The following is a 72,089-nucleotide window of genomic DNA, read 5'->3' on the forward strand; positions in this document are numbered from 1 at the left end:
AATGGAAATCAAAAGAAAGCTGGAGTAGCAATTCTCATATCAGATAAAGTGACTTTAAAATAAAGAATGTTACAAAAGACAAGAAAGGATGCTACATAATGATCAAGGGATCAATCCAAGAAGAAGACATAACAATTATAAATATATATGCACCCAACATAGGAGCACCTCAATACATAAGGCAAATGCTAACAGCTATAAAAGAAGAAATTGACAGTAATACAATAATAGTGGGGGACTTTAGCCCTCACTTACACCAATGGGCATATCATCCAGACATAAAATTAATAAGGAAACACAAACTTTAAATGACACAACAGACCAGATAGACTTGATATTTATGGGACATTCTATCCGAAAACAGCAGATTACACTTTCTTCTCAAGTGCACACGGAACATTGTCCAGGATAACTCACATCTTGGGTCACAAATCAAGCCTCGGTAAATTTAAGAAACTGAAATTGTATCAAGCGTCTTTTCTGACCACAATGCTATGAGATTAGAAACAAATTACAGGGGAAAAAAAGTAAAAACACAAACACATGCAGGCTAAACAATAAGCTACTAAATATCCAAGAGATCACTGAATAAATCAAAGAGGAAATAAATACCTAGAGACAAATGACAATGAAAACACGACAATCCAAAACCTATGGGATGCAGCAAAAGCAGTTCTAAGAGGAAAGTTTATAGCAATACAATCCTACCTCAAGAAACAAACACCTCAAATAAACAATCTAACCTTACACCTAAAGGAACTAGAGAAAGAGGAACAAACAAAACCCAAAGTTAGTCGAAGGAAAGAAATCATAAAGATCAGAGCAGAAATAAATGAAATAAAAACAAAACAATAGAAAAGATCAATAAAACTAAAAGCTGGTTCTTTGAGAAGATAAAATTGATAAGCTTTTAGCCAGACTTATTAAGAAAAAGAGGGAGAGGAGTCAAATCAACAAAATTAGAAATGAATAAGAGGAAGTTACAATGGACACCACAGAAATACAAAGCATCATAAGAGACTACTACAAGCAACTCTATGCCAATAAAATGGACAACCTGGAAGAAATGGAGAAATACTTAGAAAGGTATAACCTTCCAAGACCAGGAAGAAATAGAAAATATGAACAGACCAATCACAAGTAATGAAATTGAAACTGTGATTAAAAATCTTCCAACAAACAGAAGTCCAGGGCCAGATGGCTTCATAGATGAATTCTGTAACACATTTAGAGAAGAGCTAACACCCATCCTTCTCAAACTCTTCCAAAAAATTGCAGAGGAAGGAACACTCCCAAATTCATTCTACAAGTCTATCATCACCCTGATACCAAAACCAGACAAAGATACTACAAAAAAAGAAAATTACAGACCAATATCACTGACGAATATAGATGCAAAAATCCTCAACAAAATACAAGCAAACAGAATTCAACACATTAAAAGGATCATACACCATGATCAAGTGGGATTTATCCCAGGGATGCAAGTATTCTTCAATATATACAAATCAATCAATGTGATACACCACATTAACAAATTGAAGAATAAAAACCATATGATCATCTCAGTAGATGCAGAAAAAGCTTTTCACAAAATTCAACACACATTTATGATAAAAACTCTCCAGAGGGACTTCACTGGTGGTACAGTGGTTAAGAATCTGCCTGCCAATGAAGGGGACATGGGCCCGAGCCCCAGTCCAGGAAGATTCCACATGCCATGGAGCAACTAAGCCCATGCGCCACAACTACTGAGCCTGCGCTCTACGGCCCACAAGCCACAACTACTGAGCCTGAGTGCCACAACTACTGAAGCCTATGTGCTTAGAGCCCGTGCTCTGCAACAAGAGGAGCCACTGCAATGAGAAGCTCATGCACCACAGCGAAGAGTAGCCCCAGCTTGCCACAGCTAGAGAAAGCCTACACTCAGCAATGGAGACCCAATGCAGCCATAAATAAATAAATAAGCAAATTATTTATTTATTTATTAAAAAAAGACTCTCCAGAAATTGGGCATGGAGGGAACCCACCTGAACATAATAAAGGCCATATATGACAAATCCACAGCAAACATCATTCTCTATGGTAAAAAACTGAAAGCATTTCCTCTAAGATCAGCAACAAGACAAGGATGTCCACTCTCACCACTGTTATTCAGCATAGTTTTGGAAGTCCTAGCCATAGCAATCAGAAAAGGAAATGAAATAAAAGGAATCCAAATCAGAAAAGAAGAAGTAAAACTGTCACTGTCTGCAGAGGACATGATACTATACACAGAGAATCCTAAAGGTGCCACCAGAAAACTACTACAGGTAATCAATGAATTTGGTAAAGCTGCAGGATACAAAATTAATGCACAGAAATCTCCTGCATTCCTCTACACTAACAATGAAAGATCAGAAATAGAAATTAAACAATCCCATTCACCACTGCAAGAAAAAGAATAAAATGCTTAGGAATAAACCTACCTAAGGAGGTAAAAGACCTACTCAGAAAACTATAAGACACTGATGAAAGAAATCAGAGATGATACAAACAGATGGAGAGATAGACCATGTTCTTGGATTGGAAGAATCAATATTGTGAAAATGACTATACTATCCAAAGCAATCTACAGATTCAATGCAATCCCTATCAAATTACCAAGGTATTTTTCACAGAACTGCAACAAAAAAATCTTAAAATTTGTATGGCAACATAAAAGACCCCAAATAGCCAAAGCAATCTTGAGGAAAAAAATCCAAGCTGGACGAATCAGGCTCCCCAACTTCAGACTATACTACAAAGCTACAATAATCAAGACAGTATGGTACTGGCACAAAAATAGAAATACAGATCAATAGAACAGGATAGAAAGCCCAGAGATAAACCCACGTACCTATGGTCAATTAATCTATGACAAACGAGGCAATGATATACAATGGAGAAAAGACAGTCTCTTCAATAAGTGGAGCTGGGAAAACTGGACAGCTACGTGTAAAAGAATGAAATTAGAACACTTCCTATACCATACACACAAAGAAAACCTCAAAATGGATTAAAGACCTAAATGTAAGACTGGAACTATAAAACTCTTAGAGGAAAACATAGGAAGAACACTCTTTGATATAAATCACAGCAAGATCTTTTTTGACCCACCTCCTATAATGGAAATAAAAATAAACGGGACCTAATGAAACTTAAAAGCTTTTGCACAGCAAAGGAAACTATAAACAAGATGAAAAGACAACCCTAGAAAGGGAGAAAATATTTGCAAATGAATCAACGGATAAAGGATTAACCTCCAAAATATATAAACAGCTCATGCAGCTCAGTATCAAAAAAACAACCCAGTCAAAAAATGGGCAGAAGACCTAAATAGACATTTCTCCAAAGAAGACATACAGATGGCCAACAAACACATGAACAAATGCTCAACATCACCAATTATTAGAGAAGAGCAAATCAAAACTACAATGAGGTATCACCTCACACCTGTTAGAATGGGCATCATCAGAAAATCTACAAACAATAAATGCTGGAGAGGATGTGGAGAAAAGGCAACCCTCTTGCATTGTTGGTGGGAATGTAAATTGATACAGCCACTATGGAGAACATTGTGGAGGTTCCTTAAAAAACTAAAAATAGAATTACTGTATGACCCAGCAGTTGCACAACTGGGGATATACCCAGAGAAAACCATAATTCAAAAACACACATGCACCCCAATATTTATTGCAGCACTATTACGATAGCCAGGACATGGAAACAACCAAGATGTCCATCAACAGAGGAATGGATAAAGAAGATGTGGTACATATATACAGTGGAATATTACTCAGCCATACAAAGGAATGAAATTGGGTCATTTGTAGAGATGTGGATGGAACTGGAGACTATCATACAGAGTGAAGTAAGTCAGAAAGAAAAAACCAAATATTGTATATTAACACATATATGTGGAATCTAGAAAAATGGTACAGATGAACCGGTTTGCAAGGCAAAAATAGAGACACAGATGTATAGAACAAATGTATGGACACTGGGCTTCCCTGGTGGCATGGTGGTTGAGAGTCCGCCTGCCGATGCAGGGGACACGGGTTCGTGCCCCAGTCCAGGAAGATCCCACATGCCGCGGAGTGGCTGGGCCCGTGAGCCATGGCCGCTGAGCCTGCGCGTCCAGAGCCTGTGCTCCGCAGCGGGAGAGGCCACAACAGTGAGAGGCCTGCGTACCACAAAAAAAAAAAAAAAAAAATGTATGGACACCAAGGGGGAAGGGTGGGGGGGAGATGAACTGGGAGACTGGGATTCACATATATACATTAATATGTATAAAATAGGTAACTCATAAGAGCCTGCTCTATAGGAAAATAAATAAAATTCAAAATTTCAAAAAAAACCCAAAACCTGTATAGCACAGGGAACTCCACTTCGCTGTACAGTAGAAACTAACACAACATTGTAAAACAACTATAGTCTAATAAAAAATAAACTTATGCTATATATACAGAATAGAATACTATTCAGCCATTAAAATGTATGAAATTCTGCCATTTGCAGCAGCATGAATGGACCTAGGGAATATTATGCTTAGTGAAATAAGTCAGAGAGTGAAAGACAAATACTATATGATATCACTTATATGTGGAATCTAAAAAAAAAAAAGAGAAACTAATGTATATGTAAAAACAGAGACTGACACACAGATAAAGAAAAAAAAAAAAAAACTAGAGGATACCAAAGGTGAGAGGAAAGAGGGAGGGGAAAATTAGGAGTATGGGATTAAGAGATACAAACTAATATGCATAAAATAGATAAGCAATAAGGATATATTGTATACACAGGGGATTATAGCCATTATCTTGTAATAAACTTTAATGGAGTATAATCTGTAAAAATACTGAAGCACTATGCTGTACACCTGAAACGAGTATGATACTGTGAATGAATTATACAAATAAATAAATAAGAAGGCATAATAAATAAAACAATAAATGAATCATATTACATGGATCAATTTAATGAAAAACAAACTATTACTAATCATTATGAAATAGATAATTTGAATAGCTCTATATAACTATTAAGGAAATTGAATTCATAATTTAAAATCTCCCCAAAATACAATCTCTAGGCTCAAATAATTTTGGTAGAGAATTCTACCGAACTTTTTTTCACCTTTCTTTTTACCTTTCCACAGGATCAGTTGAACTGCCAAACATTTAAATAACCAACTCCAATTCTAAACAGTCTCTTCGAGAAGCACAAGATCACTTATGGAGCCAGTATGAACTTTATACCAAACGCCAGTATTCTTTCTATGAAGCCAGTATTGACTTGACACCAAAACCAGACAGTCCAAAAAAGAAAACTACCAACAAATATTTCTCATGAATATAGCTGCAAACTCCTTAGCAAAATACTAATAGAATTTAGCAGCATATAAAGAATTACTATTAACCATGCCAAGTAGGGTTCATTCAATACATGCAAGCCTGGTTCAATATTTGAAAATCAATGTAATCTGCCATATTAACAGACTAGAAAATTACTTGATCATATCAATTGATGTAGAAAATGTATTTGACAAAATTCATAACCCATTCATGATTTTAAAAAAAACTTTCGGAAACTAGGAATGATTGGGTAGCTTCTTCAACTTGATAAAGAGTATCTACAACAAATCTACGGTTATCATCATATGTAATGGTGAATGACTGAATGCTTTACCCATAAGACTGAGAACAAGGCAAGGACGTTCACTCTCACCACTGCTATTCAACATAACTCTGTAAGTTCTATGCAGTGAAATAAGGCACAATAGGGATTTAAACATTTACAGCTCAGAAAGGAGTGCCTAAAACTGTCCCTTTTTGCAGATGATGTGATGGTTTATGTAGAAAATCCCACAGAATCTACTACAGATGAACTTCTAGAAATAAGTGATTTTAGCAATGTCATAAGATACAAGATCAACTTGCAAAATCAGTTGTATTTCTATTACTAGCAATGAACATGTGGAAACAAAAATACAATACTATGGGCCTCCCTGGTGGCGCAGTGGTTGAGAGTCCGCCTGCCGATGCAGGGGATACGGGTTCGTGCCCTGGTCCGGGAGGATCCCATATGCCGCGGAGCGGCTGGGCCCGTGAGCCACGGCCGCTGAGCCTGCGCGTCCGGAGCCTGTGCTCCGCAGCAGGAGAGGCCACAGCAGTGAGAGGCCCGCGTACCGCAAAAAAAAAAAAAAAAAAAAATACAATACTATTTACAACTGTGTCAAGAATTAAATACTTAGGGGCAAATCAAACAAAACAAGTACAGGACTTATAAGCAGATAAGTACAAAACACTGATAAGAAATTTAAGATCTAAATAAATAGGTATTCCTTGTTAAGAGATTGGATATTCAACATAGTCAAATGTCAGTTCTCCCCTAACTGATATACAGGTTTAATGCAATTCCTGTCAAAATCTCAGCAAGGTTTTTCATACAATATTCTAAAATTTATGTGGAGAGACAAACTGCAGTAGTTAATACAATTCTGAAAAAGAAGAATAAAGTGGTAAGACTCCCTCTACCCAGTTTTAAAGCTAATTACATAGCTATAGTACTCTACTGTACGATATTGGCAGGGGTTGGGTATAAAGTCAATGGAACAGAACAGAGGATAAAGAAATAGCCCTACACAAGTATGGAAAATGGATTTTTGACAAAGATGTAACTCAGTACAATGGAAGATGGATAGTCTTTTCAACAAATGGTGCTGGAGCAATTGAATATCCATAGGCAAAATAATCTACCTAAAAATTACACCATATACAAAATTTAGCTTACAATAGATAATAAATTGTAAATTGTAAAAGTATAAAACTTTTAGAAGATAAAACAAAATATTTCTGACCTAATTACTGGTGGTGACACATTACACATGACACCAAAAGCATGATCATAAAAGAAAAAAGGGATAAATTAGACTTTATCAAAATATAAAACTTTTGCTCTGCTAAAACCTTGTTAAGCAGATGAAAAGACAGGCTACAGACTGGAAGAAAGTATCTGCATAACCAACCAGAAATCCAACAAATCCCAATAATCTAACAGAGAACTCATAAATAGAATATATAAGGCACCCAAAACTCCGCAGTTAAAAACAACAACAACATTATATTTAGAAAATGGGCAAAAGGCATGAAGAGATTTTTCACCAAAGAGAATTTATGGATGGCAAATGAGTACATGAAATGATATTCGGTCTCAGCAGCCATTAGCTAAAAGCAAAATTAAAACCACAATGAGAAACCACCACAAGCCTATTAGAAAATCTAAAATTGAAAATAGCAACAATACTATAAATTCTGGCAAGGATGTTGAGAAACGGATCTCTTACATATTCCTGGTGGGAATGTAATATGGTATAGCCACTCCGGAAAAATAGTTTGGCAATTCTTTAAAAAATAAATGGTGGGGGTGGGTAGTAAATTAGGAGTTTGGGATTAACAAATACACACTATATGAAATAGATAAACAAGGACCTACTGTATAGCATAGGGAACTATATTCAGTATCTTGTATTAACCCATAGTGGAGAGGAATCTGAAAGAAAATATATAGGTACACACACAAACTGAATCACTTTGGTGTACACCTGAAACACAACGCTGTAAATCAACTATACTTCATTTTAAAATAAATAAATAAATAAATAAATAAATAATATATATATATATAATATATATATAAACTTTTATATATATATATATATATATATATATATAAACTTACCATATAACTCAGCAGTTGTACTCCTGGACATTTATCCGAGAGAAATGAAAGAATTTGCCCACATAGCATTGTGTGCCTGATTGTTCATAGCAGCTTTATCTGTAGTAGCCTAAAATGGAACAACAAAAATGGTTCTCCATACCATGTAATACTACTTAGCATTAGAAAGGAATAAACTATTGATACTTGTAACAATTTAGATAGATCTCAAGAACATTATGTTTAGTTCTGGAAGCCAATCTCAAAGGGTCATGTACTACACAATTCCATTTATATAACATCCTTGAAATGATGAAATTATAGAGATGTGAAACAGATTAATGGTTTCCAGGGATTAGGGATGGTGGGGTGGGGTGCAGGTGTGATTTATAAAGGGGTAGAGAAGCATCTTTGTGGGGGTGGAATAGTTCTGTACGTTGATTGCAGTGGTGATTACATGAATCTATGCACATGATAAAATGACATAACTATATAAACACACTGTACCAATGTCTAATTCTGGGCTTTGATATTGTACTCTAATTATGTAAGATGTAACCATTGGTAAAAACTGCGTGAAGTATAATCAGAACTATCTTTGCACTATCTTTGCAACTCCCCGTGTATCTATAATTATTTCAAAGTTTAAAAGTTAAAAAAAAAAACTTTCAATAAATGGGCTGAAAAGCAGAATGCACACAGCTGAATTGTGAACTAGGAAGCCAGGGATTAAATTGCTATACAGCCCAGAAGAAACCAAATGTAACAAAGAGATACAATGTATGGAACAAAACGACATAAAAGATAGAAACTGATTTTCCTCCAGCCATTTAATATAAGTCCCAGAAAACAATAGAGCTAATTGAGGAGAGATAGCAGTAATCAATGAAAATTACCTCAAAATAAAGAAGGATGTAAGTTCTTAATTTGAGATAGGCCTACCAAGTTAATAAAATTCTATTTAATAATTATTCTGACATATTTTTCATTTTAACATCTATGAAACTGAAATGCATCTTTACATCAGAGACATGTCATAGTTTAATTCAATGTTTTCTTTCCTTTTCAATGATACATAAAACAACTGTGGTCCTAAACGTGACATCTTTGAAAAAATTAAGTAAAAAATAAGTACCGGGCTTCCCTGGTGGTGCAGTGGTTGAGAGTCCACCTGCCTATGCAGGGGACACAGGTTCGTGCCCCGGTCCGGGAAGATCCCACATGCCGCGGAGCGGCTGGGCCCGTGAGCCATGGCCGCTGAGCCTGCGCGTCCGGAGCCTGTGCTCTGCAACGGGAAAGGCCACAACAGTGAGAGGCCCGTGCACCGCAAAAAAAAAAAAAAAAAAAAAAAAGTACCTACAACTAGGCACATTTTAGCAAAATTTCCAAAGAGAAATAAAAAGATAAAATACTGAAAGAAAGATTTTTAAAGTTTACTTTCATAGGAATAAGAAATCAGTTTGGGACAGAAACCTGTTTGCAGCTGAACTTGGTCCTCTCCCTCTCAGACTGCAGTCAAGGTGTCAGCTGGGGCAGCAGTCATCTCAAGGCTCAAATTGGGAAGGATCTGCTTCAAAACTCACTCATATAGTTGTTGATAGAATTCGGAGTGTGAGCCTTGGTTCCTCACTGGCTGTTGGCCAGAGATCATCCTTAGATCACAGCATGGAAACTTGCTTCATCAGAGAAAGCAAGAAAAACCAGAGTGTTGTGAGCAAGACAGAGTTACAGACTTTTATAACCTAATCTCAACAGTGAGATCCCATCACTTTTGCCGTATTTTATTCATTAGAAGCAAGTCACTAAATCTAACCCACACTAAAGCAAAGGAGATTACAGAAGGATGTGAATACCAGGAAGCAGGGATCACTGGGAGCCATTTTAGAAGCATCCTGTCTATCATGTCTTATTACTTGCTACTCCATCTCCTATCCCCACCTAGACAATTTTTTCATTTCTGAGCCAGAGAATACTGTTACAGGTTAATCCAGAGTCACACATATATCACCTGAAATCAGTACATGCTCTTCAGATACAAAATGGACCCTACTATAGGTTTTCACCTCTCAGGAATTCCCAGCATGGATCTGTAAGCAGGCTCTAATCATTTCCTTGCCCACCCCTAGAGGCCTCACAAAGCCTGGGATTTCACCACATTCTTTTTTTGTTTTGTTTTGTTTTAGAGAGTTCAGCTTTTTATTGAACATGTAACAAAAGAGGTTTAGTCAAAGAGATCAAAGCCCATGTCAACATCAGACTCCTCAAATTCTTCTTTGCTTCCACTTTCTTCTCTTCAGCTGGGGCAGAAGTGGTGGAAGGGGAGGACCTCCTGCTGGTGCAGGATCAGCTGCTGGGGCAGGTCCCTGAGCCCTTATATTACAGATGAGGCTCCCAATGCCAGAGCCTTTGCAAACAAGCCTGGCCAGAAAGGTTCAACATTTACACTGGCTGCTATAATTAGGGCATTGATCTTGTCCTCCATGACCGTAACCTCATCGTTGTGCAGGATGAAGGCCCAGTAGATGCAGGTGAGCTCTGAGATGGAGGCCATGGTGTGGGCGAACGCTAAGTGGGGAATGCTGGGCACAGTGCTAGCCTCAGGATGAAGTGAGGGCCTAAGCCTAAAGCGGCTTGCAGCTTCCTCAGAAGGACTAAGCACCTTAGCAGCAGCTGAGGCCAATCAACACTAAATCCTATTTTATCTATAGACATGGGTCTATGGAAAAGTTCAGAACTTTCCCATGTGCAAATGAAATCATCCTTTATCATCAAATTGCAGAACTGACAAGAGATGGTCAAGTATCTCTCTGAAGGGACTTTGTTTTTGCTTCACCTCTGGTCTAGACAGAAGACTGAGTACCTAGGAGATGCCGATTTCTCCAGTACACATTTGAACAGTGGTTTGAGAAGACTGGGGCACAGAGGAGGGACCTGGAGTGCATTCCTCCAAAAATAGGAGGAACTGGGGAAGTTTCAGAATAAAAAATTAAAGTCTTCACATAACCTAAAAAATGACAGAATTTAACACTGAAAACCAACTTACATGACCCATGGGTTTAGAATTGCAAGAATTAGACAGTCTTCCTTGGAATTCATCTACTCAAGAATCCTAGAATCCAGGGAAGTCTTATCTGGGAGGAGGAAAAAAATGAGGCAATGAGACAAGATTTGCCATGGAGTTCACAAAATGTCAAGTTTTTTCTCCTCCATTTTTTTCTTCCAAACAACCCTCCCCCCATGTATACATTGGGAAGATAAGGTGGAGTCTAGGGACCTCTGCTTTCTGCAAACCCCAGGGAACCCTGATATAAACAGATGGACTCCTAGCAGATGTTCTCCTGCATTAAAACAGAAGTGTGGGCACTTTAACAGGATTTCCACCAGTACTGAATTCTGGGATGCTGAGCTACACTTGTGACTAGACTGTTCAAACTTGCTCTTCCAGGCCAGAGGAGGGGCCATATCATCCATATAGAACCTCCTTTAAGGTTTCTGGAACCTGGTTGATCTTCCACATCTGAAGTGAGAAAACTGCACAGACCATGGGCATGCATTCTTCTAAGCCTACATTACAACTCTCAGATTCTCATGGCTCATCACTCTCATTTAGTATCCAGACTGGGAAGGATGAAATCATGCCCACTGTATCCAGCCAAAAAATGAATAAATTTTTGTCTTTTTTTCTCTTTTAGTCCTAATCATCAGACCCTGCTATGAGATTAAGAACCATCAATTAGCAGGCTTTGTTGAAGGGCCAGGTGTCCATGAGCCACACACATTAATCTACACTAGGGAGACATCAAGAGTCTATTATTAAATGGTCCCATCCTTCTTCCCCTGGATTATTTAAATTGAAGTATAATACACATAAAGTATGTAAAAGACACTGATCTTAAGTATACAACTTGATTATTTTATGTGTACAGGAGGGTGACTACCACCCAGATTGAGATACAGAGTTTTTCTAACATACAAGTTTCAGTCATGCCCCTTCCCGGTCTATACCCCCTGGGTGACCAATATTCTTACTTCTATCATAATTGGTTAGTTTTACTTACTTTTGAACTTCACATAAATGAAATCATACAGTACATACTCTTTTGTGACTGACTTCCTTCACTCAGCATAATACCTTTAAGACTCATCTATGTAAATGTACCAGTACTTTCTTTTCTCATATTGTTATGTAGTACAATTTTCTTATGCATCCTGCTAGAGCATTTTGGTTGGTAACATTTTTCGGTTAAAATAAACAAAGCTTCTATTAACATCCTTACCCATATAATTTTGTGAATAAATGTAATCATTTCTCTTGAATATATACTTAGAAGTGGCATTGGGACTTCCCTGGTGGCGCAGTGGTTAAGAATTCGCCTGCCAATGCAGGGGACACGGGTTCGATCCCTGGTCTGGGAAGATCCCACATGCTGCGGAGCAACTAAGCCCATGCGCCACAACCACTGAGCCTGTGTGCCACAGCTACTGAAGCCCGCGTGCCTAGAGCCTATGCTCTGCAACAAGAGAAGTCACCACAATGAGGAGCCCACGCACCACAACGAAGAATAGCCCCCGCTCGCCACTAGAGAAAGCCAGCGCACAGCAATGAAGACCCAATGCAGCCAAAAATAAATAAATAAATAAATAATATAAAAAAAGAAGTGGCATTGAGGGTCATAGGATAGTATATCTTTCTCTTGATTTCGTAGAAAAGTTAAAGATACTCTTATAAGAGCTAGTGTATTTATGCTGAATGACTTTTCTTTACCCCTTCGTGTTCCAAATACATATCTGAACAAATCTATGTTTTCTAAGTATAACTGTGTTGGATTACTGGGTAGAAAAGTATGGCTAGAAGTTCCTGAGTAATGAATGTATTAAGTCTCATTGCTGTTTTTCTTCATATCTTCCTGACCTTCTAGCCATAATGTTCTTCAAAAGCTGTTGAAACATCTTATACTAATAATCTCCTTTGCATCTAACATCAGTGTAATAAAAAATGTAAAAGATATAAGATCAGTGTAATAAAAAATGTACCTTGCTGCATGAATCCATTCATTTCCAGAGATTCCATGAATTCAAACTAATTTTCAGCTTGCTAGAATGTCTTCCATCGATATCTTCAGAGGTATATCATCTTAATTTAGTCTGGAGGCCTTTATCACTCCCTACCTTAGATTTATTCCTGTAAGGATTACATTTTTCTTGCTCAATTATAAAGATCTGAAGGATAGCAACTACACTTTTAATGCTAATCTTCAAACACTAGCCTAGGGCCTGCCATATTGTTAGCAATTACTAAATACCTGATAGTCATTCAGAAATATAACTTCTAGGAAACTGTCATTGGGAAAGAGTTATAAAATGCACAGTGATACATGCACAAGGATGTATATCAAAGAATGATGTACAATAAGCACAAGTTAGAAATGTAAATACCTAATAAAAGATTAAATAAATTATTATCACCAATAGGGTGATATATCATGCCATCAATAGTGATGGCATATTCCACAGATCTGTTAGTTCATCATATTCCTGATGAAGTACTGAGATGGAAGGCATTAGAAAATGCATGACATTGAGAGGTGATAGGCAATCACAATTTTTTTTAATGGGCTTTGTCAAACTTCTCAGATGTGAATCTCAGCTATCACAATAACGAACCACGTGCTCTTGGACAATTTAGTTTTGGGGGCCAATTTCATCACCTTACTTTAAAATAGAGGTAATAATTTAGGGCTAAGTAAAATACAATGAACAGGCTTTAAACACACATTTGAAGACGCAGAGGGAGAAAAGGGGCAGAAGAATATCTGACAAAATGTGACCTGAAAACTGTCCCAAACTGAATCCATCGGGCCACAGTTCAAAGAAGCTGTCAAAAGGCCAAGAAGAATAAATACAAAGAAAACTCTGTTGAAAAACCAAAGAAAAAGGAAATTATAAAAAGTAGTGAATGGGGCGGGGTTCAAGCCCTGATCCGGGAAGATCCCACATGCCGTGAAGCAACTAAGCCCCTGTGCCACAACTACTGAGCCTGTACTTTAGAGCCCGTGAGCCACAACTACTGAAGCCCGCGAGCCTAGAGCCCGTGCTCTGCAACAAGAGAAGCCACCACAATGAGAAGCCCGCGCACCGGAACTACAGAAAGCCCGTGCGCAGCAACGAAGACCCAACGCAGCCAAAAATAAAATAAGTTATAAAAACAAAAGTAGGAAGGAATCACTAAGCCGCTGCCATGGACTCAGCAGCCTCCCCCTCGAGCCCCCTCGCTTCCCGATGCTCGGTCCTCCGTACCCGCTTTCTCCAGTCGCGGCCTTCCGCAGGCCGTTTCCACCGAGGAAAAGGAATTGTATCGTATGTCTGCTATCCAGAACCTCCACTCTTTCGACCCCTTTGCTGATGCAAGTAAGGGAGATGATCTGCTTCCTGCCGGCACTGAGGATTATATTGATAAAAGAATTCAACGGAGAAACGGCAGGAAGACCCTTACTACAGTCCAAGGGATCGCTGATTACGATAAAAAGAAACTAGTGAAGGCATTTGAGAAGAAATTTGCCTGAAATGGTACTGTAATTGAGCATCCAGAATATAGAGAAGTAATTCAGCTACAGGGTGAACAGCACAAGAACATATGCCAGTTCCTCGTAGAGACTGAACTGGCTAAGGACGACCAGTTCATGGGTTTTAAGTGCGTTTGGCTCACTGAAGCTTAAGTGAGGATTTCCTTGCAATGTGTAGAATTTCCTTTCTGGCCCTTGTCACAAGTTTAAAAACCTCACAGCTTGTATAATGTAACCATCTGGGGTCTACTTTTAACTTGGACTATTATAACTCCTTCATGCAATAAACTGAAAAGAGCCCCCCCCCCAAAAAAAAAGTAGTGAGAAGTAACAGTAAGACTGAGAACTGACTTCTCCAAAACAACAAAACTAAAGCCATAACAATTAAGTAATCTGGGACTTCCCTGGCAGTCCAGTGGTTAAGACTGCGTTTCCACTGCAGGGGGCACAGGTTCGATCCCTGGTAGGGGAAATAAGATTCCACATGCCACGGGGTGTGGACCAAAAACAAAAACAAAAAAAACATTAAGTGATGTCTTCAATATGCTGATATAAATGTCAAACCAGAATTCTATACTACATAAAAACAGCCTTCAAAGAAGTGGACTGGGCACCTTATTCTTGAAATAGGTTTGCCTTATCTCACTTATAATTCCACAAAACTTAATGTATTGTTCATCATATTATCCCACTCAACACTGATTTTGACGATGGAACTTACTGTACAGCAAAAGAAGTGAATCAATGAGCTAAAATCCATGGATTCACTAGGTTTAAGTATACATCTCCTGAATTAACTGATATTATACAATGGTGGAAAGAACTACTAAAGAGTCAATTATGTTGTCAGCTAAGAGGAATACCATGTGACGTTGGGGCACTATCCTGTAAAATGTATTTACTTGAACCAGAGATCAGTACATGGTACTATTTCTCCAATAAACTTTTATACATGGATAGGTTCAGGTAGCAAGGGTAGAAGGAACTCAGACTAGATATTCTGTGGCTCACCACAAATTTTGGTTCCCATCAATATTGGGTTATGCTAATTTAGAGATCTTAATGGTATTTAGATAAAATTGAAATTTTCACTTTCCATTCCTAGCCAAAAAGAATCACAATATACAAGATAAAGATGTTTTGTACTTTTTGATATAAGCAGATGCTACTATTCGTGGAAGATGTGCCAGATAGCTAAAACTGTCACCATCCTGTGCCAGCAGTAATGAGGCAGCTCCATGACACAGTCTATGGAAATCTGCTAAGGCTGTGAGTTTTGAGCAGAATCCTGACTGCCAATCTGTCCCAGGAATAACCTGCCTATGTCTTCCTCCCAGCTGGTGGACAACTTCAAATGCTGTGTGTACATGGAGCCTGTCTACTACCCTGACCTTGCAGTAACTAGGAACTTGATTTAAGTGTGAAATAGAGACTCATAAAATAAAACCCCAAATATCCAGGATACAATAATTACACACACACACACACACACACACACACACACGCATATCAAGAACTAGGGAAAATCTCACAGTGGATGACAAAACATAATCAACAGATATCAACAGGAAGTTAACACAGATACTGGAATTATCTGACATGGATTTTAAACTATGAAAACTCATCCAAGATGAATAGTCTGATAACTATTAATTAAATCCATGATTTACCATTTTCAGAAGAAGAAATCTCCAGGCCTGTATTAGGGTTCTTCAGAGAAACAGTACCAATATGATATCAAAGGAGATTTGTTTTAAGGAATTGGCTTATATGATTATGGTGGCTGAGAAATCCCATGATCTGCCATCTGCAAAATGGAGACCCAGAAAATCCAGTGGTGTAATTCAGTCAACAGTCCAAAGGCCTGAGAATGAGAGGAGCCAATGATGTAAATAAATCCCAGTCTGAGGGCAAAAGACGAGGTAAGATGTCTCAGCTCAGAAAACAGGGGAGGGGAGAATTCTTCTTTCCTCTGCATTTTTGTTCTATTCAGGCCCTCAACGGATTGAATAATGCCCACCCATATAGAAGAGGGCAAACTCACTTTACCAAACTCACTGATTCAGATGCTGATCTCATTCGGAAACATCCTCACAGACACACCTAGAAATAATGTTTAGCTAGGTATCTGGGCATCCTCTGATCCAGCCAAGCTGACACATAAATTTAACTATTACAAATGCACACTGTCAAATTGGCACTCATACTGCTCTCCTTAAACCATACTTAATCTCCAAATAAAAACAATAACAAGGTCATAATTTCACCTAACATGATACAGCTATTCTGGGTACAACAGAAGACTCAGTAAATTTTTCCCAGAAGAGGATGCAAAGTCCTTGGGTGATCTTTACACTTCTAGGTACCCTGTAATTTAAATATGATGATGTAAAATTAACAATATTAAATACTATGATATAAAGTCAATACTTGAATACTACGATGTAAAGTTACAAGGTACGGGATCAAGAAAGAAAAGAATATAAGCATAAACACACAGGTTCATAGCAAAACAAGGAGGAATACTCATGACAATTACAGTCCTCATTTCTGTAACTAGTCACATGATCATGCTTCTTTACCTGGTGGAGTGACACAAATTTTCATTCCTGAAGGGTCTGGATCATTGGTAGTCCTGCCTGGATTGGGTTGTTGTTTTCCACTGACCTTAGTCACAGGGCCATGGTGATAAGAGATGCCCTAAGTGATCTCTTGTATTCCAGATGTATTCTTCCTTACCTCCATCGTGGGACAGTAGTCCAATTTCCCCTCAGTAGTCAGGATCGATCATCCTAGCCAACACTGTAACTCTCCTTTGCCTGTTGATTCAGAGGTATGAGACCAAGGTGGCCAGGTGGCAGTCTGAACTTCCAGTTCACTGGAATCATTATTGTGCCACCTGGTGGAAGCAGTCTTCCTTCTGGAACTAAAACCTCTAGCCCAGAAGGGCATAAAGTCATGGGAATGGGAAGCAAAAATTTTGATAGTGGGTCACTAGGGGTAATAGTTTTACCACTCCCATTTCCACCTGTAAAGGAAAACCTACAGTTCTTCCCTGTGTTTCTTCCTTGTGCATCTTCTTTACTATTCACACACTTCACTCTGACACTTCACTTCTGACACTTCTGGTCACCAAATGTCGGGGGTGGGGCTGCGGTGCATGGCTGGGGGCAGGGTTCAGCTGGTGTCCTACAATTTAGTGTCAGACACACAGGTTAAGGGCTCAGTCCCACAAGGCTGCTCACCACTTCAGATGTCAATTGCAAGTAGTAGATCCCCATGTTACAACTTCTGTCTGATTTGGCTACAAATTCAAGGTTCCCACGACCCCCTCCTCAGCTTCAAGTAATTTGCTAGAGCAGCTCATGGAACTCAAGAAAATACTTACACTTACCGTTTACTGAAGGATGTGATAAAAGGATACAGATGAACGGCCAGATGAAGAGAAACACAGGGTAAGGTATGGGAGGTCCCAAGCACAGGAGCTTCTGTCCTTGTGGAATTTGGGTGTCACCCTCCCAGTGTGGATGTGGTCACCAACCTGGAAGTTCTTTGAACACTGTATTTTGGGGATTTTTATGGAGGTTTCATCATGGAGGCATGATGGATCATTAACCCCATTTCCAGCTCTTCTCCCTTCTCAAGAGAAAGGTGAGCAGGGTTGAAACTTCCAACGTTCTAGTCATGCCTTAGTCTTTCTGGAGACCAGCCCTCATCCAAGAACCATCAAGGAGCCCACCCAGAGTTGCCTCATTAGAACAGAAGATACTCCTGTCACCTAGGAAATTACAAGGGTTTCAACAGCCCTTTGTCAGGAGCCAGGGTCAAAGACCAAATATTAGAGTAAGAGATGCTCCTAGTGTTCTTATCACGTAGGAAATTACCAGAGTTTTAGGAGCTCTGGGCCAGGAACTAGACAAAGACCAACATATATACAGTTGACCCTTGAATGGGTTTGAACTGTGAGGGTCCACTTATACATGGATTTTTTTCAATAAATGCCACAGTACTACACAATCCAAGGTTGGTTGAATCCACGGATGCAGAAACACAAATACAGAGGGCCGACTATAAAGCAGTATGCAGATTTCTGATGGCACGGGGTATCGGCACCCCTAAACCCTGGGTTGTTCAAAGGTCAACTGAATTTTATTATCTCACACTATTCCTCGACTCCTGTATCCATGAATCCTGGCTACTAGAGAAACTACCACATATTGGATTCTGATTCAGAGCATATACAGCCTTCTGGAGAACCCAGACTCAGCCTGCAAGGTACTGCCACCAGCTGGATCTATAACTGAGTCTTCAAAAGGCCATGCCACCATTCTATCAAGCCAGCTGCTTCAGGATGGTGGAGAACATGGTAAGACCAGTGAATTGCATGAGCATGTACCCATTGCTGCAGTTGTTTTACTGTGAAAGGAGTTCCTTGATCAGAGACGATGCTGTGTGGAATACCATGACAGTGGATAAGGCATTGTATGTATATAAGTCCATGGATGGCAGTTTTGGCAGAAGCACTGCATGCAGGGATGGCAAATCTGTATCCAGAGTAAGTCTCTATTCTAGTAAGGACAAAGTGCTGCCCCTTCCACAATGTAAGTGATACAATGTACTCAAGCTGCCACCAGGTAGCTGGTTGAACACCGCTCAGGGAATGCTGCTATATTAGGGATCCAGTCCTTGTCTCTGCTGGCAGAATGAGCACCCAGCAGTGGCCACAGTCAGGTGGGCCCTGGTGGGTGGAAGTCCATGTTTCTGAGCCCATGCATAATGTCCATCCCTGCTACCACTATGTTCCTAAGCCCACTGGATGATAATGGGGGTAGCTGGGAAAAGAAACTGTTATCCACAGAACAGGCCATCCTATCCACTTGATTATTGAAGTCCTCTGCTGAGGTCACCCTTTAGTGGGTATTTATACAGGACACAAATATCTTCAAATGTTTTGCCCAGAGAGGCCTATCCACACATCTCTTTCCCAGATTTCACTGTCACCAAATTTCCAATCATGTTCCTTCCACCATCATTCCACATCCTTAGTATCCATTCCCATACTTGTTCCCTAGATTTGCCTGTAAAAATTAGAAAACTCAAGTAATTCTTTCGGAGTGTAGCACACCTCCTCCTGGGTCACACTTTGTACTTCACCTTTAGGAGTCTGTTGGGATTTGAGTCTAGTGATAGGCCCAGAAACAAAGATGGGGTGATGGGGATGGTTTCTGAGGATAATCAGCATCATCTTGCATGGCCACTGCCTCAGGGGAGGTCATGGTTTCTTCAGGCAATGCGGGGTTAATCCCTTCAAATGGAAGTGGAAATGCCATTGCCACTGTGGGTGGGGATGCCACTTCCATTAGTAAAGCAGACTCTATACTCAGGAGCTCAATGTCCCCAGCTTCATCCCACATGTCTCCCAACCAACTTATAGGATGCTATTCTTTCCCAATCTATTCCCTCACTTTAACACTATTTATTCAGCTAAGAATTTTCCAAATCTTTACACTCTGCTTCAAAAACTCCATCTTTAAGTCATTTCTCTCTTCTTGCACTTCATTATAATCAGCTAGGAGGAGCAAAGCCACACATTAAATTTCACTGCTCAGAAGATCTACTTTCCACAAAATACTAGAACACAAACACAATTTAGCCATGTTCTTTGCCACTATAAAAAGAATGACCTTTCCTCCAGTTTCCAATAATAAGTTCCTCATTTGCATCTAAGACTGCAGCAGAATGGTCTTTACTGTCCATATTTCTACCAACATTTTGTTCAAGATTATTATTTCCTAAGACTGAGGTTTTCTCTTCAGCTCTCCTCTTTTCTGAGATTTCACCAGAATCACCCTTAACATCCGTTATTTTTTGCGTGCACGTCAGAACTCTTTTCAGCCTTTATCCACTCACTATTCAGTTCCAAAGCCACTTCCATGTCTTTTACATTAGTACCCACTTCTAGTACAAATTTGTCTTATTCAGCTTGGGCTGCTATAACATGGTACCACAGACTGGGTAGCTTGTAAACAAATTTATTTCTCACAGGTTTGGAGGCTGGAAGTCTGATATTAGGGTGCTAGCACAGTTAGTTTTGGTGAGAAACATGTTCCAGATTGAAAACTGTCATCTTGTTGTATCCTCCTCACATGGCAGGAGAGGGTGAGAGAACTCTCTGGGGTCACTTTTATAAGGGTACTAATCTCATTCAGAAGGGCTCCACCCTCATGACCTAATTATCCCTTGAGAGGCCCCACCTCGTAATACCATCACGTTGGGGGTTAGGATGTCATCACATTTTAAGGAGACACATTCGGTCCATTGCAAGGCCCAAATGGTTTCACGGAATATTCTACCATTCAAAGAATAATTAACACCAATTCTACACTACCTCTTCCAGAAATTAAAAGGAGGCAACATTTCCAAACTCACGTTATGAGGACACCATCAACCTGATACCAAATGAGACAAAAATAGAACAAAACTATAGACAAGTATCCTTCATGAATACAGACGCAAAAATCCTCAACAAAACATTAGTAAATCATAGCAATCACAGCAAGTACAGCAATATATATATATATATATTTAAAGTATACACTACAGACAAATGGAGTTTACTCCAGTGATATAAGGCTTAATGTTTGAAAATCCATGAAGGTAATCCATCATATTAACAGAGTAAAAAAAATCATTCTATTCATTATATCAATTGGTGCATATTTCAAGTAGAATTTCAAGGAAATAGAGGGTTCATGACAGTGTTTACAGGTAGCAAAGGGTTCTCAAAGTTATAATGGGTTTGAGAGGGGAGGAAAACTCAAATATGTGGTGCTGTCCTGAAAATGTCACCCCAGGGTAAAGATAAAGCCAACTTTCATCCTTTCTGTGAAACACCGTGGCTTCTAAGAATTTCAAAGTTGTTTTTCCACAGTAGCCTCACAGGGAACCCAATACAGAGAAGAGCCTGTTGATCTTTTGTCTAATTGAATGAACCCTAATAAAAATCATAGAAAACACAGTCTTAAAGAGAATTGTACTACTTGAAGCACTGTAAGTGTCAACTTAGTGGGAAACAGTATAAAGTAAAAAAGGGCCTTTGGATGCCGAAACATCTACAGGCTAAAAACAGTCTGAGAAAACTACTCAGCTGTAAACACAGGCAACGTTTTATGAAGAGAAGAAAAAAAATTCAGCACGACTCAGGGTAGAACCAAAGAGACCTCAGTGTGTAAACATGCTGCTACTTGGGAGCAGAGACATACTTAAGTTGGGTTCTGTATTATGCAGTAATGCAATCCACTGAATATCACAGCTTCCCAACAACAGCAGAGAAATGCTGTGAGAAACTGACCTGTTAGATATTTTTTTAGAACTAAGTACTCAAAACCTCGTGTTTTTTACACTTAACACCATCTTAATTTGTACTAACCACAATTCAGGCTCTCAATAGTTCAATTTTAAGTGTGCAACATGTTGCTAGCAGCTACCTTATCACATAATACAGTTCTATTCCATTAATTTCCACAATTAGTTGTAATTGCTCTTTTTACTCACTCTTGAAATATACGAAGTACTATGGGGCAGGCACTACAACAGATGTAGCATTAGGTGAACTAGTTAAAATCTGGATCCTCAATCTTAATTTCCCAAATACATTATAGCACATTTAATAACCCTGTGTGTAAAACTTTAGCAACATCCGTAAGTTCTGATATGTAGCCATTTACAAACATCATTCACTTTAAGTGGGTTATAATTTCACACAGATATTTTATCTTTAAAAAAAATTACGGAAAATTTAAAATACATGAAAATAGAGAAAAGAGCAAAAACAAAATAAGCAAAAACCACACACCTGACTCATCTTACCATGATTTTGACAAACAAGTTATCCATCTTCACTTTTCTTTTGCATGAGTATTTGAAAGGTAATTCTAGACATATCATTTTATGTGTATAAACTTGCTAGTTTATCTCTAAGACACTTTTACATAAACACAATGCTATTTGCACATCTAACAAGAACATAATTCTTAATATTATCTAATACTGTCAATAGTCCCATTTCCCCAACTGTCATAAAAATGTCTTTTTTACACTTGTTCCACTTGTGATCTAAATGAGAACCACTCATTCACTGCATTTGATTGATACATCTCTTAAGACTCTTAATATCTAAGAGTTCTACCTCCCTTTTTTCAATCCATTTTATTGGTTGAGAAGCTGTCATTACTCTTGTAGAATTACCCACATTTTAGATTTGTCTGCTTCTTGTTGTATCATGTAATTTGTTCTTGTTTCCTGAATTTTCTCTAAACTGGGAGTTAGATCTTGATGCTTTAATTAGATTCAGGTTCAATATTTTTTGTCAATGGTATGTCTTATTGTATCATATCAGGAGGCACAAAATGTTTTGTCCTATTTTTGATGAGATTAAAATTGATCAGTGGGTTCAGATGTTGTCAACCTGATCTATTCACTATGAAGTTGACATCAACCATTCACCTAATGGTCTTAACACCTCTACTGAGAATTGTGCCTAGATCCATTATTTCATTATGTCCTGTAAAAATCTCTAATAAAGAACTTTACCTCATCAACTTCTAGTTGCCTTGAAATATAGTTTATACAGGAAATGCAGGCTAAATCACATTTCTTTCCTTTTATTTATCAATTTCCAGAATGAGGTGGTGCCCTGGCAACTTCCATAGGTATACTGTACAGATGAAAGAATAGAGGTGATAACAGGTAAGATCAAAAGCTTTTCTACATTCACTCCTTTAAGAGAGTTTCTTTCTAGAAAGAACTTCCTAAAGTTTAACATGGTTTGAATGGTGATGAAATATTCCTATATATTCATTAAATTAACCTATTCTTTTAAAACCTCTTATTTTAATTTTGAGCACGAAGCAAAGGGATTCCTACATTCAAACATTTTTCCTCCAGAATTTATTTTCTACTGCTCCTTAACACAAAATTTACAATGGATGGCTTTCTAATAATTATTTAGTGACCTTATGAACTCGCTGATGGTAAGTAAGATGTGAATGTTGTCTAAATGCCTTCTTACATTCCTTACATTTGTATGGTTTCTCACCAGAATGAATTCTCTGATGTTGAATAAGTGATGAATGGAGTCTAAAGGCCTTTCCACATTCCTTACAGTCATAGGGTTTCTCACCAGTATGAATACTCTGATGTTGAGTAAGTTGGGAGAGCAGTCTAAAAGTCTTCTCACATTCCTTACACTTATAAGGTTTCTCACCAAAATGAATACTCTGATGTTGAGTAAGTTGTGAGAACAGTCTGAAGGCCTTCCCACATTCCTTACAATCATACGGTTTCTCTCCAATATGAATACCCTGGTGTGAAATAAGTTCTGAGTAACGACGAAAGAACTTCTGACATTCCTTACATTCATAAGGTTTCTCACCAGTATGAATTCTCTGATGGAGAGTTAGATGATAGGCACGACTAAAGGTCTTCCCACATTCCTTACAATCGTAGGGTTTCTCGCCAGTATGAATTCTCTGATGGAGAGTAAGCTGTTGCCGCACTCTAAAGGCCTTCCCACACTCCTTACAGTCATAGGGTTTCTCACCAGTATGAAGTTTGTGATGTACTCTAAGGCCTGTACTACACAGAAAAGCCTGCCCACATTCCCTACATTCATAGCATTTCTCAGCAATATTAAGTCTTTGATGTCGAGTAAGGTGTGCATATTGTCTAAAGGTCTTCCCACATTCCTTACATTCATAGGGTTTCTCACCAGTATGAATCCTTTGATGGAGATTAAGTTGTCCTCGCACTCTAAAGGCCTTCCCACATTCCTTACAGTCATAGGGCTTCTCACCAACATGAATTCTCTGATGTACACGAAGATCTGCACCACACGTAAAGATTTTTCCACATCTTTTACATTCAAGGAGTTTGTCAGAAGCATGAATTCTCTGATGTCGACTAAGGTGGGCACACTGTCTAAAGGCTTTTCCGCATTCTTTACATTCATAAGGTTTCTCACCAGTATGAATTCTCTGATGGAAAGTGAGTTGCTGGCGTACTCTAAAAGCCTTCCCACAATCCCCACATTCATAGGGTTTCTCTTTATTGTGAATTCTCTGATACAGAGTAAGAGATGTGCGTTTTTTGTTCTTGGGCATTTTTTCAGAGGTGGTTTTTTTCACTTGCCTGAAATACGCCTCCTGAGGACCCTCTTGTCCCTCAAACTTTTTATATTCACAGTCTTTCCTGAAAAAGGAATCTTCAAGGCCACAACTTCTAATTCTTTCCATTATCTCCCACTGAGATAAATTCATTTCACAAACATCCTTTACTTCAAATAACTTTTTAGTGTCATATCTGGATTCCAAATCTGAAAGAAAATAGGATAAACACATGCTATTTTCTTATTCTAGAAAAAGTAAACAAATAAGCAAATAAAAATTTTATAATAGGAAAGAAAAGAAAGTCCAGTTGAAGAAAATGTGCTTAAAAACTCTTTAAAAATCATGCAGCTTGAAAAACGCTAAGAGGAATAAAGAAAATGGGTTAAGACCAGATAATTCAGAAGCAAATCAAAGTCTGAGATCTCTACCTAAACTTTTTAATGATTTCTCTTTTTAATAAGAATACAGTAGAAAACTTTATTATGAATAACATGGCCTTTGTTTACCAAAAGATGTCATCTCAAGCTACTGCCCCCTTTTCACCCTACATCTGTCACACTTACCTCCTTTCAGTTGCTAAAATATGTTACAATCTTTCCATTTCTTAGAGCTTTTTACTGGCTGTTAAATCTCCCAGGAATGTTGGCGGGCTCTCCACATGGTTGGGTTCCTTTCACCCTTTAGGTATCATGATAAAAGTCAGAAAAACTACCTGTGCTGACTTCATCTAATTTATATCCTTTATTTTCTATCCCAATAACTTGTTCCTTGCTTCTTAACACTTTTTTTCAATTCTGCTGTGGTATATTCATTAACTTTCCCAGTTTTTATTCTATTTTCTTACCTTATGATTCCCCAAGGGCAGAAACAATCTTTCACTTATCACTGAATAACAAACCCATAGAACACAGTAACTATTAATTATTAAATTTCCATAATTAGTTAATAGTAAAAATGTATATTTTGCCTTGCCTCCAATCTTACACCTTCTTTTTTATCACTTCCTATAGAGATGGGAAACAAAAGCACATCTAAGCTATCTCAATCAAATACATACATGGAAAAATTTCTTTACATCTGATCATCCTTCCAATGGCCTCTCCACTTTCACTTGCAGATATTTCCACTTCAGTTCATTTTCTACTTTGCATAGTTGTGAGTGAACCTCACTTTCATGATCAAGGTAATAAAAGGTTCTACTTATTTTTCTTCATCTGAGTTTATTAACTATACACACTATGTTACAAATACTCAACCTGTTTTGTTCCTTCATACCCTTTCCTATATTCTCCCTGAAGTCTTCATAGCCAATGCCATTTAGGTACTGCCTAAAAATATATTAGTGATTTTTCAGTCACAGCAACAGGTTTATAAAAGAGTAACATGCTAATGAAATTCTGAGCAGAGAGGTATTTTTCTCAAATGTATATTTTCTCAAAATTTTTGAAATAAGATTTCAATATTTTTCAAAAAGAAAAAGGTATTTAAAAAAATCTACAATACAGCAACATTATTTTTAATACACCCAAACTGGAAAGAATCCAAGTGTTCATCAACAGAAGAATGACAAAGAAAATTAAGATATGTGGATACAATGCAATAAGAGCAATGAGACAAATTGTAACAGCAATGAGAATGAATAATCTACAAGTACACACAACAACATGGATCATTCTCACAAACATAATGGTGAGTAAACAAAGCCAGGCATAAAAGAATTTATACTATTCCATTTTTATAAAGCTTGAAAACAGTAAAACTAATCTATGGACTTGTTAAAAGTCAGGCTAGTAGTTAACTTTGGTAGGGAGGAATAAGTGGAGAAAGTTAGGAGGGAGCTTCTGATATAATAGTAAAGCTCTACTTCTGAATCCATGTGTAATTACTTTGTGAAAATTCAGTGAGCCACATATTATAATTCTGTATTTTTATATCTATTTATATTTCAATAAGTTTACTTTAGAAGGGATATACTAAAAAGATGTTAAAAGGCAACCATGATTTAAATAGTGTAGATAATTTGTGAGCAGAGACAAAAAAATGAATGGCACAGAAAATACTCTATGAAATCTGAGTGTCTTTCTCTGTGCTTCCCTCTCCCTTCCCTCTCTCCTGTTCTCCTTCCTTTACTCCTCTCTTTTTTTTCTCCCCCTCCCTCGCTCTCCTCCTGTCTGTCTGTCTCTATCTCCCCATTCAAGAAAGTAATAAAATACTATGACGGGCTTTCCTGATGGCGCAGTGGTTGAGAGTCTGCCTGCCGATGCAGGGGACACGGGTTCGTGCCCCGGTCCGGGAAGATCCCACATGCCGCAGAGCGGCTGGGCCTGCGAGCCATGGCTGCTGAGCCTGCGCATCCGGAGCCTGTGCTCCGCAACGGGAGAGGCCACAACAGTGAGAGGCCCGCGTACCGCCAAAAAAAAAAAAAAAAAAAACAAACTATGACAATTTTGTTTGGGAAAAAAATAATTTAAGGTCTCATTAAGACAAATAAGATATAACTGATATATAAAATGAACAGTAATTAGCTAGTCATAACAGTAGTAAATAAGCAGGAAGGTACAAAAGTATGACAGTTGTTATTAAGATGGTGATTTCAAAGGATTTACTTGCAAATGAAAAACCAGTGATCTAAAGGAAAGTCACAGTCAAAATCAAAAGTGAAGGCCCTTTTTTGTAAGAAAAATGAGAAAGTGTATAGAGCAGAAAAGCCCATACAAACTGTATAAGAAATATTAAACAATGGAAAAACTAATGGAATAAAGGAAGTGAGTAGAAAATGCACAAAATAAAAGTATAAACAAACTTAGGGCAAAATGTCCATATTCACTCATAAAAAACAAAGTAGAAATTATAAAACTTATCCTATAGAATTTGAACGTTTTAATTTAAAGAACAAACAAAACATTCCCAGTGTAGATATAGTGAACCTGAGACTCTTATATGGCTTCCCCACCTAAATGACATGTCAGATTAAGACCTTGGCACGCAGAACATTCTCATCTAGAAGACTATACTACAGTTGACCCTTGAACATAGGGGTTAGAGGGGACAATACCACCCCCTCCCCTGCCCCCCACTGAAAATCTGTGTGTAACTTTACAGTTGGACCTCCATATCCGCAGTTCTGCATCCACAGATTCAACCAACCTCAGGTCATGCAGTACTGTAATACACATTTATTTTTTAAAACCCTTGTATAAATGGACCCATGCAGTTTAAACCCATGTTGTTCAAGGGTCAACTGTATAAACAACTGAAGTGTAATCTTAAGATTTCTGTAAAAAGTCAGCGATAATTGTTCCCAAATTTCTTTATGCAAGTTCTTTCCCCTTCAAGAAACTGAAAGACAACCATTTCTATCTATGAAAACTAGGTTCAGTGCTTTGCAAGTTCTGGTTAGGGATGCACATTGCATTGTTCTCAAAATAGGCATGAGTGAGAAAATAGTAAAGATTGATGGGAAATGTAAAAAGTCATGAAGGATTCTGCACACAGTTTGCTTTACAAGTATCTTTAGATTCTTGTTCTACTTTAAATAAACTGGAACTGGAAATAATAGCGTATGCATTACATGTGTGATTTAATCAATAAAAAATTGACTGGACCAACTCTAAAACAAAAGGCCAAACTAAACATCAAAAGACATATATAAAATATTTAACTACTCAAAATTAATAAACCAAATATTAGTTTGTATTCTACTGAATCAAAGTACTTTATTCTAGTAAGTAATGCTAATGTGAAAGCAAAATATTAACCCATCTTAAAGCAATGTAAAAGGAGAAATATTATTTCCATTTGCAGGATACTAGCTTTAATTAAAAAGAAAATATGAATTAAATTACCTATTCATAGATTTAATTAGTTTCCTGAGATATGATGTCTTCAGTAACTTTTGCTGATACAAGATGATACGGATACAGAATATTTATGACAGAGGCAGTTTTAGGCACACTAACACCAGGGTAAATGCATCCAGAGATCTGTAAATGTTAAAACCCTATAACCACAGAACTGTACTTCTGAAAATCAAAACTGATCAAATATGGGGTTGGCCTAAAGGTTCATTCCGGTTTTTCCATAAGATGCTATGGAAAAACCCAAATGAACTTTTTGGCCAACTCAATATTAAATAATCCATACTGAATTACAAATAACCTTCACATTCTGCTGATAATTTTACTGCTAATTTCATCAAGAAATCAGAAGCAATTTAAAGAAAAATGTTATTCTCCCCTTCACCACGTTATCCAACTAACCTGTGTCCATATTTTTATCATATGCATTGGTTTTCCTTCATAAATTGACTCCTACTCCTACCCATTTACTGAAAGTCATTGCTTACAGAATTCCCTCTTTCTCTACTCCATCAATTTTCCTCTTTGAAATCATTCCCTTCAGCCTATATACATGTTCTAATACCTCATCACATCTTAAGATACTTTCCCTGTACCCCATGTGTCTGCTTTTATGGCAAAATTCCTCCAAGAGTTATATATATTTATTTTCATCACTGCCTCACTTCTCACTTTCTTTTCCTTTTATCTCCCAATAACTTTAAAAGAAACAAAATTTTATTACAGAGCATATCTGACATACACAAAAGGAGAAGAGTAAATATAAATGTCCATGTATCTATGGACCAGCCTCAGCAACCACCAACCAAGCCCAGTACTGGCCTATGCAGACCCTAATCCACTCTCCTCACATTTTCTGAAGCAAATCCCATAATCTAATGTTCTTTGTAATCACTTCAGGATGTATCTCTAAAAGGATTAAAAAAAATAATCATAATACCATTATCCAAACCTGAAAAAATGAATAGTAATTCTTTAAGAACATCAAAAATCAGTGTTCACACTTCCAATTATCTCATACATAAAATTTTAAACAATTTAAAAATAATAATAACTGATCCAAAGTCCATAATGTACAATGGTTGACATGTCTTCTACATGTCTAAAACCTACAGACTGTCCTACTATCTTTTAAAAATATTTATTTAGTTAGTTATTTACAGCCGCGTTGGGTCTTTGTTGCTGCATGCGGGCTATCTCTAGTTGCAGCAAGCAGGTGCTACTCTTTGTTGTGGTGCACAGGCTTCTCATTTCAGTGGCTTCTCTTGCCGTGGAGCATGGGCTGTAGGCGTGCAGGCTCAGTAACTGGGGCACACGGGCTTAGTTGCTCCACAGCATGTGGGATCTTCCCGGACCAGGGATCGAACCCATGTCCCCCGCATTGGCAGGCAGATTCTTAACCACTGCGCGGCCAGGGAAGTCCCTGTCCTACTATCTTTTGATTTACCTTATAACTTATTTGTTGAAGAACTGCTTTTGACCCTATAGCATTTCTCATATTCTGAATTTTGCTGACTATATTCCCAAGGTGTAATAGAACATGCTCCTCTATCTTCCTCCAATAAATTGGTGGCTTTAGAAGCTCCATTAGACTTAGGCCCACTTCATAGGTCATACTGTATCCTTTCATTCACCCCTTCATTCATTGTCTCTATTTCTGTGATGCTATCAGCATTGATGTTCAGTGCCTAGATCCAATAGCTCACTATGGGTTCCAAAGTGATAATATTCTATCGTTCTTCATTTATTCACTGAATACTTTTATTAAGAAAAACATCCCTCCATCTATTACCTATTAGTACAGTTCTTACAAGGAAGACAGGATAAACGCTTCTTTTTCCGTTACATTTATGCTTTCCAAATAAGTTAGTTCTCTAGTAATTTCCAATGGTGAACAATCTGCTGTTAGTATCATTAAGAATTTATGGAATTAAGCATGTGGTATTTTATGTGGTTGCAATACATTGCAGTTATATATACAGATGCTCAAATGATTCCATCTTTGACAAGTTGAAGAGCCTCTGCCAACTGGTTCCTCTTCCCTGACCACCCTATCTAAAATTACCCCATTAACCCATCATAATTCTCCATATTCTTATCCTATTCACTTTTCTTTATAATACTTAATCACTTCATGATATTTAGTAATCCATTTGTTTATTGTATGATTACCCTACTACAACTTAAACTCCGTGAAAAGAAGGCAATGAAGAAACACATACATAAAAGCCAAATACAAAAGATGAGCTAGAAAGAAATCAGATGCAAAATACAGGTAAAATGGTGGTCATTGGTGAAGAAAGCTTTCCCCCACTGAAATGAGAAAGAAACATGACAGTGAAGAAAGAAGAGGTAAATGGAAGTAAAGATGACATTTCTTTGGTGGTTCAGGCTGAAATCTATGTTTTCTTCCCAGGTTTCAGGTCTCTCCTTCATAATCAACATCTTAGTGGTGTGTTTCCTTCCCAACCAGCAGGAATATGCCATGCCACAATAGCTTACCTTTCCTTATTAGCACTTACTCACCTAGGCTCCATCTTCTTTTCTCATCCCTCATGACCATCCAGGGTTCTTTCCCTTGCTCTAACAGAGTAATTACATCTGGTTTAGAAATGGAACATCCTCCTTGAGAAAACATAATACAGAAAGGATATACTTGACTAAGCCTTCAGAACAAAGAAGAGTAAATGAACATAAAAACATTGATATTAGAGTTACTTCAGGATCACAAGAACAGAGAGATAGGAATAGTGCCTTATTTTAATTGCCAATTCATACAGCCTCTGTCTCTTGAGGAAGTAATCATTGAGAACACTGGTTTCAAATCCTGCCTCTGTCACCTGAACAACTTACAGCCTCAGTTTTCTCAGTTGGAAAAATAATATATACCCATATGTAAATAATATATAATAATATATAAAATAATACATAAAAATATATAAAATATAATGTATACCATTATTATAATAATGTATAGGATTGTGTGAGGTTTGACTTAATAAACAAAGTGCTTGGATGCGTGCCTAGTACACAGTAAGCACTATACATGTTTATTAGGTACGATTTTTGCTTTTCTTTAAATACTTTGCTAAGAGGAATATAGTTTCTTGCCAGTATATTCATCCAATGTTAAATGCAAAATTCATATATTTTAAACTTTTAATCATAAATCAATTAAAAGATAATGTTTGTTGTGATAAATTGAATGTGTCCACTTGAGTTTTAACAAACTACTGATTTAACCCAGTATCATATACATTGTATAAGCTTTTTCAATAGGTATGTAGAGCCAGACACCTCTGTCTTCCTACTCACATTGCAGGTAAGTTAATAGATAATAGACCATCTATAGCAGTATGAAACCAGATTTCTTTGAAAATGGTTTTGCTCTGAGTGTCTAAGAATTTATATCAAACTGTCATTCAAGAGAAGCAATTATGGAAAAGGCAAAGGAAAATGTAAACGTCACTGATTTATGGGAAAACTAAAGGTGCTATTTAATAGTTTAACAGCTGAAGGTGCCTATTCCCAAACTACAAAGCAGATATTTGGCTAGTTTTTAGAAGGATAGCCCTGAAATTCAGTCATGTGAATTTGTACATTACTTGACACAGATAAACTTACCCAGTGACACCAGGTTGCTATAGTTCTCTAATATCACATCTCTGTACAAATTCCTCTGATTTGAGTTCAGACATTCCCACTCTTCCTGAGAAAAGTCTACAGTTACATCTCTGAACATCACCAAATCCTGAAATGACAAACCCATGTTTTATTTGTAAAATTATTTTTTTCTGTTCGAGCCACATGCCACATATTGTCACTATTTGTATATCCTTCCCCTTTCCCTACTTCTTTAAAATAATTCTTTCAAAAAGTAATTAACTCATAGATTGTACAAAAACAGGCCATGGGTTGAATCTGGCTCACAAGCTGTAGTTTGCCTACTACTGCTACAGATGAAGCTTCCTATATAACTGTGGGATACCTAATTTTACTTATTTCCAGATACGTTCAGATAATTCATCAGAGTTTCACTAAATTGTAGCAATATTTTCTTGCATTTAACAGCAAAAGAAATAAAAGCAAAAACAAACAAATGGGACCTAATCAAACTTAAAAGTTTTTGCACAGTAAAGGAAACCATCAATCTTCTGTTGATGGGCACAAAAGGGAACAAAACAAAAAGACAGCCTACCAAATGGGAGAAAATATTTACAAACAAAGTGACCGACAAGGGGTTGATATACAAAAAATACAAACAGCTCATACAACTCAGCACCAAAAACACAAACAACCCAATCAAAAATGGGCCGAAGACCTAAACAGACGTTTCTCCAAAGAAGACATCCAGATGGGCAATAGGCACATGAAAAGATGCTCAACATCACCAATTATTAGAGAGATGCGAATCAAAACCACAATGAGGTATCGCCTCACACCAGTCAGAATGATTATCATCCACAAGTCTACAAATAATAAATGCTAGAGAGAGTGTGGAGAAAAGGGAACCCTCCTACTCTGTTGGTGGAAATGTAAATTGGTGCAGCCACTATGGAGAACAGAATGGAGGTTCCTTAAAAAACTAAAAATAGAGCTACCATATGATCCGGCAATCCCACTCCTGGGTATATATCTGGAGAAAACAAAAACTCGAAAATACAAAAATTTGAAAAGATACATGAACCCCAATGTTCATAGCAGCACTATTTACAATAGCCAAAACATGGAAACAACTCAAGTGCTGATCAACAGAAGACTGGCTTAAGATGTACAACTGAATGTTAGCCATAAAAAGACTGAAATTTTGTCATTTGCAGCAACATGGATGAACCTAGAGAATATCATACTAAGTGAAGTAAGTTAGACAGAGAATGACAAATACTATATGATATCACTAATATGTGTAATCTAAAAAAATAATACAAGTGAATTACATACAAAACAGAAACAAACTTATGGTTACCAAAGGGGAGGGGGAGGGAGGGAGGGACAAATCAGGAGTACTAACAGGTACAAACTACTATATATACATAAAATAGATAAGCTACAGGATTACTGTATAGCACAGGGAATTATATTCATTATCTTGTAATACCTATAAAAGAATATAACTTGAAAAAAATAATTGAATCACTTTGCTGTACACCTGAAACTAACACAATACTGTAAATAAAAAAGAAAAGAATTTCACAATTAATTGAAATAGTGTCCATAAAAATACTGCTAGCAACGTGCCTAAAAGAATAAATGTGATTTACTCTAGGGAATTCCCTGGCGGTCCAGTGGTTAAGACTCCACACTCCCACTGCAGGGGGCACGGGTTCGAAACCTGGTTGGGGAGGTAAGATTCCACATGCTGCAAGGTGCGGCCAAAAATAGAAATGTGATTTACTCTAACCTCTTTCCCTTTAAGCGTTAGAAAAAAATAATCGATGCAATTTTCCCCCCCAGATGAACCATAAAATCTCTATTTTTAAAAAGTAGAGTTTGCACAAAATTAAAGAATTTCTTCCAGACCCAATTTCATCACTGTATGTATCATTAGCACTTTCCCTTATTATAACAAATCTTTTATTGAATATTTTAAACTTATTATAAAATACTCCATCTAATAGATATGTTGGACTTAATAATGATTCTATTTAGATTATTTCTATACTCTTAAACATATTAAATTATATTTACAATTTAGGTTACACAAAATTTCTAAAGCTACAATGTCCAATATGCTACCTTAGACATGTGGTTACTGAGTACTTGAACTGTAGCTAGTACAAATTTAGATGTGCTGTAACTATAAAATATACACCAGATATTGAAGATTTTAGAGAAAAAAAAGAATGTAAAATACCTCAATAATTTTTATATTGATTACATTTTGAAATGATAATATTTTGTTATATTGGGTTAAATAAAGCATTAAAATTAACTGCACGTTTCTTTTTAAAATGTGACGCTAGAGACTTCCCTGGTGGTACACTGGTTAAGAATCCGCCTGCCAATGCAGGGGACACTGGTTGCAGCCCTGGTCCAGGAAGATCCCACATGCCACGGAGCAACTAAGCCCATGTGCCACAACTACCGAGCCTGCACTCTAGAACCCTTGAGCCACAACTACTAAGCCCATGTGCAGCAACTACTGAAGCCCACGCGCCTAGAGCCAGTGCACCGCAACAAGAGAAGCCACCGCAATGAGAAGCCTGGGCACCGCAATGAAGAATAGTCCCTGCTCACCAAAAAACTAGAGAAAGGCCTGCGCGCAGCAACGAAGACCCAAGCCAGCCAAATAAAATAAAATTAATTAAAAATATTTTTTAAATAATAAATAAAACGTGACACAAAATATTACATATGTGTCTTGCATATTATTCTCTACTTATTATGAGACTGACATGAGGCCTACTGTGCTAATAAGGCACTAATTTTGTATTTTTAATATTGGACAGTGCTGCTCTAAAGTGTTCTCCAGTCCTGAGAGTCTCCTAACAGTTGTCTCCCTCTAGGGACTTCATTTCTGCTTTATCTCTGCTCCAGACAAAGACTGAATACACAGGAGGCCTTGAGTAATTTGGTCAATTCACACAGAGAGGGGCACACAGGAGGGGCCAGGCTGTCTGGCTCCATCCTTCACTAGAGTGGGAGCAACTAGGGAAAAGCTGTTGGATGAGGCTCCGTTAGGAAGTTTTGGGATAACTAATGAAAATGTTTACATAACCTGAAAAAACTTACAGCATTTCAAACAGAGAGAAGTATCAACTTACGTGAGCCATGATTTCAGATTTGCAAGAAACTGGTTAGTTTTTCTCAAGGGTCATTTGCTGGAGAAGCAGAGTCCAAAGAAGCTAAGAGCTGGGGGAAGAATATGAAGCCATAAGAACAAAATTGCCTCACAGCTCCCAGATTTTAAAAACTCACACCACTTCTCCATTCCTACATGCAACGCCCCTCTACCCGCCCCTCCCAACACACAAACAAGAGATGAAAGGTAAGAGGTAATTTAGACAAATACACGCCCTCCCCAAAATGACAGGAAAACCGTTGCACAAGGATAGACATAGAGCAGACTCCCCTGCATGGAAGGACATATCCAGCCATTTTAGCAGGAGAGATTCCAGTTACTTCCCCACCACAGCGAGGCTCATCTGGACCTGAGCATAGGCTGTCCAGACCTGTCCTGAGCAGAGCCATCTCCCCTCGTTTCCACCTTCCCCAGCTGAGAAGTGGCTACACCATCTAAACCAGAACTTCCTTCTGAGAGTCAGGAATCTGACTTGCCTCCCTAACCCTGAAGGCAGAAAATAGTACAGACAAGAATTTCCCAAACTTTGCCACACACTGGAATCACCAGCAGATCTTTAAAGTATACTGATGCCTAACTCCCATCCCCCAAACATTCTGATTTAATTAGCAGTGAGTGCAGCCCGGGAATCAGAATTTTTAAACCTTCCCCAAGTGATCATAATGGGCAGGTTTGGTAATCAAACTTTGTATGCATCAGATCACCTGAAAGGCTTATTAAAATACAGTTTGCAGGCCCCCACTCCTCAAGGTTGGCATTTACTAGGTCTGGGGTTGGGCTTGAGAATTTGCCTTTCGAAAAAGTTCCTAAGTTGATACCGATGCTGCTGGTCCAAATGCCACAATTTGAGAATCACTTGCACAGATCATGTCTAGCAGTCTTTATAATGGCAAGACTGTACTTGCACACTGGGATCCCTTCCTCAAGCCTGAACTATCTTTCCCAGAATCTTCAGAGCTCACTGTTCACCATTTTCCTATTAAGAATCATCAATACTGCCTATATGATCTCATTTACCAACCCAATTCTCTTGGTATCCAGGCTGGGGAAAAGTGAATTTGTAAAAGTGAGTACAGATAATTCTCTAGAAAGTAGAAATAACCCACCAGTTAAAACTGACTAGTAACTAAGGAGTTGCATTTAAAGGAATTTGATTAGCAGATTTTAAAAATTGGTAATACTTCAGAGTATCACTAAGGCTGTGGAGAAATGGACACTTGTGGTACGACGTAGAAAGAATGAAATGATATGTGGAAAATGGTTATAATGGGACCAAAAAAGCCAGAAAGAACCTAAATATCCTTCAACAAGGTTAAATAAATTATCATGCATTCACACAACAGAAAACGAAACACCCACTAAAAATACAAAGGTAAAATTCTTATTTGATGTCATGGAAAGATGGTCACTACATATCGTTGGGAGAAGAAGATAGGTTAGAATATAGTATTGTGTGTGATTCTATTTTTGGCAAGAAAACTACATACATATGCATACATATGTTTATTATGCATGTGCATGAAAGTCTGTGGATGGACTTGGAATAAAATTTTATCATGTTACCTCTACTGGATGGTATCCCAGGTGATCTTTATTTTGTTCCCCTCTGGAGTCTCTTAATTTTTTAATCAAAAAATTTTTAATTTGTATCACTTGTACCTGGCCATAAATTTAAAACAGCCCTACAAGGAATATCACAAAAAGCACCAACAATTCCATCCCTGCTATTCTTTCTCCCATCTTCCAAATCTAGAGGCAACAATTTTCACCTCTTTTAGCTTTTTCTTTTGTTACTTAAACACCATATATTCAAATAACATGCTAATTTGCTACTTCTGAATTTTCAGTTTTAACCAGTATCTACTGACTTCCTACTATGGAAAGCATAGTTCTGGCTGTCTTTTATCCACCCATCTCCCACTGCACGTATGCGTAGCTCCATCTCCCTATCCTTCCAATATGGTTTTGTTCTATTACAGGGTAAATGGATATTCAATTTCCATTATTATGACTATGTAAATACCATTTCCAACTGAGCTATACAGCATAATTAGATTATTTCACCTTCCTTTCCCAAGTCTTCTCTGAGGTTAAAATAATTTTGTTTTTTGTAAGATTATTATTAATTCATTTCTCAAACTCTCACTCAAATGAAGGATCAGGCGGATGAAGCTTCTGGCATAAAATAGCATAACTGTCCATTTCATATTCTAAGACTCTTTCAGAAATTCAGCCAAATACCTCAGAGTTATCACCTGTACCCCAACTTGGCAAAAGTCAATGCCATATTCCTAAATGTTCCTACCTGTGAAATCCCACGTGACCTTGAAGTGGAAAAGCTAATTAAGTAGTAGGACCTATGAAAGGCTGTTTAAGGAATTGCTTAGGCAGTTTTGCACATCACTTCCCAACAACTGATTTCTTAAATAATTTATAAAACATCCACAAAATAGAATAATAAAGTAATCATTAAATGCTAAGTTTTAGAAAACTGTTAAGGAATGGAAAATATCCAAGAAACACATAAAAAAAATCAGTTTAAAAAATATATAGGGCTTCCCTGGTGGCGCAGTGGTTGAGAGTCTGCCTGCCGATGCAGGAGATACGGGTTCATGCCCCGGTCCGGGAAGATCGCACATGCCGCGGAGCGGCTGGGCCCGTGAGCCATGGCCGCTGAGCCTGCGCGTCCGGAGCCTGTGCTCCGCAACGGGAGAGGCCACAACAGTGAGAGGCCCGCGTACCGCAAAAAACAAAACAAAAAAATCTATTCCCGGGCTTCCCTGGTGGCGCAGTGGTTGAGAATCCGCCTGCTGATGCAGGGGACGCGGGTTCGTGCCCCGGTCCGGGAAGATCCCACATGCCGCAGAGCGGCTGGGCCCGTGAGCCATGGCCGCTGAGCCTGTGCGTCCGGAGCCTTGCTCCACAAGGGGAGAGGCCACAACAGTGAGAGGCCCGCGAACCACAAAAAGAAAAAAAAAAAAAAAGCTATTCCCACTAAAAATAATTTTTTAATGATTTGGGAAGGTGGGTACCTTATAGCATTAAAAAAAAAACTGATTAAATAGGCCTGCAGGGCTTCCCTGGTGGCGCAGTGGTTGAGCGTCCGCCTGCCGATGCAGGGGACGCGGGTTCGTGCCCCGCTCCGGGAGGATCCCACATGCCGCGGAGCAGCTGGGCCCGTGAGCCGTGGCCGCTGAGCCTGCGCGTCCGGAGCCTGTGCTCCGCAACGGGAGAGGCCACAACAGTGAGAGGCCCGCGTATCACAAAAAAAAAAAAAAAAAAAAAAAAAGGCCTGCATAAGTGGTAACAACAGGGAAATCAATGTCACTGAAAAAATAATTCTTACCAGTTCTTCAATGTTGTAGTTCATTAACACCCAGAGATCCTTCTGTGAAGGATCACAAAGCTGGTTCGTGACATTTCCAAAGATTAAGAGAGAGTATGAACAGCAGACAGAAAAAAATGCTTATTTCACAGCAGCTGCTCAGTCATTTGAGGTAACCCCTTCTGCGTGCCAACGAATAACCAATTATTAAATCCCTGCAAAAGATCTTGTTAATCCTTACCTTAGCATTCAGGACACATATGTAACTTAACAATTTCTTAACAATTTTTTATTCAGAACAATAAGTACTTCCCAATATTACATTATATGTTTTTTTCTTATGACTTTATAAACATAATCTTTATTATCGCATAACATTCCATCACATGTATGGACTGTGAGTTACTTAACCAAATTGCTAGATACTAATTTTTTAAGATTATCCCAAAAGTCATTCCCAGTTATCCCAGGCTTTGATTCTAGACCAGTGAGAATCAATCTTGTTGGGTCTTATACAACTCTGGTAATATGAAATGATAGACTTCTTCCCCCAAATTACTCATTGACAAATATATACAATATTTCTGTATATATCTTAGATTTTTCTTGCCCTGAAAACTCATAAACAGAGTCCAAAGACTTCATATTAAGAATCCCTGTTCTGGTCCACCTGAGCGGGATTCATTTTCCTGCTTGCAAGTATTTATCCTAATTGACTTCACATTTCCATTATTCTTGGGAATACAGAAAGTTGATAGGGAAAGACTACGAATCATCACTAACAGCAACAGCTGGTATTAATTAAGCACTCTTCTAATGTGCCAGGTAATCTTCTAAGAGCTTTAACGGATATTAATTCAGGTAATCTTCAAAACAACCCTGTGAGGTATATAATAATTCCGATTTTACATATTAAGAAATTGCAACACAAAAAGGCTGCCCAAACTCACACAGATTTACGTGGTTGTCAGGATTAAAACCCTCTAGGTTCAAAATTTTCAACCACTGCACACACCTCTCTTCCTCTATCCAAAGACATACCCAAAACAAACCACAAACTTTCAGTTATAAGATAAATAAGTTCTGAAGACCTAATACACAGCATGGTTACTATAGATAATAATAATAATGTATTATATACTAGACATTTGTCAAGAAAGTATATCTTAAGTATTCTTGTCACACACACACACAAAAAGGTAACTAAGAGAGGTAATGGATATGTTAATTAGTCAGTGTGGTTAGCATTCCATTCCACAATGTGTACATATGTCAAAACATCATGTTGTACACCTTAAATATATTCAATTTTTCATTTGTCAAAAATAAATAAAACAAACTCATGCTACCAAACCTCTAACTACATCAGGCTGGTACCAAAAATTTCCACTCGTGGATTCCCTTGGGGAAAAAAAAATCCCCACTCCTACTCCGTAATAATTACAGATGTCTAAAGCCCTAAACTACTACTCAACAAATCACAGTCAAAAAGAAAACATAAACGTTAACTTTCAACACGGCTATTTCCATCATTAGAATTCTTGGAAAAGCTGTGCTCACAGAGCAACTTAATTTATAGCACATGGTTAACTAACTGCAGAACTGAATTAAGTGGGCACTAAAATGGGCAAGCTATAAATTAGGTCCCTGCCCTTAGTGAGGTAGGGAAATCCTCAGGCCCAAATCAATAAGTAGATCATTCTTAAGCAGGATATTCCAAGGGAAGGAAATAAAAAAATTCCCGTGTCCTGAAAACCAAATGCATTTCACGGAAACAAAGAAGCAGCACAAACTCACAAAGAACCTGGCTTTTAGAGCTGCAGCAGCGATTCGGTTCACTTCACAGGCCTCCTCTGGAGACTGACGGGCTGGGGAAGCAAACAGGGTTCATTACACCGCAGGCGTTTCTTGTCTTGGTCAACAAACGTCCACGCCCCCTTGACCCTCGCTACCCACCACCTGCATACACAATGGAAACAGGGAGACGGAAGAAGGTTCTTGGTTACCCGTGTCCGGGTTCGCGGCTCTGGGTCCGCTGTAGTTCCGACACCACAACCGCCCACCCCCGGAGCTGCCCACCGCGTCTTTGCAGGGCACTTTTACCTAGAGGCTCCACCTCCCACTTCACTCCCAGACCTTTCCTCTATGCCCGGGCCTGGGTAGGTGAGGCGAGGAAAGTGAAGCGCAGGACCTCCGGGTCGCGCATTACAGAATAGGCCGGGGAGGCGCCCGATTACCGCCGCCAGAGCTTAACCCCGCGGCGCCCGGTCTCAGAACTACAAGCCCTCGCTCCGGAGGAAACGCACAGTGGCCTGAGGCCCTCGATGTGGTCCGCAGAACCTGGCCTGTCCCGCGCTCGTGTCCTTCAGAAGAGAAGCGGCCGCCTCCGAGCCTGCCTCACCGCCCTCAGGCCTCGCCTGCCTCGGAGCACAGCCCAGCGTTCAAGTCTGCTGCGCTGGAACTCCGGGGAGTTCCTTCTCAGTCCCGGGTGCGCAGGCGCGCAGGGGGCGGGGGCAAGTCCCCAGGCTCCTCACTTAGCGCTTGGAGAGACGGATAGGGCCAGATCCCCGTGGGGCGGAGCGGGCAGAGAAGCAGGGTTTCCTAATAGGCCGGCTCCCCGCCTGTAAAGGTGACCTTGTGAGTGACCCATGCTATCGAGCTGACCTGCTCCCCTATTGGAACTGTAGTCCAAAATCAGAGCAACTGTATATTCCACCTTTTCTCACTTGGTTCTTGGCTCTGCAACGGGCGCAGGCCCGGAGCTCCGCCCCCACCCACAAGACTCCTGCGCTCAGGCTCCCGGGAGGTGCTGTTTCTGTCCCGCGTGCGCAAGCGCGCGGGTGGACCCGTTCGAACCTGGGGTTCTCCGTGGGGCTGAGGATGCCCTTGTGGCGACACACGTTGAGGGCTGGAGGGTGGGATGTGTAACGGGGGCCGGTATGAAGAGGTTGGGGCCAGGATTCCAAGTTGGTCTAGGGTGTCCAGATCTTTATGCTTTTAAGAGTGATTGTGATATCCCAGTGCCCCAAGCATGGTCCCTGTGATATTTGCTAAGGGACTGGCGTTGGCGTGGTTCCCCCGTGCGCCTGAGTGTGTGATCATGGATGGGGTTGTGTTTTCATGCATAGAATTGTTTACTGTGTGTGCCACTCATTGGATGCTGGACTGAAATGGTGCCACAGAGAAATGAAACTAAGCAGGACCCTGTGGGGCTCTCCTGGCTGCAAAACCCTTTCAATTTCAGCCTCCTACAACTTTCCAGAGTACCAAAGGGCAGATTGAAACAGTTGCTAATCAGAAAAGTGAGGCAATGCAGAAACAAAGGAGAAGCAAATCAAGAAATGACAGTGCAGGGACTTCCCTGGTGGCGCAGTGGTTAAGAATCCGCCTGCCAATGCAGGGGACACCGGCTTGAGCCCTGCTCCGGGAAGATGCCACATGCCACGGAGCAGCTAAGCCCGTGTGCCACAACTACTGAGCCCACATGCCACAACTACTGAAGCCGGCACACCTAGAGCCCGTGCCCCACAATAGGAGCAGCTACCGCAATGAGAAACCTGCACACCACAACAAAGAGTAGCCCCCGCTTGCCGCAACTAGAGAAAGCCACACGCAGCAACGAAGACCCAATGTGATGAAAAATAAATAAAATTAAATTTAAAAATTAAAAAAAAAAAACAGTGCAGCAGTAAAACAGAGTTCTAGTCCTTCCTCGAGGAATATACATAATAATATATCTTTGAGTTCTTCTGCAGGAACTAAGACCCCCCCCCACCCAGTTAGAGGATGGCAACTTCAGGCTAAGCACAAATGTCCTGGAACACTGTCCTGTTCTCTCACCACCAACCGATCAGAAGAAAGTCACACACCATGCAGCCCTCACCCCAAACTTTGCCTATTAAAAACTTCTCCCAGAAAACCATTAGGGAGTTTGGGGTTCCTGAGCACGAGCCACTTGTTCTACTTGCTTGTCCCTGCAATAAACCTTTCTCTGTTCTGACGTTTCGTTTTGGCCTCACTGTGCTTTGGGTGCACAAACTTGTGTTGGACGACAGAAGGTTGCATGCTATTACGCTGGACTGTGACGCCAGGTTTAGGGGTGTCTGGTGGTGTCGAGGAGAAGGAAATTTTCCTCCGTGCTTCCAAGTTCTGTCTGGTCTTGTTACCTGAAAACTGGGTTCGCCTCTTGGTGGGTGTCGAGCCAAAAGACACAACCAAGCCAAAGATCGGGAGAAGGAAGGAAGTATTACTTGCAGCATGTAAGGAGAACACTGGGATCTTTCCCAAAGTAGTGTCTCCCTAAACAGCAAAATTGGGGAAGTTTTAAGTTAAGGGTACATGCATATTCATGAAGGGGCTTGAGCAGAGGAGAATTCAACATAGAATTGGGGCAAAGGTCAACAGAGTCCAAGCTTTAGTTGACTGGTCAACATCATCATTCTGTTCTCCACCTCAGGTGGTGGGGACTTAATTCCTGCAGAACTCAAAGATATGCTATTATGTATATCTGAGGCAGGAGATAGATGGGCTTCAGGCTAGGCATTTACAACTGACCTCCTGTTCACATTTCTTGGGGCAGAAAAAGATGCCTTCAGGCTGGACACTTACAACTAGCCTCCTGTTTGCATTTCCTGAGACAGGAGATAGGTGGGCTCCAGGTTAGATATTTACACCCAGTCTCCTGTTTGTACTTCGAAATAGAAACAACAACAGAAACAGGGTAAACAGCCAGGCTTTGTCTCCTGAGGACACTTGAAGATAACGGTCATGGCAGGAAGAGAGAGGGGCTAAACCCTGTTTGAGTAAAGGATCAAGAGGTCATAGATTTCCCATCCTTGGGGCAACAGGGACATTGCACATGCACAGAAAGGCTCCTCAGGGTCAAAAAGGAGCGGTCACCACCCCAGAAAAGGTGATGCCAAGGCCTCCCACAGGCCTCTGGGCTGGAATCCATGTCGGAAAAAAGTTGCACACATATGTTGGGGAGGGTCCTAGGGCAGGTCAGGTGTGGAAAAAGAAACCAGATAATTGGCCAAAGGTAAACAAGGACCCAGAAGAAGTGCCATATATAAATGATTTAACCGCCTCTTTACTGCACTCCTCACTAGAGAGGATGACCACATCCTTTCTCTCTGGGTGTGTATCCCTGCCCTGCTTCTGTCTTAACTAAACAAACTGTTTCTCTCTGTGCTCTCCCACTGTGTCTCTAATAATAAACTTTGTACCCGTTTTTACAGTTTTTGCCTCCTTGAGAAATGCCTTTTTCAATGGAGGTAAGAGCCAGGGAAAATTTGCTTCTAGCTTCTAGCCCTTGCTGATCTAGTGGCTAGGATTCCTGGTTTTCATCCAGGCTAACCAGGTTCAATTCCTGGGCAGGGAACTAAGATCTCGCTTCAGGCCACCGCTCACTGCTGCTGCCTCTCCAATATCATATCCCTTGAGGAGGAACTAGGACTCTGTTTTATCACTACACTATCGTTTGACTGCCTTTTCTCTGTTCCTACATTCCTTTGTTCCCTTAAGATCACTTATTACTTAGCCTGTTCAAGAGCAAGTATTGTGGCCAGGCTCAGATCACAAAATGGCTTAGGCCAAAATTGCATCTCTTATGTCAGGAAAGCCATTCCTGGTTCTCTTTCTCTAGGGACCCCCTACCCTGTCTGCTTACAGTCTAAGAGTTAAGTTGACATGAGACAGGTTAACAGAATAAAATCAAACAAAATTTTAATAACATGTATACTTGGGAGAGATCCAGGAAAACTAAGTAACTTGCCAAATAGCTGAAGCCCTTCAGCTAAAGACAAGGGGGTAGTGGTTTGGGACTTCAAAGGGAAAGAAGGCAATTCACACGGAGATGGAAAAGCAAACATTTGGTAAGCAAATGTTTGCTGAGCTACTCAGAAACAATGGGACTTGTAGTGGACTCATCTGCAGTCTCTGCCAAGAGTTTCCCCACCACACTTAGCCCCTGTTGTTTGCAGATATCTCTGGTGAGATATCTGCTCTATTCTGGGAACAGCCCTTTATCTAAACCCTTTAGGCAGCTCAGGGGGAGGTAAAAAGGAAAAATTCCCGAATCTTCTGTTTCTTAAAAATAATCTGCCTAAATTAATCCTCATGCCAAAGAGACACATTTTGGGGTGGTAAAATTTGCTGCCCTACAGTTGCTTCCTTGTGAAGTGCCTGAGATTATGCCAATGCAGAAGACAAGGGTTCGAGCCCTGGTCCAGGAAGATCCCACATGCCACAGAGCAACTAAGCCCGTGCGCCACAACTACTGAGCCTGTGCTCTAGAGCCCACAAGCCACAACTACTGAAGCCCGTGCTCCACAACAAGTGAAGCCACTGCAATGAGAAACCCACGCACCACAACGAAGAGTAGCCCCCGCTCACCTCAACTAGAGAAAGCCCACACGCAGCCAAAAATAAAAATAAATAAATAAATAAAAATTAAAAAAAAAAAAAAACACTTTTGAGCCAAGGGCAATTTAGAAGCATCAAATGCAGAAAAAGCTCTCTCTACCCTCCCCCATTTCTGCCTAAAGGCAGGATATAAATTCTCCTTTACTGGAGACAACTCTAGATTCTTAGCCCATAGATGGCACCAAACGAATCTACAAATAAACTTTACTCCATTAGTTTCCTCCCCCAGTTTGCCACCCTTGGAAGCCGAAAACTGCTTTTCTTTATCCTGCCATTTCTCTATAAATTTATGTTCTTTGTTGAAGATGCTATAAAAGATGGAGTTCTAAGCCATACTTTGAATTGCTCTTGTTAAGGTTTTCCCATATGCCATGTGCACACAAATTAATAAATTGTTTTTCTCCTGTTAATCTTTTTTAAAGAGCCCCTGCTGAGAACCTAAGATGGCTAGAGGTAAGATTTTTCTTCTCTTATAGCCCTATTGTGTGTTATTTCTGGGGTGGTTTTGACAGGCCAGCACTTCTGGTTCTTGCTTTCCATGGGCACTGTGTTTGAGGGTCACTGTGTTACTGGGTGTTAGGTTTTTGATGATCAGTGTCTTAAGTGTACCCTCAGGAATGTGGTGCTATGGCAGTTGGATGAGTAAGTACAAGCACAGGCAACATTGGAAAAGAAGAGGCAAGGTTATCATCATTGCTGAGACCTAGAATTGTAGGAGCATACTGATGAAAGAGATTTTCACATATTGAGGTATGGGGAAATCATTCTGGCTTATACATGATTTAACTCAAATTTGATGCTAACTAAAACAGGCTGTTTGTGGCCTATCAAATATACATCGTACATCTGCTTCAGTTATTAAAGAAAAAGGAGCAATGATCAGAAGAATGTCTGCTTTAAAGATAAAGATTAAATGCCTCCCTTCCTGAGACGCCAATGTTGGTACTCCTTCGACGGTAAGACTCGCTTCCTTGGTGCCAAGGCCATACTGACTCACTGTGCACATGCTGATCTGTTTTTGTTTTGTTTTTTTTGAAACCTTGAAGGAATGTGTCCCTGACTTGTTTGGTGTTCTTTGTTCTGACTAGATCTAAAACTGTGCTGAAAACCATGCTTCTCCAGAGCAGTTCCTCCAAGTTATCTGAGAGGCTGTCTTCAAGAATATAGTCCTCAGTTTGGCTCAAATAAAATTCTTTTCTGTTCCTATTATAGTTTATTCATTATTTTTGTGGACAATTAATCAGAAAGTAAAGTTGAAATTAATAGGCCTTCATAAAACAAAAGAGAGCGGCACTTTATTTGCTCTCATTTGAGGGATATTTTTCCCCCTGCTCCTAGATGAAATCTTGGATGAATTCAATGTCTTCATTGGATAATAAAAGTTTCTCTGAACAGTTTAAAGTTAAAAGATCAGTCTCATTTTAGTAGTTAAAAATATCCTTAGTGTCAACTGAAAAAAGTATGTACAACCTAAATGTTGAGAATTTTATTCAGGACATTACTGAGGAAGATAGCCTAGGATACAGCCTCTCAGGTAGCTCTGAGGAATTGTCCCAAAGAGGTAAGGGAAGAGCCAGGAGGTATAAGAGTTTTTTGCTGAAAAAACAAAAAACAACAACAATAAAAGGAGTCAAACATCAAAAAATTACTGCTAATCACAAAAACCAGATATCTCAAGTTAATGATTTTAGTGATTTTCTGTGTATGGGAAGATGCAAGAGTCTGGGTTCATTGAGATTATTCCTTTGATATGCATCTTAACTATCTAGGGCCAGTATCCTGTTTTTCTCCATCCTGAATTCTCCACAGGTCTCACCTTTGGGTGTGGCTGCAATGGCAGATGGCTTGACGGTGGGCAATATTTTCTGTTTACTGAAATGGCAGGCAACATTTTTTTGTCCATCTTAGCAATAAAAATGTACAGTGTAACAATCAGTACTTCATTTAAAGCAAAACAACTTCTACCTTCTTGTTTCTCCTTGATCACCTTCAAATATGGTTATATCTCAATTATTGGTTATGTCAATATACTGATTATTTTTAAATTTTAAAATTTATTTATTTTTAAATTATTTTTAATTCAAAACCAAGTATATTTTTTCATAGATACATTTTTGTTTATTAAGGATTTAGTTAGCTTCCTTTGTACCTGTTGCTAGTTTTTAGAGATGTTCCAGTGGATGTGTTAAGTGTCCACTGATTTTTTTTTCAGTTGTTCAAATATCCAATTAGAATCTCTCAGGCTTCCATTCTGTGGCTCTCATTTCAAGACTGTACACTTATCATGAAACTTACTTTCATTGTCTTCCTGAATTGGATTCCTGTTTCCTGGAATTAAGTTAATTTTTGCTAATTTTTCATTTCTGCTCAAGTTCTTTTTCCAACAGCTTCCTTAAGATGCACGTGTTAGAGGGAAATCTCTGGCAGTCCAGTGGTTAATACTCTGTGCTTCCGAGGGCCCGAGTTTCAATCCCTGGTCAGGACACTAAGATCCCACAAGCCGCGCTGCCAAAAAAAAAAAAAAATGATGCATGTGTTACAGATAAAGTTTTGAGTCTTTCGTGTTTGAAAATGTCTTTATTCTACCTCACACTTTGCCAGTATTCACAATTTGGAAACATTACTTCAAAGTTTTCCGTTAGCTCATGTTGTCAAGTCTAATGCCAATTGTTTTCTCTTCCTTTGTATGTAATCTTATGACTCCTTCTCGTTCACCTCCCAATACTTACTGCTATTTATATCCCCAAGGTACTGAAATGTCATGATTTATGTTGTGGATTTTTAAACATCTTTTATGCTAGGTATAAGTGAGCACTTTCAGTCTATAGGATCTAGTTCTGAGGATGTTTCTTGTATTTTTGCTTTTTGACAGTCTTCTCTATTTCAGGTTTTTTGTTCTCTTCCTGGAATTAGTATTTGATAGAAGAATTTACATGAGTTGTGTCTAATTTTTCCTTCTTCATAGCTTTCTATTCTTATTTACAGAAGCAATGTAATCTCTGATCTCTCAGAGAGTAATTATACTTGTTTAAAGATTCCTTGTCCATTTTTGCCTTTTATGTCCAAATCAAAAAATTTTTAATTTTTTGAATTCTTCTCTCCCTTTTACATTGAATACTTTCCTGAAACGTGTAGCAATTCTTGCCTCCAGTCAGGAGGTAAAACTTCACAACTGGTAGACTTCAGAGCCAGCCTTTTCATTGGGATACTTCCAGAACTCTGTTCTCTGTTTTTTAGTTTAAAGCAGAGAACAGTTCCAGTCTCCTAAGTTACTGGTGTTTGGGGCCAGGATGGGGAAGGTCCTGAGAGGCCCAAAGTCCGGGGTATGGTTTTTCACTCTGTCTGTCTATCCCTCAGTACTATCTTTCTTTGTGCAGGTATACGTCCTCTCCAGGTCAATACATCCAGAGATCAAACCTCCCGTTTAGTGTATTTGATTACATAAGAAAAGAAAGTAAAGCAGGAGAGCAACCAGTTGTGTACAAATCTTCAACCACTCTCCTGTTTTCAGATCCAATATCTCTACAGGGTCATCAACTTTCATACCTGAGCCTTCAGAGGTTTTATACAGTTAAACTGCCTCACAAATAGATGTCTAAATGTGTAGGGCCTTTGATACAAGAGTTCTTGAGCAGTTTCCACTTGCTGTCATCCTCATTTTCTTTGGTTCTCACATGTTAATACATTTTGTATTTCTCAGCTAAATGAACTCACTTTAATCTTTTTTTTTGGTAAAGGAAAAATGGGAAATAAATGCATCTTGTTCTGTTTATGGGGAAGACTCTCTTACTCTTCTTAGATAATAAGATTTTGCTTTTTTACTAGAAATTTTTTCTCTTCTACCCAATTTGTTCTTTTAGCTACTGCTTTCCTTATCCATTTCATTAATTTCCATTTCATCTTACCACTCTCTCAGAGTATATTTTGTCAATGAAAAATAAATTAATACTCAATCTAAGAAAGAAATAGAGGGACTTCTCTGGTGGCGCAATAGTTAAGAATCCGCCTGCCAATGAAGGGGAAACGGGTACGAACCCTTCTCTGGGAAGATCTCACATGCAGGGGAACAACAAAACCCATATGACACAACTACTGAGACTGCACTCTAAGACAGCCCTGGAAGCCACAAATACTGAACCTGCGAACATAGAGCCCATGCTCCGCAACAAGAGAAGCCACTGCAATAAGAAACCCCTGCACCACAAAGAAGAGTACCCCAGCTTGATGCAACTAGAGAGACACCCTCGCAGTAAGAAGATCAAACGGAGCCATAAATAAATAAGTAAATGACTGACTGACTAAATAAATGAAACATTGATTATAACCCCTGTTGATGTAGGAAGGTGCCAGGAAAATCGTGTGCTCCATTTTGGCTCCAAACAAATGAGTTTAGCTCCAATAACTCTGTTCTTTTCCTATAATGGATTTTTTTTTTTACAACTTTATTGGAGTATAATTGCTTCACAATGGTGTATTAGTTTCTGCTTTATAACAAAGTGAATCAGTTATACGTATACATCTGTTCCCATATCCCTTCCCTCTTGCATCGCCCTCCCTCCCACCCTCCCTATCCCACCCCTCCAGTCAGTCACAAGGCACCGAGCTGATCTCCCTGTGCTATGCGGCTGCTTCCCACTAGCTATCTGCCTTACGTTTGGTAGTATATATATGTCCATGCCTCTCTCTCGCTTTGTCACAGCTTACCCTTCCCCCTCCCCATATCCTCAAGTCCAATCTCTAGTAGGTCTGTGTCTTTATTCCTGTTTTACCCCTAGGTTCTTCATGACATTTTTTTTCTTAAATTCCATATATATGTGTTAGCATACGGTATTTGTCTTTCTCTTTCTGACTTACTTCACTCTGTATGACAGACCCTAGGTCTATCCACCTCATTACAAATAGCTCAATTTCGTTTCTTTTTATGGCTGAGTAATATTCCATTGTATATATGTGCCACATCTTCTTTAGCCATTCATCAGATGATGGACACTTAGGTTGTTTCCATCTCCAGGCTATTGTAAATAGGGCTGCTATGAACATTTTGGTACATGACTCTTTTTGAATTATGATTTTCTCAGGGTATATGCCCAGTAGTGGGATCGCTGGGTCATATGGTAGTTCTATTTGTAGTTTTTTAAGGAACCTCCATACTGTTCTCCATAGTGGCTGTACCAATTCACATTCCCACCAGCAGGGCGAGAGTGTTCCCTTTTCTCCACACCCTCTCCAGCATTTATTGTTTCTAGATTTCTTGATGATGGCCATTCTGACTGGTGTGAGATGATATCTCATTGTAGTTTTGATTTGCATTTCTCTAATGATTAATGATGTTGAGCATTCTTTCATGTGTTTGTTGGCAGTCTGTATATCTTCTTTGGAGAAATGTCTATTTAGGTCTTCTGCCCATTTTTGGATTGGGTTGTTTTTTTGCTATTGAGCTGCATGAGCTTCTTATAAATTTTGGAGATTAATCCTTTGTCAGTTGCTTCATTTGCAAATATTTTCTCCCATTCTGAGGGTTGTCTTTTGGTCTTCTTTATGGTTTCCTTTGCTGTGCAAAAGCTTTGAAGTTTCACTAGGTCCCATTTCTTTATTTTTGTTTTTATTTCCATTCCTCTAGGAGGTGTGTGAAAAAGGATCTTGCTGTGATTTATGTGATAGAGTGTTCTGCCTATGTTTTCCTCTACGAGTTTGATAGTTTCTGGCCTTACTTTTAGGTCTTTAATCCATTTTGAGCTTATTTTTGTGTATGGGGTTAGGGAATGATCTAATCTCATACTTTTACATGTCCCTGTCCAGTTTTCCCAGCACCACTTATTGAAGAGGCTGTCCTTTCTCCACTGTACATTCCTGCCTCCTTTATCAAAGATAAGGTGACCATATGTGCGTGGGTTTATCTCTGGGCTTTCGATCCTGTTCCATTAATCTATATTTCTGTTTTTCTGCCAGTAGCATACTGTCTTGATTACTGTAGCTTTGTAGTATAGTCTGAAGTCAGGGAGCCTGATTCCTCCAGCTCCGTTTTTCATTCTCAAGATTGCTTTGGCTATTCGGGATCTTTTGTGTTTCCATACAAATTGTGAAATTTTTTGTTCTAGTTCTGTGAAAAATGCCAGTGGTAGTTTGATAGGGATTGCATTGAATCTGTAGATTGCTTTGGGTAGTAGAGTCAGTTTGACAATGTTGATCCTTCCAATCCAGGAACATGGTATATTTTTCCATCTATTTGTATCATCTTTAATTTCTTTCACCAGTGTCTTATAATTTTCTGCATACAGGTTTTTGTCTCCTTAGGTAGGTTTATTCCTAGATATTTTATTCTTTTTGTTGCAATGGTAAACGGGAGTGTTTTCTTGATTTCACTTTCAGATTTTTCATCATTAGTGTACAGGAATGCCAGAGATTTCTGTGCATTAATTTTGTATCCTGCTACTTTACCAAATTCATTGATTAGGTCTAGTAGTTTTCTGGTAGCACCTTTAGCATCTTTAGGATTCTCTATGTATAGTATCATGTCATCTGCAAACAGTAACAGCTTTACTTCTTCTTTTCCGATTTGGATTCCTTTTATTTCCTTTTCTTCTCTGATTGCTGTGGCTAAAACTTCCAAAACTATGTTGAATAAGAGTGGTGAGAGTGGGCAACCTTGTCTTGTTCCTGATCTTAGTGGAAATGGTTTCAGTTTTTCACCACTGAGGACGATGTTGGCTGTGGGTTTGTCCTATATGGCCTTTATTATGTTGAGGAAAGTTCCCTCTATGCCTACTTTCTGCAGGGTTTTTATCATAAATGGGTGTTGAATTTTGTTGAAAGCTTTCTCTGCATCTATGGAGATGATCATATGGTTTTTCTCCTTCAGTTTGTTAATATGGTGTATCATGTTGATTGATTTGTGTATATTAAAGAATCTTTGCATTCCTGGAATAAACCCCACTTGATCATAGTGTATGATCCTTTTAATGTGCTGTTGGATTCTATTTGCTAGTATTTTGTTGAGGATTTTTGCATGTACGTTCATCAGTGATATTGGCCTGTAGTTTTCTTTCTTTGTGACATCCTTGTCTGGTTTTGGTATCAAGGTGATGGTGGCCTCGTAGAATGAGTTTGGGAGTGTTCCTCCCTCTGCTATATTTTGGAAGAGTTTGAGAAGGATAGGTGTTAGCTCTTCTCTAAATGTTTGATAGAATTCGCCTGTGAAGCCATCTGGTCCTGGGCTTTTGTTTCTTGGAAGATTTTTAATCACAGTTTCAATTTCAGTGCTTGTGATTGGTCTGTTCATATTTTCTCTATTTCTTCCTGATTCAGTCTTGGCAGGTTGTGCATTTCTAAGAATTTGTCCATTTCTTCCAGGTTGTCCATTTTATTGGCATAGAGTTGCTTGTAGTAACCTCTCATGATCTTTTGTATTTCTGCAGTGTCAGTTGTTACTTCTCCTTTCTCACTTCTAACTCTATTGATTTGAGTCTTCTCCCTTTTTTTCTTGATGAGTCTGGCTAATGGTTTATCAATTTTGTTTATCTTCTCAAAGAACCAGCTTTTAGTTGTATTGATCTTTGCTATCGTTTCCTTCATTTCTTTTTCATTTATTTCTGATCTGATCTTTATGATTTCTTTCCTTCTGCTAACTTTGGGGTTTTTTTGTTCTTTCTCTAATTGCTTTAGGTGCAGGGTCAGGTTGTTTACTCAAGATGTTTCCTGTTTCTTAAGGTGGGATTGTATTGCTATAAACTTCCCTCTTAGAACTGCTTTTGCTGCATCCCATAGGTTTTGGGTCGTCATGTCTCCATTGTCATTTGTTTCTAGGTATTTTTTGATTTCCTCTTTGATTTCTTCAGTGACACTTTGTTATTAAGTATTGTATTGTTTAGCCTCCATGTGTTTGTATTTTTTACAGATCTTTTCCTGTAATTGATATCTAGTCTCATAGCATTGTGGTTGGAAAAGATACTTGATACAGTTTCAATTTTCTTATATTTACCAAGGCTTGATTTGTGACCCAAGATATGATCTATCCTGGAGAATGTTCCATGAGCACTTGAGGAAAATGTGTATTCTGTTGTTTTTGGATGGAATGTCCTATAAATATCAATTAAGTCCATCTTGTTTAATGTATCATTTAAACTTGTGTTTCCTTATTTATTTTCATTTTGGATGATCTGTCCATTGGTGAAAGTGGGGTGTTAAAGTCCCCTACTATGAATATGTTACTGTCGATTTCCCCTTTTATGGCTGTTAGTATTTGCCTTATGTATTGAGGTGCTCCTATGTTGGGTGCATAAATATTTACAATTGTTATTTCTTCTTCTTGGATCAATCCCTTGATCATTATGTAGTGTCCTCCTTTGTCTCTTCTAATAGTCTTTATTTTAAAGTTTATTTTGTCTGATATGAGAATTGCTACTCCAACTTTCTTTTGGTTTCCATTTGCATGGAATATGTTTTTCCATCCCCTCTACTTTCAGTCTGTATGTGTCTCTAGGTCTGAAGTGGGTCTCTTGTAGACAGCATATATATGGGTCTTGTTTTTGTATCCATTCAGCCAATCTGTGTCTTTTGGTGGGAGCATTTAGTCCATTTACATTTAAGGTAATTATCAATATGTATGTTCCTATTCCCATTATCTTAATTGTTTTGGGTTCGTTATTGTAGGTCTTCTCCTTCTGTTGAGTTTCTTGCCTAGAGAAGTTCCTTTAACATTTGTTGTAAAGCTGGTTTGGTGGTGCTGAACTCTCTCAGCTGTTGCTTGTCTGTAAAGGTTTTAATTTCTCCATCAAATCTGAATGAGATCCTTGCTGGGTAGAGTAATCTTGGTTGCAGGTTTTTCTCCTTCATCACTTTAAATATGTCCCGCCAGTCCCTTCTGGCTTGCAGAGTTTCTGCTGAAAGATCAGCTGTTAACCTTATGGGGATTCCCTTGCGTGTTATTTGTTGTTTTTCCCTTGCTGCTTTTAATATGTTTTCTTTTTTTAAAATTTATTTTTATTTATTTTTGGCTGCATTGGGTCTTTGTTGCTGTGCGCAGGCTTTGTCTAGTTGCAGCAAGTGGGGGCTACTCTTCGTTGCGGTGGCTTCTCTTGTTGCAGAGCATGGGCTCTAGGCGCATGGGCTTAGTTGCTCTGTGGCATGTGGGATCTTCCGGGACCAGGGCTTGAACCCGTGTCCCCTGCATTGGCAGGCAGATTCTTAACCACTGCGTCACCAGGGAAGCCCAATATGTTTTGTGTTTAATTTTTGACAGTTTGATTAATATGTGTCTTGGCGTATTTCTCCTTGGATTAATTCTGTATAGGACTCTCTGTGCTTCCTGGACTTGATTAACTATTTCCTTTCCCATATTAGGGAAGTTTTCAACTATAATCTCTTCAAATATTTTCTTGGTCCCTTTCTTTTTCTCTTCTTCTTCTGGAACCCCTATAATTTGAATGTTGGTGTGTTTAATGTTGTCCCAGAAGTCTCTGAGACTGTCCTCAGTTCTTTTCATTCTTTTTTCTTTATTCTGCTCTGTAGCAGTTATTTCCACTCTTTTATCTTCCAGGTCACTCATCCGTTTTCTGCCTCAGTTATTCTGCTATTGATCCCATCTAGAGTATTTTTAATTTTATTTATTGTGTTGCTCATCATTGCTTGATTCATCTTTAGTTATTCTAGGTCCTTGTTAACTGTTTCTTGCATTTTGTCTATTCTATTTCCAAGATTTTGGATCATCTTTACTATCATTATTCTGAATTCTTTTTCAGGTAGACTGCCTATTTCCTCTTCATTTGTTAGGTCTGGTGGGGTTTTATCTTGCTCCTTCACCTGCTGGGTGTTTTTCTGTCTTCTCATTTTGCTTATCTTACTGTGTTTGGGGTCTCCTTTTTGCAGGCTGCATGTTCGTAGTTCCCATTGTTTTTGGTGTCTGTTCCCAGTGGCTAAGGTTGGTTCAGTGGGTTGTGTAGGCTTCCTGGTGGAGGGGACTAGTGCCTGTGTTCTGGTGGATGAGGCTGGATCTTGTCTTTCTGGTGGGCAGGTCCACGTGTTGTGGTGTGTTTTGGGGTGTCTGTGGACTTATTATGATTTTAGGCAGCCTCTCTGCTGATGGGTGGGGTTGTGTTCCTGTCTTGCTAGTTGTTTGGCACAGGGTGTCCAGCATTGTAGCTTGCTGGTCGTTGAGTGAAGCTGGGTGCTGGTGTTGAGATGGAGATCTCTGGGAGATTTTCGCCATTTGATATTATGTGGAGCTGGGAGGTCTCTTGTGGACCAGTGTCCTGAAGTTGGCTCTCCCACCTCAGAGGCACAGGACTGACTCCTGGCTGCAGCACCAAGAGCCTTTCATCCACACGGCTCAGAATAAAAGGGAGAAAAAGTAGAAAGAATTAGTAGAAGTAGAAAGAAAGAAAGGAGGGAGGGAAGGAGGGAGGGGGAAAAGGAGGGAATGTAGAAAAAAAGAGAAGATAAAGTAAAATAGAATAAAGTATGACAGATATAATAAAGTTATTAAAATAAAAAATAATTATTATGAAAAAAAATTTTAAAAAAAACGGATGGATAGAACCCTGGGACAAATGGTGGAAGCAAAGCTATACAGACAAAATCTCACACAGAAGCATACACATACACATTCACAAAAAGAGGAAAAAATCATAAATCTTGCTCTCAAAGTCCACCTCCTCAATTTGGGATGATTCGTTTTCTAAAGGAGGGAAGGAAGGAAAGAAAGAAAGAAGATAAAGTAAAATAAAATTAAGATAAATTAGAATAAAGTTATTAAAATAGAAAATAATTATTAGGAAAAAAAAAATTTTTAAATGGACAGATAGAACCCTAGGACAAATGGTGGAAGCAAAGCTGTACAGACAAAATCTCACACAGAAGCATACACATACACACTCACAAAAAGAGGAAAAGGGGAAAAAGTCATAAATCTTGTTCTCAAAGTCCACCTCCTCAATTTGGGATGATTCGTTGTCTATTCATGTATTCCACAGATGCAGGGTACATCAAGTTGATTGTGGAGTTTTAATCCGCTGCTTCTGAGGCTGCTGGGAGAGATTTCCCCTTCTCTTCTTTATTCTCATAGATCCCGGGTCTCAGCTTTGGATTTGGCCCCGCCTCTGCGTGTAGATCACTGGAGGGTGTCTCTTCTTCGCTTAGACAGGACGGGGTTAAGGGAGCAGCCGCTTCGGGGACTCTGGCTCACTCAGACCGGGGGGAGGGAGGGGCACGGAGTGCGGGGCGAGCCTGCGGCGGCAGAGGCCGGCGTGACGTTGCACCAGCCCGAGGCGCTCTGGGCGCTTTCCCGGGGAAGCCGTCCCTGGATCCCGGACCCCGGCAGTGGCGGGCTGCACAGGCTGCCCGGACAGGGGGCGTGGACAGTGACCTGCGATCGCACACAGGCCTCTTGGCGGAGGTAGCAGCAGCCCCAGCGTCCCACGCCCGTCTCTGGGGTCCGTGATTTTGGCCGCAGCTCGCGCCCGTCTCTGGAGCTCCTTTAAGCAGCGCTCTTAATCCCCTCTCCTCGCGCAACAGGAAACAAAGAGGGAAGAAAAAGTCTCTTGCCTCTTCGGCAGGTCCAGCCTTTTTCCCGGACTCGTTCCCGGCCAGCCGTGGTGCACTAACCCCTTCAGGCTGTGTTTACGCCACCAACCCAGTCCTCTCCCTGCGCTCCGACCGAAGCCCGAGCCTCAGCTCCCAGCCCCGCCCTCCCCGGCGGCCGAGCAGACAAGCCTCTAGGGCTGGTGAGTGCCGGTCGGCACCAATCCTCTGTGCGGGAATCTCTCCGCCCTGCCCTCCGCACCCCTGTTGCTGCGCTCTCCTCCGCGGCTCCGAAGCTTTCCCCCGCCGCCACCCGCAGTCTCCGCCCGCGAAGGGGCTTCCTAGTGTGTGGAAACCTTTCCTCCTTCACGGCTCCCTCCCACTGCTGCATGTCGCGTCCCTATCCTTTTGTCTCTGTTTATTCTTTTTTCTTTTGCCCTACCCAGGTATGTGGGGAGTTTCTTGCCTTTTGGGAGGTCTGAGGTCTTCTGCCAGCGTTCAGTAGGTGTTCTGTAGGAGTTGTTCCACGTGTAGATGAATTTCTGGTGTATCTGTGGGGAGGAAGGTGATCTCTGCGTCTTACTCTTCCGCCATCTTCCCCTGGATTGTTTCTTGATGATAATCATCATCAGATGGATGTATGGTTCAAAAAGCAAGAAGGACTGACGGATGATAGATGGACGGATTGTTGGGGTCCCAAGAGTGGAGGAAAGGCCGATCAGGGCCAGCCCAGGCTTACCAAGCAGGATGGAGTGAGAGGGGGGTGGGGAGAGGAGAAGTTGGGGGCTAGTAGGGAAGAACTGCGTGGAGTAGGGACTTGCAACACAAGGGCTGGAGGGCGCGGAACGAGAAAGCCTTTGAAAAAACTGACAATGAAAATCACTGGGGCCTGGAAAAAATGGCTGTTGTTCCATTGTGTTTCTTCTGAGAAGAGCTAGAGCCCTGTCGTGATGATCACCACGATGCGGGTGGCAGTGGACTGACTCGGAGATTTGCAGTGAGTGCCTGCCTCCCTCCCTCCCCCCACCAGTGCCCACCGGGGTATGTGCCTGGGTTGGGACTCAAACACAGCTGCCATCAAGGTCCAGACCCCAGATACCACACCACACCAAGTTCTCCTGACCCTTCGCCCTAAGACACACACCGACACACAGACACAGAGACAGACAGACGCACACACACACACACACACACTCTCTCTCTCTCTCTCTCTCTCTTGGACAGGCGTAACTGCCAACACACCTAGCTCTTACTACACTGTTGGAAGTCTGTCTTTTCTAGCTTCTCTAACATCTGCTAGCTGCCACAAGTGTGGTCTCAAAAGTTCCCCTCTTGCACCTCTTTAGTCATTTTGGACCCCAAGAGTGGAGGAAAGGCCGGCCAGGGCCAGCCCAGGCTTACCAAGCAGGATAGAGTGGAAGGGGGGCGGAGGGGCGTAGAAGTCGGGGGCTAGTTGGGAAGAACTGCGCGGAGTAGGGCCTTGCATCACATCCCTGCAAGGCACTGGGAGAGGCAGAGGCAGGGACCCCCGTCTCACCTGCCACCCCAAACAAGTGTGGCACCAGGGCATGGGCCTCCTCTGCCCACGTCTAGGGGAGGTACCACTTTCGGGGTCAGTGGATTTTCTGGTGACACGACCACCGTTCACATTCGAGCCGGGACTCTGGGATGTTCCTCGCCCCCGCCTCACCAGATGACATCGCACACCCTCCTCCCATTTGACACCATTCCCACCCATGCCAATCCAGATTTGGATCCACAGAGTTACCCGGCGTGCCTTGGTCTGCCCACCAGCTTTGGCAGCCACTGGCTGAGACGGTGGCAGAGACCCAGATCTAGGATGTCCAGAACGTGAGGACAGGAGGGCTGGCGCACCCTCCCTACATCCCTCGCTGCCCTCCATCCTCTCTCCCCTCCCTGGGCTCTGACAACCTGCCTTCTACTGGTGGAAGACTGCCCTCCAACCATGCGGGCGCGGACAAACGCCTTCGTTGCCCCGGGTTTCCCATTTGTTGCCTTGCCGGGTTACTTAGCAAACGCGGGCGGGGCTCTGCGTGATGCGGGGGCGCCCTCTGGCGGCTGGCCGGCCTAGGGGCAGGCGCCGCCTGTGGCCCCCGTGCTTTGGAAGCCCGGGCCCCCATCCTCCAGTGCGTCCAGCACATGGGTGGAAGCAAGGATAAATGAGCGGATGGAAGGACGCAAGGAAGGGAGGAAGGAAGGAAGGAAGGAAGGAAAGAAGGAAAGAAGGAGGGAAGGGAGGGAGGAAGAAAGGAAGGAGGGAAGGGAGGGAGGAAGAAAGGAAGGAGGGAAGGGAGGGAGGAAGAAAGGAATGAAGGAAGGAAGGAAGGAAAGGAGGAAGGAAGGAAGGATGGAAGGAAGGAAAGAAGGAGGGAAGGAAGGAAAGAAGGAGGGAAGGGAGGGAGGAAGGAGGGAAATGAGGGAGGAAGGAGGGAAGGAAGGAAAGAAGGAAGGAAGGCAGGAAGGAGGGAAGGGAGGAAGGAAGGACGGAAGGGAGGAAGGAAGAAAGGAATGAAGGAAGGAAGGAAGGAAAGGAGGGAAAGGAGGAAGGAAGGAAGGAAAGGAGGGAAAGGAGGAAGGAAGGAAAGAAGGAAGGAAAGGAGGAAGGAAGGAAGGAAAGAAGGAAGGAAAGGAGGAAGGAAGGAGGGAAGGGAGGGAGGAAGGAGGGAAGGGAGGAAGGAAGGAGGGAAGGACGGAAGGGAGGAAGGAAGGAAGGACGGAAGGGAGGAAGGAAGGAAGGAGGGAAGGGAGGGAGGAAGGTGGGAAGCGAGGGAGGAAGGAAAGAAGGACGGAAGGGAGGAAGGAAGGAAGGAAAGAAGAAGGAAAGCTACATAAATGGATAGTTGTGGAGGGCAGAGTGGAATAAGGCCAGGTCGGGCCAGGCTGAGCAAGCAGGATCAAGAGCCTAGTGGTGGTATCCCTTGCTCAAGTCAATCTTCAGTGTGTGCCTGGGACTGTCCCGGATGGGGGACTGCCCTGTGAGCTGGAGAGGGGACTGACTGTGGGCTTCTGGGGGGCTTTGTTCCCTCATGGGCTTCAGCGCCTGCAGCCAGACCCACAGCCCAGACGAAGGAACTGCCATGCCCGTGGAGGGATGGGGCTTGTCTGTGGAGCCCGGGACTCCCTGCCGTCCCCATTTCCCCACTCATCCACCCACCACCTCCCACCCCCACCCCCTCCGTGACGTGGTGGCTCCGTGGCTCTGTTTGGCTGTGTGGCTCAGTGGGATTCTTTTTTCCTTCCTTACCGCTTTTCCTGGCTTTTCTTCAAATGTACCTGACTTGCCATGTCCTGGGACCGTCACGTGGAAGGAAGCCCCTCTGCATCCTGAGATGCACTGTTCCACACACAAAAGCACAAGGAATCTTTATAAGGAACTCACGATACACTTGTAGGAAAGATGCCAAAAGTCGTGCTCATGATGCGAATGCCCAAATCCCGCCCCCACCCGAGCCCCCTTCCGCCAGCACTCAACTCACCTAACCCGACCACAGTGCCATGATCTGGAAGAGGAAAGTCCCTTGGGCAAGGCATGATCGACTCGACTCCAACCTTCTGGAAAATTCACCACCACCGATCCACTTGCAGTTAAGCTGTGTGTTTTGGCCTACCAGGACTCCATTTGCTAGCTTCCAGTCTTCTTGCTGGGATGTGGAGACCCCAGGATGGGATGGGGGCTGTGGGGCTATCCTCTGCTGTTGGAAAGTGCTGTCTCTGGGTGTTGGGGGTTTGCTCATCCTGTCTGCAAGCTTCTCAGACCATGGGATGGGGCTCAGCACATTTCCTCCTGTGGTCCTGGATAGGAACTTCTTAATCATGACCCCCTCTGGGGGTTCCCCTTGTGGTCCAAAGCACGGCTTGGGGTCATTATCAGTCCTGAAATCTCCAAACACCGCCTCAGAGATGCACTGTCTACCTCCCTCCTTCCTGGCCGCATCCCGATTCCACACCTGTCTGACTTGCTCTTTCTCTTCTCTGGGCTTGTGTGTGTTCTTCCGTCTTTTCCATGATTATTCTCTCCTCCTCCTCCTCAGCAGTACACGCGTTCCATGGTACTGGGTTCGCTGTTCCTTCTTCAACCCCTTTTGGCTCAGGTCAGTGCTTCTGTTCTTGGGAAGTCTTGGCCATCTCCTAATTCCATTGCCGTGCTTTGTTGTGTTTTTCACCTCATCAAGGACAGTGCATTCCCGGTCCAGACTGGGCATTTCCCTTCTGAGTCTTTAACCTAGGACGGAATGCCTGTTCCTATGTCTTTCAGCATGATCCGCATCCCAGGAAATGCACCACATTCCCCTTTGTTTTCTGATGAGTTTTGGCAGACTTGCCTGGAAGTGGGTTGCTGCCATCACCAGAGCCTTGAACGCTGGAGGGCGTGGAATGAGAAAGCCTTTGAAAAAACTGAGAATGAAAATCACTGGGGCCTGGAAGAAATGGCTGTTGTTCCATTGTGGTTCTTTTGAGAAGAGCTAGAGCCCTGTCGTGATGATCACCACGATGGGGTGGCAGTGGACTGACACGGAGATTTGCAGTGAGTGCCCGCCTCCCTTCCACCCCCAACCCGTGCCCACCGGGGTATGTGCTGGGGTTGGGACTCAAACACAGCTGCCATCAAGGTCCAGACCCCAGGTACCCCACCACACCAAGTTCTCCTGACCCTTTGCCCTAAGACACACACCAACACACACAGACACAGAGACAGACAGACAGACAGACACACACACACACACACACACTCTCTCTCTCTCTCTCTCTTTCTCTCGCACTCTCTCTCTCACTCTCTCTCACACACACAGGGTGACTTGCCCAGAATCATACTCAGACAGGCATATCTGCCAACACGGCTCTTACTACACAGTTGGAAGCCTGTCTTTTCTAGCTTCTCTAACATCTGCTAGCTGCCACAAGTGTAGTCTCAAAAGTTCCCCTCTTGGGCTTCCCTGGTGGCGCAGTGGTTGAGAGTCCGCCTGCTGATGCAGGGGACACAGGTTTGAGCCCTGGTCCGGGAAGAACCCACATGCCGTGGACCAACTAATCCTGTGAGCCACAACTACTGAGCCTGCACTCTAGAGCCTGTGCTCCACAACAAGAGAAGCCCGCGCACCGCAACGAAGAGTAGCCCCCGCTCGCTGCAACTAGAGAAAGTCCGCACACAGCAACGAAGACCCAATGCAGCCAAAAATAAATAAATAAAATAAATAAATTAAAAAAAATAAAAATTAAAATAACTTATCTGAAACAACAAGGTCCTACTGTATAGCACAGGGAACTATATTCAATATTCTGTGATTAAACCATAATGGAGAAGAATATGAAAAAGTATATATATATGTATAACTGAGTCACTTTGCTGTACAGAAATTAACACAACATTGTAAATCAATTGTACTTCAATAATATTTCTTAAAATGTCAAATTATTTTTATGAGAAAAAATAACATCTGGAAGGCTATATACACTAAAATCAAAATGCTGTGCATGCTAAGGTTAGCTACTGTATGTCTGAAATATATGGCAGAAGAGGTTGATTGCATTTTTAGTTAAACTTTATATCCTTTTGAAATGTTAATCTAGGCATGGATTGCATATTTAAAATATGTTGTAATGCTGATAACTGAAATATGGGCATCCTTTGATGAGAACTTTACATTTCCCATTTGCTGAACTTACTCATGAATCTAAATATATATATGTGTAATGCAACCTTAATTCTTCTGATAGCCCAGAAGAATCTTCCTCCTTTCAGATTTTGAGCCTGATTTATCTTCACTACTGAAACAACTGAGAAGCAAAGTATTTTTCAATGAGATGTCATGACCAGGCATTACGAATTAAAAGATGTTTCTCAACCTGTGGGCTTTTAAAAATGCAGTCAAGCTCGCCACTTCACAATAGAGCAGAGAGGGATGAAAAGAATCGCTTAACAACAGTCAATTTCTGGTGGACATAATATTGTAAAATGTAAATAAGGTATTGCTTTTTGTTCTAGTTTTCGGAGAACTGCAATCAGTATTCTTGAAAAAGGGACCAAAACTCACTCTCCCTTTTTCTACAATGAGAATATATTACAAAGTCTCACTTTATCCAGGTTTTCTCACCTGGAAACACGTCTTTGCTACTCAACAGTATAATGTTATACACCTTATGTAAACTCAGAGGCTTCAGCTCTAAAACCGGAGTAGTCAGTACCTGTGGCATTGCGAGTGGAATGAGCGTTTTAGGGAAGGGATACATTCACCTGCACACTCATAACACACGACACAAACACTCACAGTTTGGTTGGATCATGAACCCTCGTCAAGAGCTTGCACTGGACGGCCCTCGGGGTCATATTACTGATTCAGCTGGGCAGACCCTTCACACGCAGGCCTGAAGCCTCGGAAAAGAAGAGCTCCGCAGACGCCTCCTCACAATTCTCTGGTCCGGCCCCACCCTCACTCGCCGCCTCCTAGCCCTGGGAACCGCTGAACCCGCCTTCCGCCTCAGGTTGGGCCTACGGGCGCTGGGAGACCAGCGCTGCGCAGGCGCAGTGGGGCGGTCACTCCCAGAAGCCTCCAGGCCCGGCCCGGCGGTATCTTTGCTTCAGGACTTTAACGACTTGGAGCCTCACGTTCCACAGACGGCGAGGTGACTTTGACCTCCGGTTCTTTTTCCGTGTCCCGTGTTGCGAACTGCGCGTGAGTAGCACCCGTCCGAGGAAGAATCCGCTTGGGTCGCCGCGAAGACGACTGCGCAGACGTAGCTGGAGCCCACGAGGGACAGCCAGTGGCGGTGAGACTGGGATTGCGGGAGGCGCTCAAAGCGTGGACGGCCGGAGCGCCTCCACGCGAGTCCGCCCGCCCCGTCGGGGCTGTGGGCGCTTGAGCAGCGGGGAGGGTGATTTTATCTCTTGGAGTGAGTGCGATTGTGAGACTGAGAGAGGTGTGTGTTCGTCCTTGTGTGACGGAGACACAGGGTGCATGTCCTTTTTGTGAATGTGGATTGCAGTGGCTCTGTGGTGCCATGTGACGCATAGCTCTTTTTCCCCTTTGCTGCTTCTAGGCTTCTCTCAAACATGTACTTCTCCCAAAGAATGTGGGCGCAGTTGGGAAATCTGGTTTTGAGTCCTACAAGACACTTTCCAGCAAGAAAGTACATGCCAGCTGCTGAGATCGGAATTTTAAATCAACAATTGCCCCTGAGACAGGCTCCTAGGAACGTATAGATAAAAGGACTCCCAAGATGAGGATTCCTTCCTCAGATTACCCTCCCTGGCAGTTCTCTGGGGCTCATTTATGTATTTGAGTATGAAAGCATTTGAGTATGAAACTATAAGCTCTGACGGGAGAAACCTGTGAGCCCTGATACAGATCGCACAATCCTACTTAATTCTGGTTATAGGTATGAGGTCACGGCGGGTTTAGTAGTCTTGAAGGGTGGCACACAATAAATGCTCAACATTGTCTTTATTCTGTGTCATTCACCCTTCAGATTCTATAAATCAGTGATGAAAATATGATGTTAATGTGTTGAGTGCTTGCATGTTAAAGGGCTACGTGGACGCTAGTTTTCCAGAACAAGTGTTCTGATCCAGGGGTCCTTTGTATTTTGGGGCCTACAGGGGACCACAAATCCCTTGTGCTTGTATAGAATTACTGCGTATATTTGGAAAAATGCATTTTTCAAAGGTGTGATAACCCAAAAGATTAGACCTGGGTAATTGATATGCAATCAAAGACTGTTATACCTTGGGATGATTTTGCACAAAATTAATGATTATACTAATGGAATGGTTAAGAAAATCACACGACATCCATGACTTAGAATATTATGTAGATAATAAAATTCCTGTTTATAAGAACTAGCCGTTACAAGAAAAAAAATGGCTATGATCTAATGTTAGGCAATCTTAATATGTAGATAATAGTAGTCAAGAAAATTTGAAATTATATATGCAGCTCATTTTAAAAAGAGAATTTTGTAAAAACTTTTGCAAGGATTATATCCAAAATGATAGTTTAATTGGTTTTTCAGAGAAGAATGAAAATGTTTAGCTACATTTATTGAGCATTTTCTGTGTACCCAGAACTTTTCTACTTATTTGGTATACATATTCACATTAATTTGCAAAGGCAATTTCCTTTTCCATTGATGTTAGAGTGTTTATAGGGAAATGTCTCTAATTATATCAGTGCAGTACAGCTAAAGGATATTCAAGAAGTGAATATACTTAAGTGGTATTTATTTTATTTATTTATTTTTATTGGAGTGTAGTTGCTTTACACTGCTGTGTCAGTTTCTGCTGTACAGCAAAGTGAGTCAGCCATACGTATACATACATCCCCTCTTTTTTGGATTTCCTTCCCATTTAGGTCACCACAGAGCACTGAGTAGAGTTCCCTGTGCTATGCGGTTGGTTCTCATTAGTTATCTATTTTATACATAGTAGTGTATATATGTCAATTCCAATCTCCCAGTTCATCTCACTCTCCCTCCCCCTTGGTATCCATACATTTGTTCTCTATGTCTGAGTCTCTATTTCTGCTTTGCAAATAAGATCCTCTTTACCATCTTCTAGATTCCACATATATGCGTTAATATACAATATTTGTTTTTCTGACCTACTTCACTCTGTATGACAGTCTCTAGGTCCATCCATGTCTCTGCAAATGACAAAATTTCATTCCTTTTCATGGCTGAGTAATATTCCATTGTATATGTACCACATCTTCTTTATCCATTCCTCTGTTGATGGACATTTAGGTTGCTTCCATGTCCTGGCTATTGTAAATAGTGCTGCAATGAACATTGGGGTGCATGTATCTTTTTGATTATGGTTTTCTCCTGGTATATGCCCAGTAGTGGGATTGCTGGGTCATATGGTAGTTCTATTTTTAGTTTTTTTTTAATAAACTTATTTATTTATTTAGGGCTGTGTTGGGTCTTTGTTGCTGTGCGTGGGCTTTCTCTAGTTGCGGCGAGATGGGGCTATTCTTCTTTGTGTTGCACGGGCTTCTCATTGCGGTGACTTCTCTTGTTGTGGAGCATGGGCTCTAGGCACATGGGCTTCAGTAGTTGTGGCATGCAGGCTCAGTAGTTGTGGCTCGTGGGCTCTAGAGCACAGGCGAAGTAGTTGTGGTGCACGGGCTTAGTTGCTCCACGGCAGGTGGGATCTTCCTGGACCAGGGATTGAACCCGTGTCCTCTGCATTGGCTGGTGGATTCTTAACCACTGCGCCACCAAGGAAGTCCCCTATTTTTAGTTTTTTAAGGAACCTCCATACTGTTCTCCATAGTGGCTGTATCAATTTACATTCCCACCAACAGTGTAAGAAGGTTCCCTTTTCTCCACACCCTCTCTGGGATTTATTGTTTGTAGATTTTTTGATGATGGCCATTCTGACTGGTGTGAGGTGACACCTCACTGTAGTTTTGATTTACATTTCTCTAATAATTAGTGATGTTAAGCATCTTTTCATGTGTCTGTTGGCCATCTGTATGTCTTCTTTGGAGAAATGTCTATTTAGGTCTTCTGCCCATTTTTTGATTGGGTTGGTTGCTTTTTCGATATTGAGCTGCATGAGCTGCTTTTTGGAGCTTTTTGTCTTGTTTATGGCTGTGCAAAAGCTTTTAAGTTTAATTGGGTCCCATTTGTTTATTTTTGTTTTTATTTTCATTACTCTAGGAGGTGGGTCAAAAAAGATCTTTCTGCAATTTATGTCCACGAGTGTTCTGCCTATGTTTTCCTCTAAGAGTTTTATAGTGTCTGGCCTTACATTTAGGTCTTTAATCTATTTTGAGTTTATTTTTGTGTATGGTGTTAGGGAGTGTTCTAATTTCATTCTTTTACATGTAGCTGTCCAGTTTTCCCAGCACCACTTATTGAAGAAGCTGTCTTTTCTCCATTGTATAGTCTTGTCTCCTTTGTCATAGATTAGGTGACCATAGGTGCATGGGTTTATCTCTGGGCTTTCCATCCTGTTCCATTGATCTATATTTCTGTTTTTGTGCTAGTACACTACTATGTGGGATTTTAGTTCCCTGACTAGGGATCGAACCCAGGCCCTCTGCAGTGGAAGCATGGGGTCCTAACCACTGGACTGCCAGGGAATTCCCTTAAGTGGTATTTATTTTAATCACATTGATTTTTTTTTCATTGTCATATTAACAGATTTTTAAAATGAGGAGTATATGGCCTCTTCCCAAAGTGATGTCTATAAATATTTTAATACTTTGAAATATCTTCATATTTTATTTATGATGATGGAATTAATACAGGCTATTGCAAAAAATTTTCATTTCTTTAGGGAATTTACTGAGAAGAAAGCAAGGATAACCCATTATCTCCCTGCTTAGAGATAATCACTTTAACATTTTGGTGTATATTTTTCCAATTTTGTGTGGTTTTGTTTTGGCAGAATAAAATTGATCAAATAAAGAAGACAAAGTCCAACTCATAGTTCAAAAAAGAAATCTAATCCAATGATAGTTTCCTTTATACCCCTGTGCATGTAGGGAGAATAGGGAAGGGCAGAGAATCTTGTGTGAAAAGCATTACAAGTAGTTAAACCTTTTAGTTATTACAAATGTTATTTAAAACTTAATTACCAGGGCACCATATTACTAAGTAAGACATGCTTTCAGAGTTAATAATTTAGAGATTTAGGCTTATTTTCAGAAAAAATAACACTAATCTCTGATTTCCAGGAGTCTTACAAGTATAAACAATATTTCCAAACATAGTTGTTATACCAGAAAGTAAAGATTATATTTATAAATATTTACATAAATCTCTATATTGTGCAGAGAATAAGATTCCATTCTCCAGTTAGTTTTCCCAGTTTTATCATGATGTTCTTTGAACAGGTTTATCATTCTGAACAGTTTTTCTTGCTCTCTATAGCTGCTGGGGACTGAGGAAGGGGACATTTTCTCTTTTCTTGTCTGATAATCTGTCTCTCTCTCTTTTTAATTAATGATTTTATTAAGCAGAAATCTGTTGTCTCAAACGTACCTCCTAAAATTTTAAATACTAGAATTAGAAGAAAGAGGACACCCAAGAAGCACAAGTTTTAATATAATAAAACCAGGAAGCACCAGAATTAGCTACCTTTTATAATAAAAGATTAAGGAACATGGAATGATTTTCTTCTTCAGTAATGATAGATAATTTACATTAGTCATCATGATATACAATTTAGTGTGTATTTGAATTATTTTGCCTAGTCTTCAAACTAGTCATATATCGTATGTGATATTTTTATACCTACTTTGCTGATGAGGAAATCGGCATTGAAATATTTTTCTTAATTTCAACGGGATGCCACCTCTTAAATTATGCATACTTTTTTAGACCTGCCTTCTTCACTGAGCAATTCTTTTAATATTGTTTTCCATCAATTTTATGGTTTAATATCATTCTTATTAAGAATAGCATAGGGGGACTTCCCTGGTGGCGCAGTGGTTAAGAATCCTCCTGCCAATGCAGGGGAAAGGGGTTCAAGCCCTGGTCCGGGAAGATCCCACCTGCTGCAGAACAACTAAGTCCATGAGCCACAACTACTGAGCCTGCGTTCTAGAGGCAACGAGCCACAACTAGTTAGACCTTTTGCCACAACTACTGAAGCCCGTGCATCTACAGCCCATGCCCAGCAACAAGAGAAGCCACCGCAGTGAGAAGCACGCGTACTGCAACGAAGAGCAGCCCCCGCTTGCTGCAACTAGAGAAAGCCCATGCAGCAACAAAGACCCAATGCAGCCAAAAATAAATTTAAAAAAAAAGAAAGAATGGCATAGTATGTCACAATATAGCAGACTATAATATAGTTAACCTGTTTGCCTGCTGTGAGATTTTTATGTATTTAATTTTGAACTATCAAAAATTATTCTCTGATGAACATTCTTGTGCGTATACCTTGTGAACCTCTGTAAGTTATTTCCTTTAAAATTTTTCTAAAAGTGGTATTTTGTAGTCAAAAATCATACTTCTTTTAATTGTTTAAAATATGCCAGACCTGGAAAGTATAATATTTGAAGTAATACAGCCACTAAAAAGACATAATTACTTCCTTCAGAGTACATATAATCTGAATAGGAATAATTGAAAGGTAGTGTGTGATAAAGGCCACTGGTGAGAGTTAGGTGACCTGCCTAAAGGAGACATCAGTGTGACTATAGTGACAGTAAGCATATAAACAAATAATACTGAACACATGGGATCTGTATGGCAATAAGTGGATTTTTTACTATAACCTTTATATTTTGTAGATTTCATTCTAATGATATTAGATGTATAGCAAAATTAATAGGTAAGATAATTCAGCAGCTGTCTGGAGGATATCATGACAAAACTGACAGGTTCAGAAACAAGATAAATTCTTCTGTTGAAAAGATCTGAAATAAAGCTGTATTGAGACTGTCATGACTTCACAAAAGAGATTACTCAGGGACTGTTCCCAAGTTTTTTGTGGTCAGAATTCCAACATAACTGAGAAGAATTATAAAATGAGATATTAGGATCCAAAGGAAGCAAAATATAAGCCATATAGTAAAATGATCTGAATTTATTTATTTAAAATAATTTTTGTAAGTTTTTTGATGTGGACCATTTTTTAAGTCTTTATTGAGTTTGTTACAATATTGCTTCTTGGTTTTTTGGCCCCAAGGCATGTGGGATCTTAGCTCCCCAACCAGGGATCGAACCCGCACCCCTTGCATTGGAAGGTGAATTTAAAAAAAAAAAAAAATTATTTATTTATTTGGTTACACTGATCTTACTTGCGGCAGGAGGGCTCTTTAGTTGCGGCTTGCGGGATCCTTAATTGTGGCATGTGAACTCTTAGTTGTGGACATTACTTGTCCATCTCTAATATTTTGATCAACTTCACCCACTTTCAAGGCCACAAAAGAGCTTCTGATTTGGATTATGTGGCCTCTTTTCTCTTGAAGTTGGGAATGGAAAGAGGAGGACCTGCTCAGAGCAGGACAGAGCTGCCCAATCTTAGTTTCACGTCAACCTGATAACAATGGTACATTGGCCAGAAATTTTTCTACTGAAGTATCTGGGTCTGGTTTCAATGCAGAAATGACTCTGCAGCTGAGACCCCTAGGAATTGAGTGAGGAAATGGATTTGTCCAGAATCCTAACTTACCCAAGTTGTGTGTAATATGAAGTAATTTGGAATCTGGAATGGAAGAGCATAAATGGTAATATTAACTTAAGCCCAGTGAGGAAACACTAAAATACAACTGGTCTCAAGGTCTTTCTCTTCTCCCAGGTCTCGGTTTTCTGGACTCTGCTTTTCTGGTAGAGGAGCCCAGAGGACTGATCATCTCTTGCAGGTCTAAAACCATGGCCCATGTAAGTTGATGTTTCTCTCCTTGTTGAAATATGTGTATTTTTTTTTTGGTCATGTAAGTATTTTCATTAATTTTCCTGATGTTTCCTAACAGAAAGTTCCCTCAAATAACCTGTTTCCTAGCTATTGTTCCAGAGAAATATGTGGCCAAATTACCTGGTACTGTCTCTGTTTGGCCCATTCAAAACTAACTAGTGTTCATGTAATTATTGTCCAAAATTTTCAATGTATTTTAAGTGCCCATTCTTCAATTAAGGGCAGTGATGGAACAGTGGGGTTAAGTTCTTTGAAGTAGAAATTTATGCTATGCAGGTCAGATCTGTAGTTTGGAGATGGAGACAATGGTTCTGTTTAACTATCCATGGTAAGACTTTGAAGTTTTCCACAGATCCGAAATTTCCAGGTAGCTGAGGTGGAATTTATCATTGAATGACCTGAATCTTAATATGGTATGAAATTCCTGCTTTGTATGGATGAGTATATGATTGGGGCTTTGAACATGGAGGTCATGGATTTGGTAGGAAAGCCATGAGACATAAATGCTAAGCCTATTTTGTTGTTGAATGAGACATGCTAAGTTTGTCTAACATCTATATAATTGACCAGCCTTCTTCAGTATCATTTAAATCAATGAATTATCTTTTAGTGCATAATTAGTTACTCTGAAACATAGCATCTTAAAGCAGCAAACATTTATCTCACAGTTTCAGTGAGTTAGATATCTGGATGTTGCTTAGCTTGGCTCTCCTGCTCTGGGTCTCTTACAGGGTTATAATGTGTTGGTCAGGGTTGCAGTCATTTTAAAGCTCAACTTTGAGTGGATCTGCATCCGAAGTCATTGAAGTGGTTGTTGACTTGATCCAGTTCTTCATGGCTGTTGGACTGAGGGCCTCACTTCCTCAGTAGCTGTTGGCTCGCGACTGCTCTTGGTTTATTGTGGTTTTTTTGTTTGTTTTGTTTTGTTTTTTGTCTATAAAATTTATTAACAAAGTTTCACAAACATTTTGAAATTTGCCAAGTTTAAAAGGAGTTATGACAAACTGGCAGAGCCAGGGCTGGAATTTAAGATCTATTTTCCCTGAGTTACTTGCCTTCTAGTACATTAGGTTCTTAACCATGGCTGTACACACTAGAATCACCCCAGAAACTTTTGATAGTACCCCATATCAATTAATCGGATTTTCCAGAGTAGAACCCTGACACATGTTCTCTGGAAAAGCTCCAATACGCAGCCAGAACTGTATATATTCATCATCAACACAAGGTCTCACATGTTATTTAGCTAATACAATTCAGTTTTCAAATAATGTCAAGTGTAAACTAATTTAGTGGCCCCTGGAAAATATAATGAAAAAGAGTAAAACATAGGCTACCCATCTAATTTTAATTATTCTACTTAAAAGGTGGAATGAATTCGATAGCACAACTCTGTTCCTAAGACCTGTCAGTATTATGAATAAAAGTCAACAATATTTAACAACTGATTATCAATTTATTAAAAACATTGATTTAAGCATCTGCAATGGTGACTTCAGCCTCGACTCCTGGCTCAATACTGATGGAAGTGATCTGCTTGACAATCTCAGAAGGACTGTGCAGGTCAGTGAGTCGCTTGTGGATCCTCATCTGGAAACTATCCCAAGTCTTAGAACCTTCACCACAAGGAGTTTTCCTTGTAGTTATTCTCAGAGTCTTGGTAGGCATCCGAACCGGTCCTTTCACTTTGAGATTCTTTTCCTTCGCGCCTCTGATCAGATCAGCACATACCTTCTTCAAAGACTTCACATTGCGGCTGGTGAGGGTGATTCTAATCCGGTGAATCGCCACCTCGAGCTCCACGGTAGTCTTCCCGGTATCTTGACGCGCAGGCTCAGCGGCCATAGCTCACTGGCCCAGCCGCTCCGCGGCATGTGCGATCTTCCCAGACCGGGGCAGGAACCCTCATCCCCTGCATCGGCAGGTGGACTCCCAACCACTGCGCCACCAGGGAAGCCCCTTTCCCGGTATCGTTAAAAGCCATAGCTGTGGTGCGGCTTCCTGACCAACTTGTTTCTCCGCGAGAGCGAACGGCCGTGAGTCAGGAGCAGGAGTGGGCGGCCCGAGGCTCCGCTGCAGCGGCGACCGCGTCTTCCTCCAAAAGGGGTTTATTATGTGGGGCTCTCCTTAGGGCAGCTCACACGTGGTAGCTGGCTTCATCAGAGTGACCAAGTGAGACAGCAAGAGAGAATAAGCAATGTGGAAATCATAGTTTTTTATAAGCTAATGTTGGATGTGACATTCCATCACTTTTCTATATTCTATTTGTTAGAAATAATTCTCTCTCACTGGGTTCAGACCACGTTCAAAGG

General features: G+C 40.4%; 2 protein-coding genes and 2 pseudogenes across 7 annotated transcripts; 1 reads left to right on the forward strand and 3 right to left on the reverse strand.

The window, feature by feature from the left end:
* Positions 1–9,961: 9,961 nt before the first annotated feature.
* On the reverse strand, positions 9,962–10,291 carry LOC308605998 (large ribosomal subunit protein P1-like; annotated as a pseudogene). Its single transcript has one exon. The product of its transcript is annotated as a large ribosomal subunit protein P1-like (transcript).
* Positions 10,292–14,001: 3,710 nt separating this feature from the next.
* On the forward strand, positions 14,002–14,554 carry LOC308606100 (eukaryotic translation initiation factor 1-like; annotated as a pseudogene). The gene has a single exon. The product of its transcript is annotated as a eukaryotic translation initiation factor 1-like (transcript).
* A 5,807-nt stretch (positions 14,555–20,361) lies between these two features.
* ZFP30 (ZFP30 zinc finger protein) lies at positions 20,362–40,905 on the reverse strand. 4 transcript variants are annotated; one of them, XM_081215823.1, is made up of 6 exons: positions 40,760–40,905; positions 40,251–40,321; positions 35,091–35,178; positions 31,951–32,077; positions 30,853–30,951; positions 20,362–24,675 (listed from the first exon to the last, which is right to left on the reverse strand). In XM_081215823.1, the coding sequence occupies exons 3-6, from the start codon at positions 35,097–35,099 to the stop codon at positions 23,306–23,308; spliced, it is 1,605 nt and encodes a 534-aa protein (XP_081071949.1). In that variant the 5' UTR covers positions 35,100–35,178; positions 40,251–40,321; positions 40,760–40,905; the 3' UTR covers positions 20,362–23,305. The 4 variants fall into 4 exon arrangements, with proteins under 4 accessions (XP_081071949.1, XP_081071947.1, XP_081071948.1 ...); XM_081215821.1 differs by having other exon boundaries at positions 40,251–40,412; XM_081215822.1 differs by lacking the exon at positions 40,760–40,905 and adding an exon at positions 40,590–40,737 and having other exon boundaries at positions 40,251–40,412.
* Positions 40,906–71,250: 30,345 nt separating this feature from the next.
* Positions 71,251–71,622, reverse strand: LOC308605746 (small ribosomal subunit protein uS10-like; the record flags this gene model as incomplete). Its single annotated transcript, XM_081216026.1, has 1 exon — positions 71,251–71,622. The coding sequence occupies one exon, from the start codon at positions 71,620–71,622 to the stop codon at positions 71,251–71,253; it is 372 nt and encodes a 123-aa protein (XP_081072152.1).
* Between the last annotated feature and the right edge of the window lie 467 nt (positions 71,623–72,089).

The sequence above is a fragment of the Mesoplodon bidens genome, assembly GCF_964165515.1.
Source record: "Mesoplodon bidens genome assembly, chromosome: 18".
NCBI lineage: Eukaryota > Metazoa > Chordata > Mammalia > Artiodactyla > Ziphiidae > Mesoplodon > Mesoplodon bidens.

Coding starts and splice junctions, on each gene's coding strand:
- ZFP30 (XM_081215823.1), bottom strand. Junction 30,952..31,950: donor TAGCAACCTGGTGTCACTGG/GTAAGTTTATCT, acceptor TGTTTTCTCAAG/GAGGATGTTCCATTTCTAAA. Junction 24,676..30,852: donor GAAAAGAAGATGGAGCCTAG/GTGAGTAAGTGC, acceptor ATTTTCTTTCAG/ATTTGGAATCCAGATATGAC.